Source organism: Sus scrofa, chromosome 7 (assembly GCF_000003025.6).
Source record: "Sus scrofa isolate TJ Tabasco breed Duroc chromosome 7, Sscrofa11.1, whole genome shotgun sequence".
In the NCBI taxonomy this organism is placed as follows: Eukaryota; Metazoa; Chordata; class Mammalia; order Artiodactyla; family Suidae; genus Sus; species Sus scrofa.
The window spans coordinates 36,676,216-36,746,876 of NC_010449.5; the positions used below are offsets into that span (position 1 = coordinate 36,676,216).

A 70,661-nucleotide genomic window follows, 5' to 3' on the forward strand; every position below is an offset into this window, starting at 1 on the left:
CAATGACCTGGTCCAACCCCCTCTCGTAATGGGCAAGCAAAGTGAGGCCCAAAGAACAGAGAGTTCCTGAACTCAACTTGTATCCATGAGGATGCAGGTTCAACCCCTGGCCTTGTTCAGTGGGTTAAAGATCTGGCATTCCTGTGAGCTGTGGTGTAGGTCACAGATGAGGCTTGGATCTGATGTGGCTGTGGCTGTGGTGTAGGCCAGCAGCTGCAGCCAGGATTTGACCTCTAGCCTGGAAACTTCCATATGCTGTGGGTGTGGCCCTAAAGAACAACAACAACTACTTGAAACAAAACAAAGAACAGCACGAAGGTCACAGGGCTTATAGCGGCAGGGCCTAATTCAAACTCTCTGGGGCCTTTCCGCCAGGCCTGATGGCCTCTAGGGTTGGCCTGAGGGTGCAGAGGGCCCAGGACAAGTGGGGAGGGCCACAACGCCCTGGCCTCCGGAGAACCGAGGCAGCAAAACCTGCAGAAAGCACGGCCACCACATCTTCCCACCAGGAAAGGAGGCCACAGTGGGGCCACCTGAGGGGCCAAGAGCTGGCCCAGTGGGTGATGGGAGGCGGCGTGTCCTTCAAGAAGGCCTGGAACCCCCCGGTGCTCCTCGGCTCATGGGGAAGAGCCCTATCTTCTCCCTGTTTCCTGCACCAACACTGACCGGGGCCCAGAGAGAGGGATCCATGCCCGTGCCGGCCCCCCCATCTTCTCCCCCTCCCGACCACCCTTCTTAAGGCCTGTGTCCCCATCCTCAGCCCCAGTCAGCCTCCCTCCTGACTCCCCAGAAGCCCAGAGCCCACAAAACACCAGTGTCAACGTGCCTCGTCCCCGGAGGTCCGGGGCCTTAAAACTTAATAGTCTCTCACATGCTGTAACGCTAGAGGGGGCTTTTATGGACTCAACAGGGATAATATTAGGGAGAGGCGTTAGCTGCCTAAAGTGGGCTGCTCGCTGTGGGCCACCAGCCCCCAGCCCCTCACACACACTTGGGGGGCCCTCCTTTGGACGAGGTCATTCCAGAAGTGTTCTCGTGGAAGGGGGGGACCCCTCTGGCCCTGGCTGAACTGAGGCTAGGCAAGTCGCCAGAGGTTGGTCCAGGGGAAAAGTTCTCGGTGACTAATGAGCGGGCAATTGAACGCGCCGTCGTGTCCATGGGGAGCAGATGGGGAAGGAGGGGAATTCCTGCGGCCTGGCCTCGGAGGTGTGGGTGGCTGCGAGGGAGGGAGGGATGGGGGAGCCATGTGGGGTCAGCAGGTGGGGGAGGGGAGGGGAGCCCCCAGCTGTCCCCCACACACCAAGGAACACGGGTTACTGGGGACCAGCTGATGGGCTGAGGGCAAGGCCGCAGTGTCTTCTGGGCTGCTCGGCTTTTTGCTTCTCTTCCAAGGGGCCATCTTTTTCTGCTGTCCCCTTTCTTGCGCCCTCAGTAGGTACCTCCTTGTCTGTCCCAGCCCTGCCCTCTTCCCCACTCTTCCTCCCTGTTCCCCCGTCTCAACTTCCCTCTCCTCTAATGACTAGGAGACGACAAATAGGGATTCTGCCCAGACCTCAGTAGACGTGGGCTGCCCACCCCCCAAAATAAATAAAATACTAACTAACACTAAATAAAATCCCCTGGCCGACCCGCCAACACAGACACGCACGCACGCACGGAGGCGGGCACACTCACACATACTTTCTTCATTACCCGCCCAACACTGTCTTTCTTCCATCTTGAGTTCAATGTTGTTTTTTGTCTCTTTTGGACCCTCCCCCTCCACTTCCCCTCAATTTATTCCAGCTGTGAAAACCTTTTTCCCATCTCCTCTGTCACCCCGGCAGATAGGTGAGTGGCAGGCAGAGGAGTCCACTCCGCAGCCACCGGCAGTAATCGATGCCAGATGTCGAGCTGGCCCCGGGCCCAGCCCCAGGCAGGGCTCCCGCGCCGGCTCCTGCGTCTGGGTGTGAAAGGCGAGCTGCAGCCCAGCCTGGGTCTTCGCGGGATGCGGAGCCCCAGCTCAGGGGCCAGGGGTGGGGAGGCCTGGGACCAGGGGCTGCAGGAAGGGAGGCGGCTCAGGGGCAGACGACAGGGGGTGGGAGCCCCTCGGAGGAAGAGGTGGGCCACCGACAGTTTGGTTGGGATGCGAGAAGCTGGGACAGCTCAGAGGCAAGATGCTAAGAGCCGGCTTCCCTTGGCCCCTTGTCAGCCATTTTATTTCCTGGGCATGAAAGGTTTGTTGCTGCTGCTCTTTATAAATACATGTCTTTGGTAGAAAAAAACAACAACTATAAAATTCGAGAATTTTCCATGATTTATTTCCTACTAATGGTAATGAAATCAGCTAACATTTATGGAGCATTTGGGATGCTTTGAGTCATTGCACACGAAGGCACTCGGCCTCTCATTTAATTTTTACAACCCTGTGAGTTGGGGACCATTATTGCACCCATTTTACAGCCATAACAAAAGAGGCCTGGAACATCTAACTGGCCCATCTAGAGAGTGAGGGTACCGAGATTTGAGCCCAAATCTAGACCTGACTCCAAAGACCTCACTAGGCTTTCAGCAAAGACTTTAAAATCTGCAAAGGTCGGGAGTTCCCGTCGTGGCTCAGTGGTAAACGAATCCAACTAGGAACCATGAGGTTTCGGGTTCGATCCCTGCCCTTGCTCAGTGGGTTAAGGATTCAGCATTGCCGTGAGCTGTGGTGAAGGTTGCAGATGCAGCTCGGACCCCAAGTTGCTGTAGCTGCCAACGGCTTCAGCTCCGATTGGACCCCTAGCCTGGGAATCTCCATATGCCGCGGGAACGGCCCTAGAAAAGGCCAAATAAATAAATAAATAAATAAAATCTGCAAAGGTCAGAGCTAGAAGGCCCCTGGTTCAAACCCTTTTCTAAAGGAACAACAGAGTCCAGAGAGGGGAGGTGACTTGCCCAAGGACACCCGGTGAGCAGGGTTGGATCCCAGGGTGCCCAGCCCTGTTCAGAGCCCTGTTCAAAGCCCGGGGCAGTTCTGACTCAGGTCCGCACATCCTTGGCCATGAGCCAGGCTTCCTGGAAGAGGTGACTTTGGTAGGACTTGGAAAAAAATGAGGATCAGAGACAGGCAGGAGGAAACACTCAATGGAGAGCCTTCTGTTCAAAGGTGGGGCTGGCAGACAGCATTAACTGCATCTCTACTGCCAGGCACCGTGGTCACAATGGGGACTTAGAGACAAACTGCCCTCAAAAAAAGAAAGTGGAAAAAAAAGCAGGGCAAGTGGGATGGGGAGGACCATGGTGGCAACAGTGTGCTGTTTAGACTTAGTGATAAGGAGTTCCTGCTGTGGTACAATGGAATTGGCACATCTCTGGAGCACTGGAATGCAAGTTCAATCCCCAGCCTGGCAGAGTGGGTTAAGGATCTGGCTGCAGCTGCGGCATAGGTCACAACTATGGCTTGGATCTGATCCCTGACCAGAAACTCCATATGCCATGGGGTGGCCAAAAAAAAAAAAAAAAATTTAATTAAAAATTAAATAGTTAAGTGGTAAGGTAATGTTTGAGTGACCCCCAAAGAGATGAGGGAAGGAGCCAATGTGGACACCTGGGCTACGTGTCCCAGGCAGAGGGACAGCAAGTGCAAAGGCCCTGAGGCAGGGGTGTGTTTAGTCCGCTATTGTGTCCAGAGTACTTGGGAGCATGGGAGCAAGGGAGAGAATAAACAAGAGGAAGCAAGTCAGAGAAGGGAAGGGGGCAGGTCACACAGGGCCCCGTGGCTATTTTAAGGGCCTGGCTTTTCTTCCCAGGGTAATGGGAGACATGGGGAAAGCTGAGCAGAGGGGTGACCTGGGACCAGAGGCACAGCAGTGGAGGTGGCTAGAAGGGGTCAGATTCTGGATGTATTTTGAAATGACAGCCAAGCTGATTTCCTAAAAGTTGAGTGTGAGAAATAGAACAGTCAAGGATAACTCCAATTTTTTTGGCCTGAGCAACTGGTAGGACAGAAGTGCCCTTCCTGAAGTAAGAAGACTCTCAAAAGAGCAGGTCTGGGGGCAGATCAGCAATTTGAGGTGTCTGCTCTCAGTGCCACAGGGAGTTGAGCTGGAGACCGATGAACACAGGGCAAGAAGTAAGACAGACCATCTTTATTTTAAATTATGCTCTTTTGTTCATCATGGGTTTTTTGGCATTGCTTTGGATTTTGAAAAAATATTACATCAAGGAGTTTCCGCTGCGGCACCTTGGGAGCATTGGGATGCAGGTTCAACCCCCGGCCTGGCGAAGTGGATTAAGGATCTGGCATTGCCACAGCTGTGGCTTGGGTTGTGACTGCAGCTTAGATCAGATCCCTGGTCCGGGAGCTCCATATGCTGCAAGGCAGCCAAAAAAGAAGGAAGGAAAAAAAAAAAAAAAAAAACCACACACACACAATATTACATCAAAATATTATTTATCTTGGTTATTGAGGCACCCCCGCCTTAAATCTTGGATCCTAGTTTGGGCCCTGCTGCTACAGATTTCCACACGGAATGCAGGGCTCGGCTGTCCCCTCTCCGGATTCCCAGACACTCTGTCTGTCCACAGTGAGCCGTGATCCCCCCAGCAGGATCCAAGAGTGGCCACATGCAGCCAGGAGGTGGTCCTGACGGGGACCATGGTCAGGGTGGGCAAGGAGAGGGTCTGCTCGGACGTGTGGCGGGCTGACCTAGAAGCAGCCAGAAGGGTGTGAGTCCATCAGCTCACCGCGCCCCACCCGGGCCCCCATGATGGATGGCATCTGTCTTCTGCTTTATTAAACTCACGCCGCTTGGTTCAGCCCTGGATTTGCAAACGGCTTAATAAGCATTTGGAAGGGATCGGGGGAGGGAGGCCGGGATTTCAGGGGGTTACCCAGACCTAGACAGGAAACGGCTTGCGCCCTGAGTGGGCCCCAGGAGGGAGTCAGGTGTCCGGGTGGGCGATGTGGGGGGAGCATTTGGTTTCACACAAGGCACTGGGGGGCCCCAGAAGAGGGGGGAACCACAAGGCTATGGTGCCACCCCAAGCCCAGAACTGTTGTTACTGAACACTAGTTCCCAATACCTTGAGGGGTATTCTGGGCATCTGGGGAGGGCAGGGAAGGGGTGCAGGGAGAGGCCAAGGATGGGGGGAGAAGAGGCAGTCCTGTCCTGCAGGAGTTCCACCCGCAGAGGACAGGGGGATGCCCCAAACAGAAGCCCCCACTGCAGCCAGCCCCTGGCACTCCCTTCTATTTGGAACTTACAAACTCCATACCATACGCCTGCCGTTGGTTTGGAAACTTCTGTTCAACCCCTGGCATTGGCACTGAGTGTGGGTACCAGGTGCCCTCTCTGGATGAGGCAGGAAGCTCCCAGGGGAAAGGGGGGTACACAGAAATCATCTTTACACTGGCACCTTGGGCCCCATGTACGCAGCCCCCCCGGGCTTCCAGGACAGAGTGCAGGCGTCTCTTCCCTGTTCCCATCCAGTCAAGGTCACTTGGAACTAACCCCAGTGGGAGTATTTACACCAGGGAAATTGGTGAGCACTTTTCCCCCCTCCAATTATGGGACAGTTACCAGCATACCTCTGCCTCACCTGCTCTTCCACTAGCAAGAACCACAAACCCCTTTGGATATAAACAAACCAGCTTTACCTCCTGAAAAGGCTGTGGAGCTCCTTCTGGACAGTGGGGACTGAAATTGTATGTCTCTTCCTTTTTCTTTTTCTTTTTTGTTTTTTTTTTTTTAACAGCCGCACCTGCGGTATATGGAAGTTCCCCAGCCAGGAGTCGAAGCAGAGCTACAACTGCCGGCCTACACCACAGCCACAGCAACACTGGATCTGAGCCACATCTGCGACCTACTTGGCAGCTTGTGGCAACACCGGATCCTTAACCCACTGAGTGAGGCCAGGGATCGAATCCGCATCTTCATGGAGACATTCGTCCTTAACCCGCTAAGCCACAGCAAGAACTTCTGTAGGTGTCTTCTTAATAAGGATGGCACCCAATATGGGAGGTGGTGGAGAACAAATCTCAGCTCTCTAGGACCGAAGCATGGCTCCACCATTGAAGGGTCTGTGATTCACGAGGTTCTCCAGGTAGATCTTGGAGAGGCTCTTCTGAGATTTCAATGAGATAATATTCGAAAGATGCTTTAGAACAGGGCCTGCAAACAGTGAATACAAACAGCCATGATGTTTTAGTCTGAGTCTCGGTGGTACTAAAGACCTCATCCTAACCAGAGCCTTACAACCACCTTTGAGGGAGACACTGTTCCCGCATTCTGTAGACGGGGAAAGGGAGGCTGGGGTGTATTCTTCCTTTACCTGAAGACAGGGAGCAGCAGAGCAGGGATCTGGATCCAGGACAGTTGTGGTCCAGCAGCCCAGCCCCCTCACCCGAGACCATCAGACTCCTGACATGGAGTGGGGCTGGGAGTCTTCACAGCGCTGCAAGTGGCCCGTGCTTTACCTCCCCTCTCCATCTGGTCACCAGCAGAAGGGATGGCTCCTCTTCCTACACGACCCCCGATGTAGCCTCCTCAGAGCCCCGTCCTCCAGCCCGTCACCTGATCCTACCCATCAGAGGCTGGGAGCACCTCATCAAGGAAATTCCCGATTCTCTCTGGAGGTTTCTGTCCCTGACTTTTCCAACTCACTACCTTTGACTCTGGGCCGGTTTCCCAACCTGCCTCCTCCCCTCTCTCCTCCGTGTCTCCTCCTGCTCTGCTCCGTCTCACTCCAGACCGACCCACACCCAAAGCCAGGGGCAGCAGAGCCAGCCCCAGGGAAGGTCAGGGGCCCAGCAGCCCCTCCGCGCTTCTCCTATTCCCCTGCTTCTGGCCAGGTTCACCTTCTTCTCTTCCTTTTTCACTTCCGGCTCCTTTCTTCTCCCCACCCTTGTTTTTCTCTCTGGTGTCCGTGTCTTCCGGGCCCTTATCTTTCTGCCTTTGTCTCTCTCTGGGTCAGTCTGTCGGGTGACAATGTCCATGTGTGTGTTTCTCTGACTCTTTGTTCTTCGCGGATGTCTGTGTGTCTGTCTTTCTCTCTGTCTCTCCTCTCCCATCTCTCCTTTCTTTTCCCAACATCCTGAGGTGTGTGTGTGTGTGTGTGCATGCGTGCATGTGTGTGTGTCCTGTGTCTCAGAATCTAACTCTACCTCAGTGCCTTTCCTGCTCTCTGTCTGTCTGTCTGTCTTCCACACTGTCTCTTGGGGTCTCTCTCCATCATTCGTTAGGGCTGCACTTTAGGCTCCCGGAGGAGACCCCCACTCACCCCTCCCAAAGTTCACTGCCTTGTCAAACGGAGCTAATCTCTTATGGGAGGAAAAAGCCTCATTCAAACCGGAGGGGGTGGGGGTGCGGGGGGGTGGTGGGGAAGGGGAGGTCTCCTTGGCTGCAGCCTGAAACACCCCGGCCCATAATACCCCTTTTGTTCTAGGCTGGTGGGAGGGGGTGGGCGGTGGAATGAAAGAGGGGGGATATTAAAGGAGCAGGTGAAAGACATGTGTCTTCAGCAGCCAGAGATAAGCGCTTACCCCCTTCTAATCTGACTGAGGCCTATTATCTTCCCGCCACAGTCATTACTATTAATATTAAACACCCCCCAACCCGGCTAAGAAACAGCCTGGAAGGGCTGCCTCCCAGCGCCAGCCAGTTCCGAGGGGGAGACCCCGCTCTGACACCCCCTCCCTCCAGCTGTAGTTGACCACCTCCTCCAGCTCCCCAGGCCCAAGTCCCCTTGAACTTCCCCGTGACCTCCAGCCCCCAAGAGCCCCCAGCCATTCCCCTCCCCTCCCCCAACCAAACCCAGGAGCCTCTCTCATCACCAAGGTGTTCTCTCTCCAGAGGACCGCCGTTTCAGCTTCATTTTGGGGGGGTCTCTGCACCCCGACTCTCTTCTGTGGGTGCCTCAATACCACCAGGGATGGAAGGCAGAAGTAAATAGAGACTTATTCCCCAACTGTGACATCTGACAGAACTGGATTTGCATTTCAGTGGCACCGCTAGGGAGTTTCCCTTGTGGCTCAGCAGATTAGGGTTATGAATCTGACTAGTATCCACGAGGACGCAGGTTTGATCCCTGGCCTCACTCAGTAGGTTAAGGTTAAGGATTAGGCATTGCCAAGAACTGCGGTCTAGGTGACAAAAGCGGCTCGATCCCAAGTTGCTGTGGCTATGGTGTAGGTGGCAGCTGCAGTTCCAATTCAACCCCTAGCCTGGGAACTTCCATATGCCTCGCCCTAAAAAGAAAAAGAAAAAAATCGATGCCACCTGCTAACAGGCTGGGTCCTTGGGCAAATTCCTTCACCCCCTCAGGCTCAGTCTCAGTTTATCTCTAAACTGGGGGCAGGTTATAGTCCCTATGACACCGGGTTGCTTTAAGGGTTAACGAAAGAACGACGAAAGAGTATATGCCTGATATGTTTTAGTGGCTCATTAAACGCTGGTGGTGACTCTTAGGCCTTGGACAAAAAGCCACCGGGGCAGCAGGTCCATCCATTTTCCCTGCAGTACACCATGGAATGGTCCCCGGACCCCTATTCCAAGCCAACTTCCAGGTTAAGCACAGCGGCGGAGAAAGCAATTCCTGTCTCCAAGAATTCACGAACTGGTGGCAGCAAGAGTCATATAAACAGGGAAATGCATCATTGCAGGGCTCGGTTACATGAACCACAAGAGAAGTCAGTACAAGGAGCTTTGGGAACATGGGTCAGTGAATTCCCCCTCAGAGGGTGATGTTGTGTCTACACTAGCAAAGGATTAATGGCCTATTCAGTATCTATGAGGTGGCAAAGCCAGTTATCACTACACTCATGTCTATGGTTATAGCTCCCGAGAGGACAGAGTCATAGGCTTCTGCCAGGAGCAGCAGGGGTTTAGCTGGGGGCTGTGAGGGGTGGGGGGACCCTTCCCTACTCCCAGGGCCTGGGATCACCAGAGATGGCCCCAGAAGCCTGCGGACATAGGATGGATATGAGAGCTGCCATTTACAAAAGGCCTTCCTTCAAGCTGGACGCTGGCCTAAGTATTTCATCATTAGGTCACTTATAGCTAATCACCACCCTTCTCCCAAGCAAGCATCGATGTACCCCTTTCACAGGAGAGCAAACTGGCTCACTAAGAGCCCCAGGCTGGAAAATGGCAGAGCGAGATTGCTCCAAAATCCGTATTATTTCCATTCCCAGTGCTTTCCGACCCCATCTCCATCTGTAACATAAAAGAAGCTTGGAGTTCCCTGGTAGCCTAGCTCTTAAGGATCTGTCTTCACTGCTGTGGTTTGAGTCACTGCTATAGTGTGAGTTATATCCCTGGCCTGGGAACTTCCACATGCCACAGGCACAGCCAAAAACAAAACAAAACAAAACAAAACAAATTTTTAAAAAATGAGAAACTTGAAAAAATATAGTAGTTCCTGTCGTTGTTCAGCAGGTTAAGAACCTGATATAGTCTCTGTGAGGATGCAGGTTCAATCCCTGGCCTCACTCAGTCGGTTAAGGATCCAGTGTTGCCACAGGCTGTGGTGTAGGTCACAGAGGTGGTTTGGATCCTGAGTCGCTGTGGCTGTGGTGTAGGCCCCAGCTGCAGCTCTGGGAACTTCCCTATGCTGCAGGTACAGCTCTTTAAAAAAAAAATTATATGTATATACATAATAGATATAATTATAAAATTATACAAAGAGTGGTGGGAGGGGGTTTGATAAGGAAAATAGCCTACTACAAGTGCCCCCAATTTTTGAATCTCTTGGGTTTTATCTGAGAAGTCTATAAGAACTTTACATTTTACTCCATATCGTAAGTACGTATGTTATAAATTCAAATGATGTTTTAAAATGTCATTGAAAACTTTCCCCCAAAAATCTTTGGCTGAAATGTGAAGCTCAAAGAACACACGCCAAGTTTATTCTGTTCTGTCCTCTGTCCCCTGTGTGGGGGGATGTGTCGTTTGTGTCTGCCTAGTAGCCTTGTCCACTTTGGTGATTGCACCTCTTTCCTTCACCACAAGACTGAACTCCCATCCCGTGCCATTCTATGGAGCTGCCAATCATAATTCCCCACCCCTCCAGACTCAGGGTGGGCACATGACCCAGGCCTAGCCAATCACTACACACCATTTTCCCAGCCTCTTGATTTGTCTAGAGGTGGGCACATGACTGAGCTAGGCCAATAGGAGTCTTCCCCTAGGATTTTACAGACAAGAGGGTGCTGAGGGTGACAGATGCTCTCTTGTCTCTGAGATGTGAGCATGAAATCGTTGTCATGCTCTTCTGCCCACTTCTGCCTGTCCTCCAGCAGATGAGAAGCCCTGACCTCTTTCCTTCTCTGCTCCCAACGGGGGAGGAAAAAAAGAGGCTCTCATGTACCAAACAACATAGCCAAGATGTGGCCGAGTTACAGAAGGAAGGGAAGAGAGAGTGCTGATGGCATCTGCTGAGGCCTGGGAATCTCTAAACTGCGCTCCCCACTTCCACCGTGTGTGTGTGTGTGTGTGTGTGTGTGTGTGTGTGTGTGTGTGTGTGTGTGTACTTATACCACTCCTGTTCTTCCTGTCTATTTGAGTCAATAAATCCTTTCCTTTCGCCTAAACTACTTGGAGGTGGGTTTTCTGTCACTTATTTCCCAAAGCAATACCTCCTGGAATACTCAGTCCTACTTAATTCCTCCCAGCTCCCCAGCACCTGCAGGCAAGAGAAGGAGCAAGGGGCCCAACAGGCTTTGGGGTGGCGGGGGGGAACTCCATGTATATGGAGGAGTCACATTACTCCAGGGACCTCTCAAGAGCTCTCCCTCCCACTTCCGGGGCTGAAAAGGACAGCAAGCAGAGGGATGACAGAGGGTCTATCCTGATCAGAAAGGTCTCTGCTGTCTTCAAGAAAGACTGACTCAGACTCCTGCCTTAAAAACACATCAAAAACGGAGTTCTCTAGTGGTTCAGTGGAATATAGAATCCAACGTTGTCACTGCTGTGGCTCTAGTCACTGCTGTGGCGCAAGTTCAATCCCTGGCCCCAGAAATTCTACATACCATGAACGCAGCCCAAAATAACCTAAATACCTCCCAAGAAGCCCTTTTCTGAGATATTGCAAGTCTTTCCAGCTGCAGGCCAAGCCTGTTTCACCCTGTCCTGCCCTAGCGGAAGTTAGACAATAGTCAGTCTTTCCTCTCCTTTTCTCTTCCTTCAGAGGCTCAACCCCCATCTTCTCTGCTCTCTTCTTTTGCCCTTGTTTGGGTAGGTTCACGTATGCTGTGTGTACTATGTACAGGCTAAGAGCCCAGACTCTAAGCAAAGCACCTGGAATCAAATCCTGGCTCTATTACTTACCAGCTGTGTGACTTTGGAGAAGTTGCTTACCTTCTCTGTGCTTCTATTGTCTCATCTTCAGAATGAGAATAACTGTATGAATTAATGAATATAAAGCGCTTAGACCAGGGGACAGATGGGCTGGGGGTTTGGGGATTGGCATATGTACACTGTGGTATACAGAGTGACTGGTCAACGGGGACATGCCATATTGCACAGAGAACTCTACCCAATATTCTGTGATCATCTATGTGGGAGAAGAATCTGAAAGACAATGGATATGTGTATATGCTGACTTTGTTGTACAGCAGAAATTATCACAACCTTATAAATCAACTATACTTTAATAAAACTTTTAAAAATGAAAAAAAAGCTTAAACCATTCCTGACACATAGGAAATGCTCAATAAATATTAGCTGTTATTATTAGATTTCAATGCTGTGTTTGTGTTTATATGTGTGTTTTCAGCCTTCCCCTCTGACTAGGACTTCCTGAGAGCAGAAGACATATCTTGTTCATTTTGAAGGCCCAGAGTTTCAAAGCACTTGGTTTAGAGAGAAAGCTTAAAAAAAAAAAATTTTTTTTTAACTGAATGAATGGTGAATGAATAAAATGAAGATTGGTTCACTGAATACCTTGAAAATTTGAATCTTCCCTCTTGTTCTTAGGTCTCTCAATAGTCCCACATGGGAGGTCACCAGGTCTCCCTCCTCCTGTCCCCAGGAGGGGAGTTTGACAGGCAGAAGGGGTCTGGCAGCAGAGTAACAATAGAGGCAAAATCAGAGTTCCCATTGTAGCTCTGCAGATTAAGGACTTGACATTGTTGCAAGCTGCAACATACATTGCAGATGCAGATCAAATTCAGTATTGCTGTGGCGGTGATGTAGGCTGCAGCTGCAGCTCTGATTCAGTCCCTGGTCTGGGAACTTCCATATGCCACAGGTGCAGCCATAAAAAAGAAGAATGAGGAGTTCCCGTAGTGGCGCAGTGGTTAACGAATCCGACTAGGAACCATGAGGTTGCGGGTTCGGTCCCTGCCCTTGCTCAGTGGGTTAACGATCCGGCGTTGCGGAGAGCTGTGGTGTAGGTTGCAGACGTGGCTCGGATCCCGCGTTGCTGTGGCTCTGGCGTAGGCCAATGGCTACAGCTCCGATTGGACCCCTAGCCTGGGAACCTCCATATGCCGCAGGAGCAGCACAAAGAAATAGCAAAAAAGACAAAAAAAAAAAAAAAAGAAGAAGAAGAAGAATGAGAAAGAGAAGAAGGAGAAGGGGAAGCAGCAAAAGCAGGCAGCTCTGCCATGGGTCTAGCCCTTGATACCATCCAGTATCTGTCAGAGCACCACACCATGCCGTGAGGCAGATGGGGCCAGGGTCACACTTAGCCCATTTTACAGATGAGTAAACTGAGGTTTGTGACAGGTATGTGGCTTTCCCAAAGATAGACATAGCTAGCCAGTGACCCAGCTGAGCCTGGTCACCAGACTTGGCTAGATCTCATCTCTGTCAACCACCTCCCAGGGACCACAGGCTCTCTCCTTGTGCCCTCCACTCCTGGCCATGCAGCATCTATCTACCACACTGCCTTGGTCCACTGCAGCCTAGGGAAGAGCAGAGGGGCCAAAAGAAGGTGACTCTGAATTCATCTTCTACATATCTCAGTATTTGTACAGCCCAGTGGGAGGGTGACAGAGATGAAGGGGAAGCCCAGAGTCCAGGAGTGACAGTGGCTCCAGAACACACAATAGCCCATTGTGCCCCACCCCCGTGTCCCCCTCCTCCTCCACCACACCCAGCACACAGCATCCTGTTTACCTGCCTCCAGGACCTGGCTCCATCTCAGGTGCCACTCCAACTGGGCCCACGCACAGGCATTGCCAAACCCTCTGCCCATGAGCCTAGGCTTGGCAGCCGCACACCTCCCTTGGGACACCCCCCCACCCTTTGTCCCACCCCGCTCCCTTCTACCCCAACACAGACACCTCCTCTTGGCTCAGAGCACAGTACCTGGCACATAGTAGGCTCTCCGGAAATGGTTCCTGACAACAATAAGTGGTTCCTTGGTGAAAATAACAACCTCCAGGCACACAGGTCTCTTCGCAGGAAGGGCTTCTCCCAGCCCTGGCGGTGGGAGATGGTCTCGTGGACAAGGTGGGTTGCCCAAGGACACAGTTGTCAGGTCTCAACTCAATCCAGAGTCACAGAAGAGTTGGCTCCCAGCCCAAACACATTTCTTGAATTTCTGCTGAGCTAGGAAAGCGGGCTTTAGACGGTGCTCCTCTGCCTGGCTTCCAGTGATGGGAGAGCAAGAAGAGCAGCCGTGACTGGGTATCACAGGGAGGAGAGGGCACATCCAGGCCTACCACCCAGAGCACACGCTCCTGTCTTCCTAGTGTCCACTTGAGTCAAGAGTGGACAGGTGTGCTATTTACTCTGTGTGCCCCGCACCGGGCCAGGTCCTCAGGTTGGGGAGAGAGGCTGGCGGTGGGAAGGGGTGTTGTCAGGGAGGCTAAGAGGTATTCCATCTATAGTCTTTGGAAGAAAGACAACTAAAGTGGACTTGTATCCAGAGCTCACCACATGCCAGCTGCTGGCCCTGTATTATCCCACTGGATCCTCACAAAGCAGTTACTGTTGTTAGTCTCACTTTTCCGATGATGAAACCAAGGCTCGAAGAGGCTAAGAAGTCCTTATTCCACAGCTGATGTGGCAGAACAGGAAGCTGAACCCCACCATCAGGCTTCAGACACCTTGCTCTTTTTCTTTCTTTTTTCTTTTTGGTCTTTTTAGAGCCACACCCACAGCGTATGGAGATTCCCAGGCTAGGGGTCAAATAGGAGGTGTAGCCTCTAGCCTACACCACAGCCACAGCAACACAGGATCAGAGCTGCATCTGTGACATACACCACAGCTCACAGCAATGCCAGATCCTTACCCCACTGAGCGAGGCCAGGGATCAAACTTGCATCCTCAAAGATGCTAATCAAATTCCTTTCCGCTACACCACGACAGGAACTCCTAGACCCCTTGCTCTTAACCACTAGGTGTCCTACCTCTAGGATGAGCTTTAAGAGCTAGAGCAGTGAGGGACCCACCACTGCCATGCTGGGGTATCCATGAGGGGTCCATGCTGGGGTCCACTGAACCATCCTAGACAGGGTTAATCAGTCCCTCTTCTGGGCACATCCGGAAGCGTTTATAAATGTTTCACCGGCCCTGATTGTCTGCCCTGTCTTAGAATTCATTGTTGGCATGTCTATCTCCCTGGCAAGTTAAAGGACACAAATGGTCTTCCACCATCTCCAGATTCCCAGGGCTTATCACAATGCCCAGTACATAGCACATGCTCAATGACTGCTTTTGAATGAGGATAGCTGGTTAACAGGAACAGAAAGTAGGGCCCAGTAGAGGTTTAAGCCCCCGGGAGCAAGGATCCGCCTCCATCTCCATATCCTGATTCTAGCAATTGCCTAGCCTGCAGCAGGTGTTCATGGATGCCTACTGGGATGAGTATGGTCTATCTGGAGGATGCTTCTGCCAGCCCTGGAGGGAGGGTCTGGAGGTTTAGGACTGCATCTGGATAACTTCTCAGGGTCTCTTCCTGAGAAGTCTGAGGCCCCACCAAGTCACCGTGAGCACCTGCAGAGGACTGGGATTCAGGATGCTGAGGGCCTCTTTCAGGCATGCAGGCTGTTCCCTGGGGACTCTGCCAGAACTCAGAACTGGAGGCCTGGGTGGGCTGGATCCGAGTGGAAAGGAGCAGGCAGGCTGCACTGGGGCACATGCTCCAGCCTCTTCTGTTTGCAGGCCCCTGAGGACCCTAAGCTTGGAACCTTCACTGCTCCCTTGCACAGCTGTCCCCTGCAATAGGGGAAGAGAATGGTAAGTGGCTGTGCCTTGGGCTCCAAAGTCTAGGAGAGGAGCCCTGGGGACTAAAAGATGGCCAGAGGGAGTTGGAGCTCCCGCTATGGCTCAATGGGATCGGTGGCATCTTGGGAGCGCTGAGACGCGGGTTTGATCCCTGGCCCGTCACAGTGGGTTAGGGATCCCGCGTTGCCACAGCTGCGGATTGGGTTGAGACTGCAGCTCAAATCTGATCCCTGACCAGGGAACTCCGTATGCCGCTGAGCAGCCAAAAAAAAGACAGAGAAGTGAGGAGAGTGTTTGGGGAGCAGGGATTGGGGGTGGAGGAGGAAAGTTGCTGAAGACTGAAGTCTGAACTCCAGGCCAGCTAGGCCTCTGGCACCAGCCCCACTGGGCCAGGGTCTCAGGGATTTATTGACTAATCCTCAAATGATACACCCTCATCATTCTCTTTCCTGCATGTGCCCTCGCAAGATCCCTTTGTCTCCAAATGTTGCTGGCCCAGGGCCTCCTGCCTCCCACCTATTTGGGGGTGGGGTGGGGTGGAATGGAAGCTTCCTGATGCCCAAGCACTAGGATCCTCCCTCTGCTGTGCTCTCCCTTCCTGAGGGTCGAGTTGCCGGGCCACCGGGCACCGCCGGGCAACGACAAGCACGAGGCTGGCAGCACCTAGTCAACCTGAGAGCAGCCAGCGCGCAATCAGCGTGACTGCCTGGAGAGGCTGGCGTTGGTGCCAGCTGCTGCCATTGATACAGCCGTCTGGGGGCAGCTGATCGGTGGAGACGTGTCCTCAAGGAAGTGGGTGTCAGGGTGCTGGACTCCAGGACAGAAAAAGGTCAGAGTGGAGGTTTTCACTGACCTGAGTGGGCGGGCGTAAAGGGAATTCATAAAAAGTTTCTTTCTTCTTTAATGGTCTTTTTTCCTTATCCGAGGGCTGCCATGCGGGAGGGAGCAAAGACAGGAGGGGGCCGGGCAGGCCCTCCACAAGTGACACTTAATTCCCGGTCTGGACTGGGCCGGCGCTTGAAAGCAGCTAAATTAGCAAAACAGAAGTCAACTGTCGATTGCTTCATTGGAGGATTAAGTGTGATAAATGGGGGGTTTGTTCGCTCCCAGGTCCAGATGTTGTGTCTAAGTGAGGGTTTTTTCAAGTTTTTTTTTTTTTTGTTTTGTTTTTTTTAACATTCTTGGCCTAGGGCCCATATATATTTTGGATACTGCTGGGAGTATATAATATCATTGGAAAATGATGCGGTCTGCTAACCTTTTAAATAACATTTCCTCCCTCCTCTATTTTCTAATAGTTTGTTTTTCTTTCCATGTTTGCCTTTTATTGGGGGAAATTTTTTTTGGAAATTAATGAGGCTCAAGTTTGGAGCCCAAAATAAGAAATAAATAAATAAATAAAAAAGAAGGGCGTGTGAGCGGTGGAGGGGGTGGAATGAGGCTGGGGCGGGGTGGGGGAGAGAGGACTGCTCTTTGTATCTTTTTAAACTTTCTTGATTTGATTTTTTTTTTTTTAATGTTCTCGGCAGAGGCTGCCGGTGGCCCTGCGGCGGGGCTGCCTGGTGGCGCGCGCGGGCAGGGCGCCCGGGACTCTCCGCCGCGCCCGGCGCCCGCTAGCCCAGCCCGGGCCCGCGGGGCTGCGCGCCTCGGCCTCCGGGAAGAACCTGCCATTCCCCCTGCAGCCGAGCCCGACGTGAGAGGGGTGGGGGTGGGGGCGCCTCCTTCCTGAGTGAAACCTACGGAATCCGGCAGGAATTCGGGCCTCCCAGATTTAAGAAAACAAACAAAGGAAAGATTGTCAGAGAGGGGCCGCCAAGAGCCGCCCGGCCGCCGCGCTGCCCTCCGCGCTCACCCTCCGGGCGCCCTGGCCTCCCGGCGGAGGCGGAACGCGAGGCTGGGGGGCTCCCCCGGGTGGTCCCCGATGGGCTTCCCTGCCCTGGGCCTCGGCTTAACCTGCCATCCCCCGTCTCTGGGGCCCGAGGAGGCCCCGGGGCGCCAGGGAAAGGAGGGTGCTGCCCGAGTGGCTGCCTGGTGGAGGAGGGGCGCTGATGGAGTGATTCCGGGCAACCCCCTGCCTCCAAGCCAATCCCCGCGGAGCCCCCTCCCGCACCCGCCTGCAACGTCCGAGTCTCTCAGCTGGATTTGGGGGTGAACCCTCGACGGCTCAGGTTCCTTTTGGGGTGAGGGCGCTGCCTCCGCGCAGTCAGCCAGGACCAGGCGTCCAGGCGGCGGGCCCAGTCCCCAGCTTCGCCCGGGTCTTGGAAGAATTATAAAAAGTGAGAATGTGAGAAGGAGGTTCTGTAAAACAAGGGGGGGCGGGGAACACCCGTGCGGCGACCTGGCAGTAAACACGCAGGACTCCTGGGCCAGGGTCGCCCTGGGGTCCGCGTCTTTGTGCCTCCCTCGGTCCCACCGGCCCTGCCTCTGTTTCTCGGTATCTCTCTCTCTCTCTGTACCTCTCTGTCTCCATCTCTCTCGGTCTCTTTCTAGATCTGAATATAGCCTCTCTTTGTCTCTCTAGCTCTCTCTTTTTGAGAATGTCTCTGTCCCTTTCTGTCGGCCTCTCTTCGTACGTCTGTCTCTGAGTCTCGGTTTCTCTCTCCCCGCCCCCCCACTCTCCTCCCGCTGCCCACCCCGCCCCCGCCCTAAGTAGTTCAGCGGACAGGCCCAGGGCCAAGGCCGCCCCCGGCAGGGCCTGGCCGGCGCTGACAGAGCCTCGCGCCCGCGGCCCAATTAGCGCGCGGCGCGAGGGACGCGGCATCTGGAATTGCGCTGCGCTCACGGCCAAGGCTGATTGTTTAGTCTGCGCGGCGGGGCGGGCGGCCCGCGCGGTGGCCCCACATCTGGAGCCGTGGCCAGACGGCCCTGCTGGCGGCTGGCCGGGGTGCGTGTGCATTTTTAACTCTGGGATTTGCTGACAAGTTAAGAAGTCAGAAAGTCAGTGGCGGCGGGAACTGGCGAGGCGCGCAAGGAAGGGAGGGGCAGGCCGAACCCCAGGCGCACACGCCGCGAAGGAGACACGCTCCTGGGGTGTGCACAATTCCTCGGAGCTTTGGCCCAGCGTGGCTGTCCCCAGGCCTACTCCTACCCGCAGCTGCCACGGCCTCATGTTGACTTTCCTTCCAAGGTTGCTCCCAGCCCCCACCATCCTCTCCCACTTCTCCTTCCCTGTCATTAATAATGTGGCTGAATTACCCCCAAATCCTGCAATCTCACACTCCCCAGCTGGTCTCCTTGGAGGCCAGCCTCTAAGGGGGAAGCCCTGGAATCTCAGGGCTCCCACACTTTGGAAGAAGCACACAGAGGCCCAGAGAGGGCCTGCAACTTGGCCAAGGTCGTTCAGCAGTCTAGTGGCAGAACTGAGACCGGAAGCCAACTTGCTTGATCCCTAATAGGGCTCTTGGCACAGCTCCGGGTCCCTTGGGGCTGGTCCAGACTGATGAGTGTTCTCACATTGTCAGACTTCTTCTCATCCTTAAGAAACTTGCTTTGGTACTTCCATTCATTCATTTAACAAATATCTGTGGCACGCTGTGTGCCAGGCTTGGGGAATACAACTGTGAGCAAGATAGGCGTGTCCTTATGCTGCAGAATTTACATTTGAGTGGGGAAGACATGGGGGGGACAAAGACAGAGACTTCATAGTGAACAAAGAAACTACCCAAAGTTGCCAGCTGTCAAAGAACAGGAGCAAAACAGCTAGTGTTTATTGCGTACTTATTAAGCGCCAGTCACTGTGACAGGTGTTTTCATTTGCACTGACTCATCAAATCCCCTTAATGTCCCCATCAGGTAGGTGTGTGTCCCCACTTTGCAGATGGACAGTCTGAGGCCCAAAGAGGTTAAGTGATTTGTCCCAGGTCACACTCATTCACAGGAGGCGAAACTAGGGTGCAGATTCAGATGTGACTCTGAAACCAGGGCTCTTCTCCTGACGTCAGGCTGCAAGGGCCTGCAGGAGAATTGAAGAGTTGTCCAGAACGGGGTAATCCTGGTGGTATACAATGTCCTCCCAGCAGGTACTCACCGGCCTCTGTTATAGCAATTGTCACCGGCATTTGTGTACAGCTTTTGCCTTTTCCATAAGCCATTTCCTCTTTCTTAGTCTCCTTTCAGCTTCACCACAACTTGGAGAGAGGTAGGCACTATCATTTCCATTTCCACATCTGGAAACTGAGGCCTGTCCACGTGGCCGAGCGTCTCGGTAACAGGGAGTTCCTTGTCTTTCCATTTTGGGTTAGTTTGCTCTTGTTCTGTTTTCCAGACCTCAGCACACACCCTCATCACTAGGGAATAGTGACAAATTCGTGCCTTTGTGATGTTTCCCCAGGAGAAAGGGGATACTGCACAGCCCCCCGGGGAGCCAGGCCCATGTCTCTGGTTGTGCAGACCCAGCGGATCCGCACAGCCACACAGGGTTAGGGACCTTAGGTTTCATCCGGCTCCATCTGTGTCACTCAGCAGTTCACACCCGCTCCCTTGGCCTCAGTAGATCAGGTGGGGGGCAGGGGGGGTTGAGCAAATCTACTTTTCCTGGTTCACAGGCTCCTTTGAGAATTTACTGGAAGCTCTGGATCATCAGCTCAGAGCAGTTTATGTGCACCCATACACTCACTCAACTTTATAAGAATTTTCGAGATCGAATGAGTTCTAAAGCTTATCCGTGGGCATCTTAGGGATTCCAAGACCCCCAAGTGAAGAATTTCTGTCCTGGATGGTTTCTACCTTCACCTCCCCCCTGGTGACCCAGAAATCAGGAACCACAGAGTATCCCTTCAGATCCCCTTGGCTCCCTTTGGGGTGTTTTTTTCCATAGAGGAGTCAATAATTCAAAGCCCTTTGGCAGGAGTTCCCATCATAGCTCAGGAGGTTAAGGATTCAAAGTTTTCTCTGAGGTTGCAGGTTCAATTCCTGGCCTCGATCAGTGGGGTAAGGTTCTGGTATTTCTGTGAGCTCTGGTGTAGGTTGTGGACTTGCCTCAGATCCTGCATTGCTGTGGCGATGGTATAGGCCTGCTGCTGCAGCTCTTATTCAGTCCCTAGCCTGGGAACTTCCATGTGCAGCAGATGTGGCCATTAAAAAAAAAAGGTCCCTTTGGGATGAGAAGAGGCATGAGGCATCCCAGGAGAGCCAGGGAAACACACCTGTGTCTTTTGACCATAGAGGGCGGGTGAATAACGTGCCAGTAGGCACTTCTGACTTGGATTGGGGAGCACCCCCCCATTATTATCATAGGCATAAGACATACCTACATGTTCTGAGCAACCCCCAAAAGCCATTCTAACTCATCACAATAGGACTATAGGATAAGCACAGAAACTGGCCATGTCCCCATAGTACAGAAGGAGCAGACGGGGCCCAGGGTCATCATGTGTTCTGCTCAGCTTCACACCGAGTTTAACACTGAACAGTGGGAGAGCTCCCTGTTGGCTCAGGAGGCTAAAGATCTGGCATCGTCACTGCTGAGGCTTGGGTCATGGCTGTGGCACAAGTTCAACGATCACTGGCCTGGGAACTTCCGCATCCCACAGATGTGGCCAAAAAAATAAAAATAAAAACAAAAATAAAATAAAATAAAAACCTGAACAATGGGGAGAATCCAGGTTTTCCCATTTCTCAGCCCAAATCTCCTTTCGGTCCATAAATAATTCATTTTTTTTTTTACTTTTTGTTTATTTGCAACCTACACCACAGCTCACGGCAACGCCAGATTCCAGACCCACTAAGTGAGGCCAGGGATCTAACGTGCATCCTCATGGATACTAGTTGGATCCGTTTCCCGCTGTACCACAATGAGAACTCCAGTCCATAAATAATTACAGTGTGCCTATTGTGTGCAAAATATTGTGCTGGAGACTGTAGGGATAAAAAAGTGACGAATTTGGCAGGTGATGCCATTGGTGCCTCAGCCCGTGTCCCCAAGGCCCCCCTCTTCGCTCACCTGCAGCTGGGATGGCACCTGGGATTGTCCACCCCAACCAGCCTTTCTGCTTCTCACCTGCAATTTCTCCAGTGCATGGCCTACAGGAGGTTTACTCAGCCCACAGGGCAGCCAGGAAGTGCCAGGGACAACTTTCAACCAGTGAGAGGCAGGATGGATGGGTAAATACACCCGTTGCCTCAGGACCCCATCCCGCTGCCAAGGGACAATTCTCTGAGCTGTTCCCATGATGCTTCAGTGACCCCACTGCCCACAGCCTCACTGCTCCTTAACCACCCTCTTTGGCTTCTCTCCCCCTACAGCTGTCTCACCTCCCCTTCCCCACTCCAGCTTCCAGGGACCACCTTCCAAATAAACCACCTGCATGCCAGCCTTCGTCTCAGAGTCTGTTTTCAGGGGACCCAGACTGGGACAAACATATACACACCCATGCATACATGCCCACACCCATACCCACGTCTCCATGAAAAGACAGGACACGGGGAAGCATGCTGCCCGGTGTGGGTGGCACCCGTGCTAAATGCTGATATGGACTCTTAGACTGTGACACTCACTTTATTTATTTTTTTTTATTTTTATTTTTTGCTTTTTAGGGCCACACCCAAGGAATATGGTGGTTCCCAGGCTAGGGGTTGAATTGGAGCTAGAGCTGCCGGCCTATATCACAGCCACAGGGATGCAGGACCCGAGCCACATCTGCAACCTATACCACAGCTCACAGCAATGCCAAATACCCAACCCACTGAGTGAGGCCAGGGATCTAATCCACATCCTCATGGATACTAGTCAGATTCATTTCCCCATGCTTCGACAGGAACTCCCTGCCACTCCGTCTATAAGCACATTCCATGCTCGTTTCATTTATTCCTGACACCAGTCCCATGATGATACCCATTTTACAGAATAAGAAACTGAGGCTGGAGATTCTGCTGGTATCCAGGATAATGCAGGTTCCATCCCGGCCTTCTTCAGTGGACTAAGGAGCCTGTGTTGCCGTGAGCCGTGGCACGGGTGGCAGGCAAGCCTCGGATCCCATGTGGCTGTGGCTTTGGCTGTGGCTATGGTGTAGGCCGGCAGCTGTAGCTCCAATTTTTTTTTTTCTTTTTTGGTCTTTTTGCCTTTTCTAGGGCCGCTCCCACAGCATATGGAGGTTCCCAGGCTAGGGGTCGAATCGGAGCTGCAGCCACTGGCCTACACCACAGCCACAGCCACGCAGGATCTGAGCTGTATCAGCAACCTACACCACAGCTCACGGCAACGCTGGATCCTTAACCCACTGAGCAAGGCCAGGGATTGAACCCGAAGCCTCTTGGTTCCTAGTCGGATTCGTTAACCACTGAGCCACGACGGGAACTCCTGTAGCTCCAATTGACCCCTGGCCTGGGAACTTCCATTTGGTGTTGGTGCGGCCCTAAAAAGAGAGAAAACAAAAAGAAAAAAGAAAGAAAGAAGCTGAGGCTGACACGTTAACCTGCCCCAGGTCACTGTGCTCGGCGGTAAAGCTCGCTTTGCCCACTCCTCTCTGCCTTCAGTCATAGCCATGCTGGGCTCCCAGGGGGCTCTGCTGTAGGAATGGAGCCCAGAGAGGTCCAGGGGGATTAGGGTGGGGAGACTTCCTGGAGGAGGTGGGACTTGGCTTGGGCTTGAAAGATAGGGTAGGCTTCAACCTGACTAGATGGAAAGGAAGGAAAGTTCTGGACGGCGGGTTAAGAACTTGAGAAACAACAGAGAGGAGCTGAGCCCCCCCACCCCCTGCCCCCCGGACGCAGCAGGGGAAGGTTGTCCCGGGATTGGATCAGGTTGGGGCCAGAGCATGGAGTCAACCTCTTCCTTTCCTCTCTCCCCAATGGCCTTTGTCAGAGAGCCCCCCCCCAGCCCTCCCCAGGAGCAGGGGGGGACAGGGGGAGAGGATGGGGACTGGCCAGGGGAGTCCTGCTCAGGTGTGGGACGCAGACGGTTCCCACCTGGCCCGCCCCCTGTTTCACGGCCAAGCACCCCTGGACTCAATCATCCCGGTCTCCAAGTGGTAAATAGATGTATAAAGCCACCATTTCCATTTAAAGCTCGGCAGACCGTGGGGAGGAGGGCCTGCGGACCATCTGGGCCCTTGTTTGGCAATGTTTGTGCTCACAACAAACCTGATGGACAGAGATTTATCGCCGTTTTCATTAGCTGGGGTTGGTTTGGTTTGCTGCCTCTCTGCACAGCCCCCACCCCACCAACACGCGCTGCCTTTACAGATTTATGGTAAGTGGGAGGACCAGGGGCGCAGGGAGAGGGGAGGGAGGAGGCTGGGAGCAAGGTGTGGGCTTGGAGCTTGGGGGGCGGGGTGAAGGGGGCTGGGAAGGAAATCAGGGGCTCTGCAGGGTGGGACGGCCAGCAAACCGCAACACCAAGAGGACTGCGGGAGGGAGTGTGTGCGCATGCGTGTCAGGGAGTGGCCGGAAAGACACCTGTGGCTCCACCCCTCACCAGCTCCCCCCCCATCTCAGAATCACCAGCACAGGTGAGCATTGAAGCTGGGGGGCTTCTGAGTCACCCCGACCATTGCTAGACCAGAGGCCAGAAAGGGTGCTCCACGTTGGTGACTTCAGGATCCTCTCTGGTCTGACCCATTTACTGAAGGCTTAGGCACCCATTCCTCGTGAGCCAAGACCCTGTTCTGGAGTTTTCAACATACTCACTCATTCCACCCTCCAAAGAACGCTCTGAAGTAGACACTGTTAGTATGACTATTTCCTGGACGCTGCCTTGGGCCCTTCCCCTCACAGCAGGATATACACCCCCCTCTGGAGGAAGGAGCCTGGTCCCCAGTTGTGGCAGAAGTCACCTTTACTCCTGTGAAGTTCCCACAGATGCCAGGGGGCTCTGCACCAGCTTGGACTCTAACCTGCCCTGCCTCTGCATCTTTTCTCACATCCCGCCTCCTGCCCGCTGTGCCCTCCCCACCTGCATGCGTCAGAATCCTCTGAGCTTTCAGGGTCGCCTGGACTTTGTCCATGAGGCCATTCCCGCGGTTTCTCAATGTGGTTCAGGCCATACCATCAGAGGCGCTAAAAGCTGCCCTTGAAGTTATCTGAAAAGAAGAGGAAGAAGATGGAGAGTGTGGGGTCCCTTCCCCTCAGAGGCAAAGCAGCTCTGTGGTTTGTGGCAAGTCCTGTGTTGGTTGTCATTAGAGCCCCAGGTCCCATTGGGGATTTTTTATTTTTTTGTTTGGGGTTTTTTGTTGTTTTGTTTTATTGCAATACGTGGCGGCTTCATGTGGGATCTTGGTTCCAAGACCAGGGATTGAACCTGGGCCACAGCAGTGAAATTACTGAATCCTAACCACTAGACCACCAGGGAACTCCACCATCCTCCTAGGTCCCATTTGTTGTGTTTGTTTGGGTTTTTGTTTTGTTTTGTTTTATTTTTGGCCACACTCTCAGCATGTGGAAGGTCCCACGCCGGGGATCAAACTCATGCCACAGCAGCAACCCAAGTGGCTGCAGTGACAATACTAGATCCTTAACCTGCTGCACCACAGGGGAACTCCCCCCAGATCACAGTGTTAAATGGAAAAACAAGGTTTCACCCGGTGATCCATCCTAACATTCTTATTTTATGGATGAGAAACCAAGATCAGAGAGGGCAAGCAACTTGCCCAAGGTCACACAGTGGGCTCCCATCAGGGCCAGAAGGCAGACCTCAGCTGGTGCACTTTCCACATGAAGCTCTCCTAGTGTGAGCATCCATCGACCTAAGCGATGGTGAGTGCTTGAGGTCAGGGGCCAGAATCAAATTCTCCGTCTCCACTCAAGAAGCAAGTGAATGAGTGAGCCTACTTCATGGGCTTTTGTTCCCCAAGTGCGGCAGCTTTCCAAGGAGCCCATGTCGTCAGGGTCGCAATGGACCAGGAGCAACTCCTTGTCCCAAGAGAATCCCCTCCAACTGACCAAAACCAACAACCATCAGCACCTTAGCAGAGTGTGGAAGGTACTGTGTTTTGTTTGTTTAGGGCCACACCCATGGCACATGAAAGTTCCCAGGCTAGGGGTCAAATCAGAGCTGCAGCCTCTGGCCTACACCACAGTCACAGCAATGCTGATCCTTAACCCACTGAGCAAGGCCAGGGGATCAACCTGCAGCCTTAGACAAATACTAGACGAATTTGTTTCTGCTGAGCCACAACAGGAACTCCCTCTGTTTGTTTTTAATGATATACGTTTGTTGTTGTTTTTGGCACCCTGTAGCATGGATATATGGAATTCCCGGGCCAGGGATCTCCTACACTGCAGTTTTGGCAATGCCAGATCCTTTAATCTACCGAGCTGGGCCAGGTATCGAACCTTTGTCCTGATGCTGCAGAGATACCACCAACCCTGTTGTGCCACAGCAGGAACTCCAGAAGGTACTATCTAATCGGTCAGCATAGAGAGAAACAGACCAAGAAATCAAACATCTAGAAAAGTGTCTTGGGAGTTCCCGTTGTGGCTCAATGGTAACGAATCTGACTACTCTGGTTCAATCCTTGGCCTCGCTCAGTGGTTAAGGATCTGGCATTGCCATGAGCTGCGGTGTAGGTTCCAGAAGTGGCTCAGATCTGGGGTTGCTGTGGCTGTGGCGTAGACCAGCAGCTACAACTCTGACTGACCCCTAGCCTGGGAACCCTTGGGTGTGTATTAAGAAGACAAAAAAAAAAAAAAAAAAAAAAAAAAAACTCATAAAAAAAAAAAAATAGAAGACTGTCTTAGAACAATCAGAGTATTTAAAATCATGATTAACCTAACTGGAAACCATAGTGCCCCCAAAGCCCTCTGTCTCAGAATTTCCAAAACACAAAGTACCTTCCTTTCCAGACCCACTTATAGCCCTTGTCTCTTGAAAAGAGAGGGTTGTTTTGTTTGCTTGTTTTTTGCCCGGAAGGTCCTCAACTATAATCTGAAGGAAAACAAAACGACTTCCTCTCCCTGACAAACCAGATCTGCAGCCCACCATCAGCCGGCTAAGCGCCTGCAATCCTCTCATCAAAGTGTCTCCACTGGGTAGGGCCTCGTCTCCAGCGGGTCCAAACTCTGTTCAGTAGGAGCATTGCAGAAGCTTGGAATAAGGCTGGATTCCTCCTGGGAAAGAGAGTGGACCCCAGCTGCTCAGTTTTGGGGTGCAAGACCCAGCCAGACACTTACCCTCTCTCTGCCCAGGTCTCCTCAGGTGCAAAATAGGGATCCTCACACCTGGAACAGACACCACAGGGTTGTTGTTTTTTTTTTGGCTTTTTAGGGCCGCACTCGCATCATATGTAAGTTCCCAATCTAGGGGTTGAATCAGAGGTGCAACTGCCGGCCTACACCACAGCCAACAGCCATGCCAGATTCGAGCCACTTCTGGAAACTACACCGCAGCTCATGGCAACATCGGATCCTTAACCCCCTGAGCAAGGCTAGGGATTGATTCCCTGTCCTCATGGATACTAATCGGGTTTGTCGTTCTTTTTTTCTTTTTTTTCCTGTCTTTTTGCCTTTTCTAGGGCTGCCTCCCATGGCATATGGAGGTTCCCAGGCTAGGAGTTGAATCGGAGGTGCAGCCACAGGCCTACACCAGAGCCACAGCAACGTGAGATCTGAGCCGCGTCTGCAACCTACACCACAGCTCATGGCAATGCTAGATCCTTAACCCACTGAGCAAGGTCAGGGATGGAACCCGCAACCTCATGGTTCCCAACCAGATTCATTAACCACGGCGCCACAACGGAAACACCCACAGGATTATTTAAAAGGATTGAATGAGATGATGAGCACAAGGTCAGGCCCTTTCTCACTCACTGACATTTTCCTGCCTCAAAAATTTTCAAGGGATGGAGTTCCCATTGTGTCTCAGTGGGTTAAGAACCCAACGCTGTCTCTGAGGATGCAGGTTCAATCCCTGGCCTCGCTCAGTGGGGTAAGGATCCGGCCTTGCTGCCTGTTGTGGTGTAGGTCACAGATGCAGTTTGGATCCAGTGTTGCCATGGCTAGGGTGTAGACCAGGAGCTGCAGCTCTGATTCCACCCGTGTCCTCAGAACTTCCATCTGCCACAGGTGTGGTCCTAAAAAGAAAGAAAAAAAAAAAAAAAAAAAGAATTTGCAAGGGAATTGCTTGACCAGGCTTCTAGGGAATGGGAGTTTGGAGACAGCGGAGTTTGAAGAGACAGAACAGAGTTCATAAAAACAGCAGACAGCCTTGGGAATGGGGTGGGGTGGGGTTGGGGTGTCCCTCGAGGGGGCCCGGGGAGAGGGACAGCCTGATGACTGAGTGATCTGGCACCAAAACCAACGCTGACTCCTTCCTTGATTTGCCAGGAGCTGCCCCTCGGCTTGACTTAAATGTCCCCTCAAAGGGACCATTTTCTGTGATGGGAAAGCAACCGTTTTCCAGCCCGAACTATGCGCCAGACGTGCACGGCCTCTTCCTGCAGTGCCCTGGGTGGCAGGGTAATTAAGGATTATTATCATTACCCTGTCCTACAAGAGCCACCCCATCCTAAAGTGCAGAGGTGGGCTTTGAAGGGGGCAGTCTGTGTTGGGGGTCCCATAATCCCTGGGCCCTGGTCTGTGTGTCCTCCCCCCCAACCAGGCCCTGCCCTAGCCACCCCATCCAAAGGCCTCTGCGGTCCCCTGACCAACCTTTCCCCCCCAGGGTCACAGCAAGTCCACATGTCTCACTATCGGCCCGGGATCTGATTCTCTTTCCAGTTCGATGGAAATTACCAAGGCCCGGGGGCCCGGGGATGGGGGGTGGAGGAGGGAGGGTGAACAAGGCAAAGAAGCCATAATCCTGGCCCTGGGGAGTTTTCCACTCACCCCTCCTGGACCGGGCAAAAGTACAAATGGAGGCCCACATTCCATATGTCTAAATATTTAAAAGTTATAAATCAAGTTAACAAACTGTTAAATAAAATATGTTCTATTCTCCTAGGCCGACACATATACCTTCTAAAGATCTGGAAAGCCAGGTTCAAATGGAGAGTTAGTTCTCAAGCTTCTTGGAGTTCTGCACAGGGCAGCGTGGGGAGAAGTGGCCTCTGCACTCCCCTGGCCTCGCCCCCAGCCAGCCTCCCCTCCCTCCCCATCCCCAGCTTCACCTTCAGCTGGGAAGGGCTTTGAGAGCATCCGGGGACACCTCGGTCTGCAGGCACAAGCTCAGCCTGCAGTCCAGGCACACTTTGCCCTGGAGGGTGGACCTGGGTGGGGGGGCAGCCTGCACAGACCCTGCATAGGAGAATTTAGCAGCCCTGGGTATCTGGAGAGTGATCTGGAAAGAGGGTGGGGAGTTCCCCGATGGCTCTGTGGGTTAAGGAGCCTGCGTCTTCATGGTTATTGCTATGGTGCAGGTTCAAGTCCTGGCCCAGGAATTTCTGCATGCTGTGGGCATGGCCAAAAAAAAAATGGAAGGAGGGTGGCCTCTATGGACTCCTTGCCCTGTGAAGAGGGCCCAAAGCAGGGGCCCTGGTAACCACTCTAAGGGCACTGGAGCTGAACAAGGATCACTCTTTTTTTTTTCTTTTCTTTTTAAGGCTGCACTTGTGGCATATGGAGGTTCCCAGGCCAGGGTCAAGTCAGAGCTGCAGCTGCTGGCCTACAACATAGCCACGGAAACACAGATCCGAGCCACATCTGCGACCTACACCACTGTTCATGGCAACACCAGATCCCTGGCCATCTGAGCAGGGCCAGGCATCCCCAGCCCATGTCCTCATGGATACTAGTCGGGTTTGTTACTGCTGAGTTACAACAGGAACTCCAGGGATCCCTCTTCATGCTTCTGTTTTCTTTTATCCAATCAGCCATCGATTGAACATCCTGGCAATGTTCCCTTCCCAGCTCTTGGCTCCTGTGGTCCAGGCCACTCCCATCTGTCACCAGGCCAGCCTCCTAACTGGCCTCCCAGCCCCCAGCCCTGCCCCTCCCCTTTCTCTGCATCCAGAGTGATCTTTGCCCAGGACAAATTGGATGGGGAAATGTTCAGGCTTGACACCCTTTGCGGCTTCCTGCTGCCCCACTGAAGAAAGCCCACACTCTTCAACTAGGCTCCCACCCTCGGTGTCTGGCCCCTCATCCTCTCCAGCCCGAGGCTACATCTCTCCCTGCCTCTAAGTGATGCTCTGGCCTGTCTACCTCCTCCCAGCTCCCCACAACACATGAAGCACGCACCCCAGCACTGGCTGTCCCCTCTGGCCCATCTCCCATCTCCTGTCTGGACCAATTCCTCCTCCTCATTTATGATTCAGCGCTGCAATCAAACCCCTAGCAATCCTTTCTTGTCAACAGTCCAGCCCACCGCCTCCTGGTCCCTCAGGGGTCCCTGACTTGTACTCTCTTAAGGGAGTCTCTACATTGTATTATAATGATCTCTCAGCTGACTACTTCCTAACACTCAAAGCCTCACCGTCTCTTGCTAGACTGTTGCAGTAGCCTCCTAGCTAGACTCCCTGCTTCTACTCTTGCCCCGACTCCAACAGCAGCCAAAGTGAGCCTTTTAAAATATATATTTGGAGTTCCCACTGAGCCAAATAAAATATACATTGTTATCCAGCGTCTCTGGAGCACTGGGATGCTGGTTAGATCCCTGGCCCAGCACAGTGGGTTAAGGATCTGGCATTGCTGCAGCAGCTGAGGCTTGGAACTGATCCCTGGCCCAGGAACTCCATATGCCAAAAAAGAAAAAATAAATAAATAAAATTAAATAAATAAATAAATATATATATATATACATATATATATATATATATGTATATATATATATATATTTACTCATATCACTCCCTGCTCAATATCCCCAATGGCCCCATCTCATTCTAAAATCCAAAGCCCTTGCTGAGTCTACAGCCCCCATCATGATCCAGCCCGTCTTCCCTCTGACCCATCTTCTCATCTCTTTCCCTCACTCATTCTCCTCCAGTTACACTGGCCTCTTGCTGCTCCTTGAACACACAGGCAGCCCTGCCTCAGGACCTTTGCACAAGCCATTCCCTCCCTCCACTCAGATCTGCTCAAAGGTCCCCACCTCCAGGACCCTTCTCCTCCCTCTGCTATGTTTCCCTTCACTCACTCTTCTCCCTCTGGCAGATTACATATCTTTTGCTTGTGTGTCACTGCATGTTACTCCTTCCACCATAAAGGCTCCAAGAGACTGGGAACTTTATCTGTTTGGTTTGCCTCAATGTCCCTGTAGCCTAGGGCAGCATCTGGCAGGTAGTTGGTGCTCAGCAAATTTTTGGCAAAGAAATCCATCCACGTTTCACTTAGAATGTGTCATCCTGAAAGCAGAGCCCATGACTTACCCTCCCAGTGTCCCCACTGCTGAGCCTGATGCTGGGTCTCTTTTGGATGATGGAGCAGTGAAGACCAAGAGCACAGCCTGTGAAAAAGCAGAGGGGAGGGATGGATGGAGCTGAGATGAGGCGGGGCCAGATAATGGGGGTGCTTAGAGGCTCCGAAGAACATCGGACCCTATCTATTCGGAGCATGGTAGGATCTGGAGTCAGAGAGAAAAATGTACAGAAATCAGAATGGGGGAGAGAGTAATCAGAAAGGAGTGGAGAGGTGGAACTGAGGTGGCGATTGCAAAAGCCCCTCCTGCCCCCATGCAGAAGATTCCAGAAGAACAGCATCATCTTTGAGCCAGATACCTCTGGACTTGCTTCCTGACACTTCTCGTCCTCCTCACCTAACCCAAGGTTTAAACTCTAAAAATGGGTTGGGCACACACCTGTCCTGACCACCCCGGAGGATGCTGGGATTTGCATGAGAAGGTGTGGGAGAGAATGTGAGGGGTCCCCCAGAGACAAGGGCTGGGAAAGAGTGGGGACATTTCAGTGGCTCTGCTACCTGGGAACCATGGAAGATTGCTTTTCGGCCTCACCCCTGGTCCAGATCTTGGTCACCAAGAAAGGCCTTGGAAGCAGGGCGACAGAGTGTCTCAGATCTCCCCTCCCCCCTGCCCACTCCCCAGGCTTTACTCTGGGTCAGTTGGAGCCTGAAGTGGCTTTTAAGCAATTAGACTGAGCGCTGGGCACTTGCAAATCTAATTGTTTCAAAAGCCCTTGAAGGGTTTGAGTCTGAGCTCTTAAAATGCCAGAGAAGAGGGCAACCTGTGAGGGCGGGAGGGGTAGAGGTCCTGGATCCTCTTCCCTCTCCGCCTTTCTGCTCTCCATCTTCTGAGGTGGGGACGGGAGGGGCCAGCTCAGGGCAGCAAGGAACCATCCCTTCAAGTTCTAAAGGCTGTGTCCCTCTTCCGCCCTACTTCAGGTCCCCAGGTAACTGTCATATCAAATTCAGTGCCCTCCCCAGCTGAGCGATGAGAACTAGGGCTGCCCAGGAGGCAGACCCTCCCGCAACCAAGGGCGAAGCGTCTCATCTTTACCCCAGAAAACATGTCGACAGCTTCACTGCGACCACACACCTACACACCGGCTGGTTGACATAAAAAAGACACTCTTGATCCCAGAGAGCCCAGCAGTCTGGTGAGGGAGAAATGACCTGCCCTGTGAGCAGAGATGCAAGGGAAGCTGGTCCTAAGAGACATGCAAAAGCAACCAGCTCCAGGAACACCGCCGGGAGCAGGCACAGGGCCAGAACTGGATGAGAGAGTTGGGGACCACTCCTCCAGGAGGTGGTGGCATTTGAGGGTGGGTAGGATTTTGCAGATCAAGTTGGAAAGGAGGACATATTGTGAGTCAAGGGAATGCAGCTGAACTCAAAGCAGACCTCGGAGGGCAGAGGATCCTAAGGGCCACCATCATCCCCATGACGCTCTGACTCAGTTTCCTTGTCTGTAAAATGGATCGCTGGACTAGCTCAGTGGACTCCCTAGGCATACTTCAAGCTTTGGACCACTCAACGGGGAATTGAGGGAGCAGAGTATGCTGGGTCTAGCCCTCCCCCCACTTCAACTAGAGCTACACCTCTTAGTTGCTTTCTACTTGCAATTTCCATGTAAATTGTTTATTGAAAGACTACACTCCTTTTTTTTTTTAGGGCCACACCCTCGCCATATGGAAGTTCCCAGGCTAGGGGTCAAATCGGAGCTGCAGCTGCCAGCCTACAGCAACGCCAGATCCTTACCCCCCTGAGCCAGGCTGGGGATCAAACCCGTATTCTCATGGATACTAGTTGGTTTCATTACCTCTGAGCCACAACGGGAACTCCAAGACTATACTACTTTTAAGCCACTCTAGCCTCTGTAAACTAGATTTGAGGATTTTTTGCGTCCCTTCCAGCTTTGAGCTCAGAGTCTTCTAAAACTTCAGAGTCAGCTCTTTCTCTACTGAGGACAGAGAAAGAATCGAACCCAGGACCCTGACTGTTGGTGGTCCTGTTTGGAAATTCCATCCAAGGGCTGATGTCCTGGATGGGCTCCTGCTCAACTGCAGCTGCCCTAAGGGGCTCAGCCCAGGGGACAAACTAAAATAAACTGATTGGTTGATACACTATTAAAGCACCATTCTTTTTGTTTAAAGCAAAGTCCCCTAAACTTCCTTTTTTTTTCGTGAGGATGAATTTCCTTTCCTTTCACTGAACTGTGAACAACTGAGAGAGCTTGTGTTGCTGCCAGTATACTTAGATGTCATCTAAGAGGGTAAGGGTGTCATTACTGCGAAAGGCAAAGCTTGGACAGCAGCCCCCCAGACAGTCCAGGTAAGGCTTTCAGGTGGGATGGAGGGTCCCCAGGAAGCCCAAGGAAATTGCTGAGTCAAAGAATAAACGGACTGGAGTTCCCGTTGTGGCTCAGTGCATTAAGAACCGGACTAGTATCCATGAGGACACAGGTTCGATCCCTGGCCTTGCTCAGTGAGTTAAGGATCCAGTGTTGCTATGAGCTGTGGTGTAGGTCACAGACACAGCTGGGATCCCACGTTGCTGTGGCTGTGGTATAGACCAGCGGCTACAGCTTTGATTCAACCCACAACCTGGGAACTTCCTATGCCACAGGCACGGCCCTAAAAAGCAAAAAAAAAAAAAAAAAAAAAAAAAAAAAGGAATAAATAGACAAAGAAGCCAACTTCTCCCTTGAAACGGTGGCTTTCAAAGCTGTTATGGGTCATGTTTACCTTGGTGTGAATGAAGTCTCTTAGGACAAGAGTTGCTAGGAGGGGAAGGAAGATTTTAGAAACTGGGTGTCAGGATATAAAAAAAAAAAAAAAATACAAAAAGAAAAGTGATGAGTGCAAAAGTGCAAGACAATCACATAACTTTGTCCTAGCCCAGAGGGCCCTCATCTCCTTTTCCTCTAGCTTCCTTTCCCCACTCGCCCCCTTTCTTCCCTGGAAGTCTGGCCCAGCTCAGGCCCAGGTGCCTAAAAGTGCTTTCAGGGTTGGGGGAAAGGCATTTATTTGGCCAGGAGCAGCAGGGCCGAGGGGAGGGGTGTCCGGCTGTGCCATCCCAAGGGGCGTGGCCTGTCAAGCGTAAACACGGAGGAGGGGCAGTGGCTTCCGGCCTGAGCGGAGGCCGGGAAGGAGTGGAAAGTCCTGCCTTCCCCACCTGCCAGGACAGCCCCTTCACTTCACACACAACGCACAGATCCGGAATTCAGCGGAGTCTTTGCAATGACAGTGACCTTGCCCCGGCTCAAGATCTCTGCCCTGGCCTGCTTCCCTGGCCCCTCTCTTCTTGTAAGAGCAGCTTCTACCTTCCAAAACCCAGGCAGGTTTAAAAACAAGAAAAAGCCAAAAACAAACCCAAAAAACAAGAAAACCTCTCATGAGTCTTTCACACTTACAGGCTGAAAAGTCAGGTGTGGGAGTTCCCGTCGTGGTGCAGCAGAAACGAACCCGACTAGGAACCATGAGGTTGAGGGTTCAATCCCTGGCCTAGCTCAGTGGGTTAAGGATCCGGGATGGCCGTGAACTGTGGTGTAGGTCACAGATGCGACTCGGATCTGGAGCTGCTGTGGCTGTGGTGTAGGCTGGTGGCTACAGCTCCAATTCGACCCCTTGCCTGGGAACTTCCATATGCCACAGGTGTGGCCCTAGAAAAGACCAAAAAAGAAAAAGTCAGGTGTGTAAGCTACAACAAGTCGCTCGATTTTTTTTTCTCAACGGACAAAATAAATGTACAGACTGCTCAAAAATTATAAAGCCCTCTTCAAGGGTCACGGATGAATATTGGGCCATTTAATTGTGGATTCAAATCCACAAACTGAACTTGGTCTGAGGCAGGTTAATAAGTTCCTGGTAACCCCTTTTGCATCAGAGGTGTGCAGGAGACTTAGCTCACAGCTTTGGCAGGTGGAATAATGAGGTAGTAATGCGTGCAAACCACCCACCCTGTGCCCACCAGCGGTGGGGATTCTTCCTCTCTTTCTATACTTTTGAGAACCTGAGACGGAAAGATGCACCATTATTTTATGTTCCAGTAAGAAGGAAATTCTGTGCTGATGGATTGTAAGATATATCTCAGGTGTCAAAGGTGTGTGCACCTTAGGAGTGGCGAAATACCATGTTATCGGGAGGACGCAGGATACATTTTAAAAAACGATGCCCAGGAGTTCCCGTTCTGGCTCAGCAGTAATGAATCCAACCAGTATGCAGGTTCCATCCCTGGCCCTGCTCAGTGGCTTAAGGATCAGGTATCGCATCGAGTTGTGGTGTAGGTCTAAGTCATAGCTTGGATCTGGCATTTCTGTGGCTGTGGCTGTGCCTGGCAGCTATGGCTCTGATTCGACCCCTTGCCTGGGAACTTCCACACGCTACAGGTACAGCCCTAAAAAGCAAAAAAAAAAAAAAAAAAAAAGGGAGGGGGGAATATGATGCCCCCACCGCATCCCAGTTAAACCAGAACCTCTGGGGTGTGGCTCAGGAATCTCTCTGTGCCTTGGTTTCCCCATCTGCAAAACTAGGATAATTATAGAATCTACTTCTGGGGCTGCCATCATAAGTGAGCTAATTCACATAAGCAATTTAGAACAGGCCAGCAGAAATGCTAAAGCCAAGGTTAATGATCACTCAGCTCTGTACCCCAGGTCCTGGCACATACTAGGGGCTTCCTAAAGGTTGGTGGAATCCAGGAGTAAACTATTGTCCTGTGATTACTGCCTGCTGTCCCTGCCCTCGCCCCCTGCAACTAAGAGAGAGGCTCGCTTCAGCCTCTGTCCAGGGCGCAGGGGCCCCAGGAGAGGCTCACCTGCTCCAGGGCCTTCCGTCCAAAGTTCAAGGGAGCCCCACCCTACCCAGGAGCCGCACCCCACCCCCTTAGGCTGTAGCAACGTGGTGGGCGCTGCAGCCTCACCAGACCTGCTCTGGCCTCCTGGAGTCAAAGACAAGAACGAAACTTCTCCCCCAGACTCCACCCCTCCCCTTTCCTGCTTTTCCTATTTTCTTTTCCATAAAGATTAGTCTGTGTTGCTCCTCTATCAAGGCCTGGAGGATAAACATGTGGTCCCGAGACAGAGAAACCCCAGGCTCGAAAGCCCCGCTACCCCCACCCGGAGAAGCATAAACCCAGAGCTTTTAAGCAAGGAATGGTTTTCAGTAAATCTCTCCTATCAGCAGAAACCTTTGAAAGAGTTTGTTTAAAGGCCAGGGAGATAAACAGCCAGGAGAAGTGTTTGTTTAAGATGTATGTTCTGTGTGGCCACTCTGGGGCCCGGATTCACATCCAGGGGAGAGGAGCCTCTTGCAGACCAGGGCGGGGGCCTCCCAGGGGCACCCAGGGCCCCGGGCGTGGACTCCAGCCTGGGCAGGGACCCGTCCTCAGGGGAGGAAAGCCAGGTGGACTGCACCTGCGGGCTGGGGGTAGGGAGGGGGTGTTGAAAGGAGCTGCAGGAAGAGGAAGGAGAGGAGGGGGACCCAGAAGGACCTGCTGGCCCAAGCCAGCTGCCCCACCCCCACCCCAATTCAAAGTTCAGAACAGGCCTGGCATAGAGCCCCAGGCTCAGCAGCCCCACATAAATGAGGGCTTGAATCTGGGTATCGCCCGCTCTGTGACCTTGGACAAGCCACCTAACCCATAACTAGAGCCCTAGCTTCTCTCTGCTTGAAATTCTAACATGCCTGGGTTCTAAGTATTTTTCCCTCCGTTTGACACCTGCTTTACCCTGGGCCCGGCTCTAAGGGCTTAGGGGACAACAATAAGCAAAACAAAGTCTCTGTCCACGTGGAGACTTTAATAGAAGGCAATAGATACTGAGCATAATAATAAGCAAATTAGGAGTTCCCGTCGTGGCGCAGTGGTTAATGAATCCGACTAGGAACCATGAGGTTGCGGGTTCGGTCCCTGCCCTTGCTCAGTGGGTTAATGATCTGGCGTTGCCGTGAGCTGTGGTGTAGGTTGCAGACGCGGCTCGGATCCCGCGTTGCTGTGGCTCTGACGTAGGCCGGTGGCTACAGCTCCGATTCAACCCCTAGCCTGGGAACCTCCATATGCCGCGGGAGCGGCCCAAGAAATAGCAACAACAGCAACAACAACCAAAAAAAAAAAAAAAAAAAAAAAGCAAATTATATACTAGTTAGAAGGTGATAGGAGTTACGAGAAGAAACGGAACGGGGACCAAGGACCTGGGAAAGGATGGTTAGGTTTGGCCTAACCTAGTGAGAAGGCAGTCTTGAAGGAGACACAGATCTCGGGGGAGAGAGGGTCGGGGTGGAACCCCCAGCTAGGGAAAACACCTGGAGAAATGAATGAAATGCCCCACTGTTTTTGTTTTTTCTTTTTAGGGGTATATCACTCCGAGGCTGTCGTTAAAGCAGTTGCCCAGTGCTGGAGAGCTTGCAGGGAGGAAGCAGGACAGGAGCTGGGCTTCCCCTGGAATTCCTTCTCCCTGCCAAGGAGAGAGGAGAGTAGGCAGCCCCGAAGCAAGGCATCTTGGAGGCAGGGAGACAGGCAGGCAGCCTCATGACAGAGCCAGCATCAAGCCTGGGGCTGAGGCAGCGGGAACCTCAGAGAAAGCCTGAGCCAGAATCAGGAGTCTGGGTTCCCATCCTGGCTCTGCCCTTCGGCCACCAGACAGACCATTTGGGGCAAGTGATTTACAGCTTCCTGGGTCTTGTTTTCCTCTAGAGTAAAATGGGAATCCTGTATCGTCCCCTCGCTGGACAGGATGAAAGGCAGTGTGGTGGGCGTTTGTGCCTAGAACATAGCAGATACTGGGTAAATGCTCGGTTGGTGTTTCAGTTCCTTCTTCGTGCTTTCAGATGCCTTTTCGGCTCTTCCGTGGGAGGCTGAGCTGGATGGTGATCTGCTCACCAGGTCCCAGAATTGAAGGAGAAGAGGTTGGATGGCTGAGTGTTTTTTTCATGTAGCTAAAATACTGTCGCATGGGAGAGAGTTTAGATTTGTTCCTGGGCTCTGAAGGGAAGGTAGGAAGGAGACTTTCTCTCTGCTCAGAAGGAATATTGCAGTGGTCAGGGCTGTTGAACGCGGAATGGACCTTTTCAGAGTTGGTGAGCTTCTGTTGATGAGAGTCCTGTGGGCGGAAGTGGCTGAGTTTTGGACAGGGGTGGAGTGGAGGGGACTCCTGCATTGGGAGGAGTTTGGATCTGCTGGTTTGGGGGTTCCTCCCGGCCGTAAGGTTTGGGGACCTATTTCTACTCCTTCCCAGGCTCTGCAGTCTATGGTGATCTGCCCCCATAGCAGACTCTCTCCATTACCTTGTGAAAACTTGCCTGACCTGTGTCCTGAGGGTTCTGCCCTGTGACAGGCCAGCACGTGTGACAGGTGAGTCCATGCTAAATGTGGAATGGTCACAGATTGGCATATTGGGCCTTCCAGGTAAATAAACCAGGGGCATTTTTTTTTTTTTTTTCTTTTAGGGCCACACCTGTAGCATATGAAAGTTCCTGGAGCTAGGGCTCGAATCAGCCACCAGCCCATGCCACAGCCACAGCAACACAGGATCCGAGTCACCTCTGTGACCTACACCACAGCTCACGGCAACACTGGATCCTTAACCCACTGAGCGAGGCCAGGGATCAAACTGGTATCCTCATGGACACTCCGTCAGGTTCTTAACCTGCTGAGCTGCAATGGGAACTCCAACCCAGGGGCAGTTTAACAGCATCTAGGATGCGTTAACTCAAAGAGAGGAGGTATGGTGGAATTTCAGGCTCTGGGAGAGACCAAGGGCCAGATAGATGTGTTTGGAGAAACACATGGATAACTGGACAGCTTACTGAATAATTCCCAGTACCCTCCAAACCCCAACCTACCATAAGGTTACCTATAACTAAGATCACCCACCATGGCTTAAGGAACTACAGGATTTCCAACCCCTCCTGGAACCACTGGAGGTCCAGGGGGTCTCTGGTTACCTCTCGCTGCCCCACAGATGCCTCACCAAGGAGAGCCCACTCGCCTGGCAGCTGGAAGCCAGTACTTTTCTTTTCAAAGCCTCTGCATCTCCTTCCCCTCCTCCTTCCTTCCCGCCTCCTCCCCCCCGCCCCCCAAAAAGGAGGATGCCCCCTCTGTTGAGTACACAGCCTGTAATTTTGCTGTCAGCTCTCAGCCAGGAGGTCAGTGTTGTGACTGGCTGTGTAAGGATCGCTCCCTTAAGGGTAATTACACTAAATTCCCCTCTGAAGGACAGCTCTCTCCGCACAGAATACAAGAAACCCCCGCATCTCCCATTCACGGAAATTCATGATTTCTGTGGTTGTCACTGGCACCCTGGCAAGCGAGTCACTTCCAGGCACTGTAACCACTCGGAGGTGAGTCTGCAGGGAGGCAGGACCCAGGTGAGGGGAGAGCGTGGTGGATGGTCAGGCAGCAAAGGGAAGGGGATCCAGAGGGGCCACCCTGGGAGCTGGGGCTCCCAGTGGCCAGTGGGAACTGACCCAGAGCCCAGAGCTCCCCACACACGGAGCTCCATGCCCTGAACTGGAGAAGCAAGAATCTCCACTGCAGGAGTTCCTGTTGTGGCTCAGGGGGTTAAGAACCCAATGAGTATCCATGAAGATGTGGGTTCGATCCCTGGCCTCAGCGTTGGTCACAGATGCGGCTTGGATCTGACTTTGCAGGGCAGCAGCTGGAGCTCTGATTTGACCCCTAGCCTGGGAACTTCCATATGCCACAGGTGCGGCCCTGAAAAAAAAAAAAGAAAAAAAAAAGACAAAAGACAAAAAAAAAAGAAAATAGGCTTGGCCAGAGCTATCTTGCAGTCTCACTAGAGGCTCATTTGGAGAGCATGTGAAATCTTTCAGAGGAAGAAGACCCCTCTGGCACTCACTGTGTTAAGAGGCCAGTTTGAGCGCCCACCACCTACCCTGCGCTATACTAGGGACCCCGAGATGGGCAGCAGCCCCCTTCAGAAAGAGCTGGAGGGCCCTCGGGCAAAACAAAGCACTTTCAGGTATAAGGTGAATTAATATCTAAGTTCCCCGCCACCGCCATCCTCAGACCCCTTCAGAGGGGCGACCCCCTGACCTTTGTCCCCATCCATCAGGAGGGAAGATGGCAGGGATGGCCAAGACCTTCCAGACCCAGCATCGCACCCCCGGCAGCCCCTGATCTGGAACTTCTCCCCACCCCAGGGAGACCCCACGAGAGTTGGGGAGTCACTCACCCACGACAAACCGTTAAAAGGAAGAAAGCGGGTCTGGCGATATCAATGCACTTTGATAACAATAAACTCTGCTTTTAATTTATGCTAATGTGTAGGGCTGTGGTGACAGTAAGAACTAAATTACAGAGTGGCTTTCGAGCTGGTAATTATCCCTCCATTTTTCGCTGCTCTGGAAGATGGACACACAATTATGCTCTCTTGCTGTATATTAATACAGATTCTTGACATCTTCAGCAGACCTGGAGCTGTCATCGAGCTTTTTGTCTCCTTTAATTGAAAATTAATGGTTACTGGGTTGCCACGGAAACAGAGGCCACGGACGCCAATGGCGCTCACGTCTCACCAAGGGACTGGCGGCGTCAAGAGTCCGGAATGACCTTGAAAGTTAAAAGGAAAAAAAAAAAAAAAACTTAAAAAAGAAGGGGAGAGGAGGGGAAATGAGGACAGGGGGGTGGAAGAGTGTGTAGGGGCTGAAAGAGAGGAGAGAGGAAGCGGAAAAGGGGGAAGAAGGAGAAACAGGAGGGGGGAGGGGGTGGGAGGCAAAAAAAAAGAAAATTGCAGAAGGTTGGGGCATGGATGCTGGGGGGGGTGAAACGAGTATGTTTTATCTCTGCTTTTTTGTCTCTAACCTCTCCTTCGTTTTAAAGACCCACCAAAAATGGGGAAATGTATCTCACTTCCAAAAATCCAGGAATCTACACATCTGTCCCAGGAAGGATGACAGTATTTGCCCAGAGCCCTGAGGAAGAGGAGACAAAGGCTCCTTGGTGCCATGGAGGCAGCAGGCTGAGCAGGGGGCAGGGCTGAGGTGTGCCCGGTGGGCACCTCCCGGGGGCCTAGGGGGCTGTGCTGTCAGAAGCACCCCCAGGCCTGGAAGTGGGGGCCGGAGGGGAGGCTGCTTCATGGGGAACCTGGCAGCGAGCTGCCACAACATTCCTCCAGCAGTAATGAGCAGGTGAAAGGGCTCTGTCGGCCGGGCCTTCGGCTTGAAGACACAACAAAAGAACTCAAATGAGTCAGAGAGCGGGGGTGGGTGAGAAGGGGGAGGGTCCTGGCAGGGGGAGGCCACGTTAGGTTTGCCCAGGAAGATAAGAGATAAAGAGAGGCAGTTCAGTGAGCCTCGGGGATGACCAGTGGCTCTGGGCTTAAGGACCTTTTTTTTTCCTACCAGTTGGCAGGCCCAACCTAGGGCCCCGAGGACCCCTGAGTGTTCGAGCAGGGAAGGTGGTCTCTTCTTGGGTTTTTTTGGCTGGTTTTATTTTTTTTATTTTTATTTTTTGTCTTTCTGCTTTTTCTAGGGCTGCACCTGTGGCATATGGAGGTTCCCAGGCTAGGGGTCTAATCGGAGCTGTAGCCGCCGGCCTACACCACAGCCACAGCAACGCTAGTTCCAAGCCGAGTCTCTGACCTACACCACAATTCATGGCAACGCCGGATCCTTAACCCACTGAGCAAGGCCAGGGATCGAACCCACAACCTCATGGTTCCTAGCCACTGAGCCACGATGGGAACTCCCTGTTTTATTTTTGTTTTGCTTTTTAGGGCCGTTTCCAGGCTAGGGGTCCAGTTGGAGCTGTAGCCGACAGCCTACACCACAGCCACAGCAACAAAGGATATGAGCTTCGTCTTCAACTTACACCACAGCTCACAACAATGCCAGATCTTTAACCCACTGAGCGAGGCCAGGGATCAAACCCGAGTCCTCATGGGTCCTACTCAGGTTTGTTAACCGCTGAGCCATGATGGGAACTCCGGTGGGCTCCTCTTGATCAGTCCACCGTCCTGGTTCCTCAGTCCAGAGCACAAGCTCCAGGAACGCAATGGATTCAATAGTGATTGGCTGTCTAGGATGTCCACAGAGAAGCCAGGGCCAATTTAGCGAAGTGGACGCAGAAAGTCTCACACTCAGATAAATAAACGATGGCAGAGTTAGTTGCCCCCATCAAAGATGTTGCCAATAATGACGTTTGTCACAGGGTGGCCGATAATAGCAAAAATCTAGAAACATTCTGGATGACCAACAATTGAGAACTGATAAAAGTATGTGCCTTACAAATAGACTTGAAAGACAGACCACGGTGCAGAGTTCCCTCTGTGGCTCAGAGGTAGCAAAACTGACCAGTAATCATCATCAAACTCAGGTTTGATCCTTGGCCTCGCTCAGTGGGTTAAGGATCCAGCATTGCCATGAGCTGTGGTGTAGGTTGAAGATGCAGCTTGGATCCTGTGTTGCTGTGGCTGTGGTGTAGACTGGCAGCTGTAGCTCCTATTTGACCCCTAGCCTGGGAACCTCCACATGCCATGGGTACAGATGAAAAAAGAAAATTAAAAAAGAGAGAGATAACACTGGGCAGTCACTTAAATGATGCTGGAGGAGAATATTTAATGACATGGGGAATGGTTCTCGATATTTTACTTAATGAAGAAACCAGTTTTTGGAGTTCCGGGGGGGCGGGGGTAGCAGTTAAAGATCCAGTGTTGTCACTGATGTGGCTCGGGTTTGATCTTTGGCCCAGGAATTTCTGCCTGCCTCAGGTGTGGTCAAAAAAAAGACGCCTGGAGTTCCTCCCTTTGTGGCGCAGTGGAAATGAATCCGACTAGGAACCGTGAAGTTTCGGGTTCGAGCCCTGGCCTCGCTCAGTGGGTTAAGGATCCGGCATTGCCATGAGCTGTAGTGTAGGTTGCAGACACAGCTCAGATCCCGAGTTGCTGTGGCTGTGGCGCTGGCGGGCAGCTGTAGCTCCGATTAGACCCCTAGCCTGAGAACCTCCACATGAAAGAAAAAAAAAAAAAAAAAAAGAAGCCAGTTTTACAAAATCATAATGTATTCATAATTCCATGATGACACTGTTTCTACATTTTTCTGAGATTTAGATTTAAGTGTGTTATGCTGTCATAAATAGTTACACCTATGTGTGTAAGCATGTGAATATGTGTGTGAGTATATGAATGTGAATAGATGTGTGCAGATGCTCATGAGTGGGTGATTATGAGTGTGTGAATGTGTACTTTAAAAAATTAGGAGTTCCCCCTATGGCTCAGCAGGGCCCAGAGGCTAAGAACTCGACATAGTACCCATGAAGTTGCAGGTTTGATCCCTGGCCTTGCTAAGTGGGTTAAGGATCCAGCAGCACCGCAGCTTTGACAAAGTTTGCAGATGCGCCTCAGTTCCCATGTTGCTATGGCTGTGGCACAGGCCAGAAACTGCAGCTCTGATTCAACCCCTAGCCCAGGAACTTACATATGCTGCAGGTGCGGCCCTAAAAAAAGAAAGGAAAAAAAAAAAAAACCTAGAAGATACAGTAGAATCTTACCATGGTTATTTCTGAGTGGTGGGATTATGCCTGAACCTATCTCCTTTTTTATGCTTTTCTATATTTTCCAAACTTTCCACAATAAATATACATACATTTTATTGACAATTTTCTTTTAAAAGAGGAGTTTTGGGGAGTTCCCATTGTGGCTCAGTGATAATGAACCTGCCTAGAATCCATGAGGACTTGGGTTCAATCCCTGGCCTCGCTCAGTGCATTGAGGATCCATCATTGCCATGAGCTGTGGTGTACATCGCAGAGGCGGCTCAGATTGGTGTTGCTGTGGCTGTGGTGTAGGCCAGCAGCTGCAGCTCCCATTCCACCCCTGGCCTGGAAACTTCTACACGCTGCAGGTGCGGCTCTAAAAAGCAAGCAATCAAGCAAATAAATAAGGAGCTTTTGAAATTAATTTTTCCAGAAACTAGTCCCCTAGAGGGAAAATCCCAGCTAGGAGCCCCCCACCCCCACATCCCTGCAGAGATCAGTCCCCCCCACCGCCGCATCCCGGCCCAGGTGCTGCCCCTCAGAGCTCAGACTCTGCAGACCCTCCCCTCACTGACCAGTACTTGGGGGCTCTCACCCTCCCCCAGACCCTTTCCTGCCCCCATCCTGCAGCCAGGGTGCCCAGAGATGGGATGAGGGGCTGAGGACCCCCAGGAGGGGCTGCAGCGTGGGCCAGGGTGAGTGGGCCCTGCAGTTTCAGCCCCCAAGGCCAAGATCGAGCTCTCCTCCATTCCTGTGCGGATCTTAATCCCATATCATAGACTAAGCAGCAAAGGCCCCAGAGGTTAACCGCCTTGCTCCAAGTCCCACGCTGTCCGTGGCGGAGCTGCAACCCCACCCCAGCACCATCTGCTGCCAAGCCTGCAGTCTCTGCAGGTTTCTCCACTGTCTCGACCCTCACCAGGCCCAGAGAACTCAGGTGCAACTGGAGGCTTCTCTGAATGGCTTGGACTTCTGGAATAAGCCCCGTTCTGGGACAGTCGATCATCAACAGCTTCTTTTCATGGTCTTTGCACCCTGGCCTTGCCTTTGCATGAGAGTAGTCATGTTACCCCTAGTTAGAACAAGGACTTTGGAGAGAGACTGGCCAGGGTGGGGGGTCCCAGAAAATGAAACCTTTCCACCTCTCCCCAGACATATCCTTAAATCTCCATCCCCTCAGGCCCCACACTCACAGCGCCAACAGGGGCTCTGTCCCTCGGGCCCCAATTCACTCTTCCATTCACGCCCTGTCAAGCCTCAGCCACCAAATTCCACACGCCCTTCCTCCAGGAAGCTTTTGGATAATGAACTCCGTAGGCTCACCCCTACCCCTCCCCTCTGCCCCCACTGTAAATGCAACTGCCCTCACTGCCCACAGGCCCTGGGGCAGGCCCTGCTCCAAGCACTGCTCCTGTGTTCACCCCCTTCATCTCCTTAACAGCCTTAGGAAGGCTTTCTCGCACTGACACAGCTGACTGAAGTTAGCTGACTTGTCCAAGGTCGCACAGCAGATCAGTGGTAGAGCCAGAATTCAAAACCACGCAGCCCAAGACCAGAGGCTGCTCTTTTTTTTTTTGGCCACGCCTGTGGCATGCAGAAGTTCCCCGGCCAGGGATCAAACCTGCAGCAGTGACCAGAGCCACAGCAGTGACGACGCCAGATCCTCAATGTACTAAGCCACCAGAGAACTCCCTGGAGCCTGCTCTTAACCACCCCACCAGTGACAGGGCAAGGGTCTGGGGTTTCACTAGAGTTTTGTTGCATGGGCTGACCTGGAACTCAGTAGCCCATTCGGCTGGGCTCTTGTAACATTTCAGTGATGAAGCAGGTCAAGGTGTAGGCCTTTCTGCAGCAAGCAGATCTCACACCCGTGGGCAGGTGGAAAAACGCTGGTCCCCTTTCTGGAAGGTGTATGGAATCTGGCCTGAGAGCCTCTCTCTGAGTAAGAAAAATTCTTTCTCACCGGTCCTGCCACCAACACTCAGGTCGGGCTCTGCACATGGGGAGGAGGGCTAACAGGGCAGCTGAGGAGTTCTCGTTGTGGCTCAGTGGGTTAAGAACCCGACATAGGATACATGAAGAAGCAGGTTCCCTCCCTGGCCTTGATCAGTGGGTTAAGGATCCGGTGTTGCCATGAGGGGTGGTGTAGGTTACAGATGTGGCTCAGATCTGGTGTTGCCGTGGCTGGGGTGTAGGTCGGCAGCTGCCAGGTCCAATTCAACGCCTCACCTGGGAACTTCCATATGCCATAAAAAGATTAAAAAACCAAACAGGGCAGCTGGCTGGCCAACCCACGGCCAACCTGGGGGGGGACAGTCAGTGGGGAAGGGTCCCAGGCAAGGACCACCATGCCTTTGCCACACCCTTCACTGAGTCCCGAGGACCAGAGTGAACCATGGCCTTCCATCCCAGGCCAGCCTCTCCAGCTCTCCCCTGGCCTCCCCCCAGCTCCCTGCCTCACCCCTGCCCACTTCCCTCTCCGCCCACTTTCCCAGAGAACAAACAAGAAGACTAACCCTGCAGTGGGGGGGAGGGGAGGGGGGAGGGGAGGGGAGGGGGAGGCGGCGGTGGCTGCAGCAAGAGGAGCAGGGAAGTTGCCTTCATTTCCCCGGCTTCCCTGATCCCGACCTTAATCCCCCGCTCAGCATCCTGTCAGCCAGGTTGTTCTCAAGCTGACATTGCTGCAGGCGCCTTCTCGGCAGCCTTTCCTCAGATCTGCCTCCTCCAGGGACTTCTAAAGAGGAGCCCGAGGTTTCTCTGTTACAGCCGGCTTCACTCGCTGCCCTCAAGCAAAGCCCGGGCTCCCGGGGGGCTTGGAGGAGAGGGGGCTGCAGGGGGGCAGTGCCAGGCCTGACGTTTCCGAGGAACAGGGGAGGATGGAGGTGGCTGGATCCCAGAGGCTTCCAGAGCGAGGGTCAGACCTGGGGCAGGAGCCCAGTTCAGGCTGTCTGCGCATCCTCAAAGCAGGGGGCTCCTTGCTCAGGTGTGTGGGCCTAAGAGACAGAGGGAAAGCGAGGCTGGGACCCGGGGAAGTCAGGCTGGTGCTAGTTCCGCCTGCGGAGGAAGCAGGGGTCTGTGCTTTTCTGAATCTGCCTCGAGATCACAGTTCTGGGTGGGCTTGGGGAAAAGGCGCGGCTGGGGCCTGGGCCGAGTGTGTGTGAAAGAAAACCCACATACCCACGTGAATCAGCTGACTTCCTGGACATAGATGGGGTGCTGGACACTAGAAGAACAGGAATGGCAGCCTGGCAACCAGGACGAAGCGTCTGGAGTTCTCGTTGTGGCTCAGTGGATTACGAGCCCAACTAGTATCCCTAAGGATGCTCAGTGGGCTAAGGATCCGGCGGTGCCCTGACCTGCGCTATAGCTTGGATCGCACATTTCGGTGGCTGTGGTGCAGGCTGGCAGCGGAGGCTCTGATTCGACCCCTAGCCTGGGAAATTCCACATGCCACACACATGGCCCCAAAAAAGAAAAAAAAAAAAATTCTGGATCCCAATCCAGCTCTGCCAAGTACAGGCTGTGCAGCCTCAGGTCAGTCACTTGGCTCTTCTGAGCCCCATTTTTCTCATCCCTAAGGATAAGGGGTAGTTATAATAAAAGGTTCCTTGCAGGATCAATGTGAAGTTTAGAGAAAAAGGGTGCAGAGCATGTGAGTTTAGAGTAATTTGTACTATCCATCCACAGGGAACATTAGAGGCTAGAGCTTTGTCTGAGTCTTCAGGAAAGGGGACCCAGCATGCAGAAGAGTCACCCGAGAACACGTGCGTGCAGGTGAATAGTCGTGTGTGGGGGAGTCTGGGCAGGACCCCCTTGACACTGCTGTGAGTCCCTCTGTCTGAAGTCAAGTTCAGCCTGCAGCCGGAACAAATGTCCGCGGCCAGGGGCTCTGGCCAGCCCTCCCCGTCCCCCCTGCTCCCACGCTCCAGCTTAGGACACACCCATCCTGCCAAGTGCACAGGGATGCAGGGGCTCCTAGAAACATAGACAGGGGTGCTCCTTGAGCCCCCCCCTCTCAGGGCCACTCTCTCTCCTGGGACCCCCTCAGAGCCACAAGTGCTTGCAGGACTAAAGACCAGAAGCCCAGGTACTCAGCTTCCTGTCCTGGGCATTTGCCTGCAGGCAGAGAGCTCTGAGGCGGGGATGCTCTGTGGAAGTCCACAGGGTCCCAAAGGCGTGGGACCGCAGGAGTAGCACGGAGGTCACCTCCCCATCCAACCTCTCCATTCCTCAGTGGGGAAGGAAGGAGCCTTGGAGAGAGGGCTGCAGAGCAGCTTCCGGATTAAATTACTCTGATTTCTCAACAGGAGTCCTCCCTGGAGCAGTAAAAAGAGCATGAACTTAGAGTTCCCTGGTGGTTCAGTGGGTTAAGGGTCCAGTGTTATCACCGCAGTGGCTCTGGTTTCTGCTATGGTGCAGGTTCGATCCCTGGTGGCCAGGGAACTTATGCATGCCATAGGTTCGGCCAAAGGGGGGGAAAAAGGCACTAACTCTTCCCATTGCTAGGATTTGCATAGCTGAGTGGCCTTAGAGAAGTCTCTGAGCCTTGATGTCCTCCTTAATAAAATGGGAATATAGTTGCCTGTCAGGATTGTGGTGCAGTAAATATAAAATTGTACAGAGAAAGCACTTAGGGAGTTCCTGTCGTAGCTCAGCGGAAATGAATCTTACTGGGTCCATGGGGATGCAGGTTCGATCCCTGGCCTCAATCAGTGGGTTAAGGATCCAGCATCGCCGTGAGCTGTGGTGTAGGTTGCAGATGTGGCTCGGATCTGGCCTGGCTGTGGCTGTGGTGTAGGCCGGCAGCTGTTGCTCCAATTTGACCCCTAGCCTGGGAACCTCCATAGGCCTTGGGTACAGCCTTAAAAAGGAAGGAAAAAGAAAAAGAAAAAGAAAGCACTTAAAACAGTGCCTGCCATGTTCTCTGTGCCCCAAGATATGCAAACTGCCGGGGCTGATATAAAAGTTTGGAGTCAGGCTGAGGTGGGTGTGCCTTTAGGAGCATTACTTGGTAATAAGAATAAAATGTTTTTTCAAAGTAAAAACTAAAAAAATAAAAAACTTAAAGGTTTTTTTGAAAAGGATGAAACACTGACTGTGTTTTAGGTTTCAGAAATGGGTATGGATGTCCAAAAGCCAAGATCCAAATGTCTTATAAGTGGGCTTGGGACCAAACTGGTGTTCGGGAACTCTCGTTTCCTTCCTCCCTCCCTCAATCCCTCCCTCCCTCCCTTCCTTCTCTCCTTCCTTCTTCCCTCTCTCCCTTCCTTCCAACCAAACCAATTCTATCATTCTTCTGACCAGTTCATTCCGCTCTCGGGCGACAGTCAGATTCCCTCCGGACTTGACCATCATGCCTTTGGGAGCAAGGGTACATCCAGGGCCCACTGAAGGTGCTATCATCTCCCAGACTTTGGGAAACCCTCGGTCTCAGAATTCCCAGGACCTTGTCAGCCATGCCCATTCCTGGATGTGCTCCGCCTGCTGAAGTAACCCCCAGGGGTGAGCCTGAGCTTCAGCCTTTCATAAGCTCCCTTGTGATTTTGACACCCATTAAATTGGAAAGCCACCTCCTTGACACTTTTCCTCTTTTGCACTGAGTCCTCACTGTGTGTTCTTATGCTTGTCAGGGAGTGTTTAAAAGTCATTGTCGGAGCTTCCTGGTGACCAGGCACTTGAGGATCTGGCAGAGTCACTGCAGTGGCTCAGGTCGCTGCTGTGGCATGGGTTCAATCCCTGGCCTGGGGAACTTCAGCCTACCGCAGGTGCAGCCAAAAAAATAAAAGTCATTGCCTTGCGAATGTGTCCACTTCTCCTACCAGCCAGGAGAGGCTGGTAGGACAGTCCTGGCAAGAATCCCTGAGGCCACCAGGCAGGATGGATCCCATGTCACCTATACGCACACGCGCGCACACACACACAGCCTTTGGGAGCTGGGGGCCTCCCAGTCCAGCTTCCACAGTAGACTCTGCATTTCCTAGGGTCTATACCTCAGCAGTTTCCCCAGCAGGTGGCCAGGGACCCCGCTGAGGCGCCAGTCAAAGAAGGCATGAGCTCCTTGGCTGGCATCCAAAGAGACAGGTTCAGGGGGCACAGGTTGACTTCAAACCTCCCAAGATCTTCCCTGCACTGGGGACGGGGAAGCAGGACAGCTTCCTGCTGCTTTTTCCCTCCCTGGAGCATCCCCCGAAAGGATATACACCTTGGTGTCAGGGGAGGACGGATGGAGGTACTCTCAGATCGCTGACAGCTCACATCCCCCCACATCCCAAACCCCCACACCCTTAGAACTACTCCCCCCCGCCCCCGCCGCCTTAGTGTGCGTTAAGTGAAGCAGAACTCTTCAGAGGGCAGTGCCCTGGGACGGGGATGGGGGATAATGAGATGGGTGAGTTTGAAGTCCTGGCTGTTCATAACCAGGGGAGCAGACCATGGCGAGTCCCTCTGGGTCCCTGTTCCTCAACTTCCTCACCTGGGAAGCAACAGGTCAAAGTCCCAAAGCCTCGGCCCACAAAGGTGAGACCGCTAAGTGGACACAAGGCAGGGATCTGTTATTCAGTTTCTAGATGGAATCGTTTTGCACCCTCCCCCTAACAGGTGCAGGCTACCTGGGAAACCCCTTGTCCCACCCACTCCTTTCAGGGACTCCTAGCCCCAAGCTGTGCAGCTCTTAAAACCAGCCCATCTGTTTGAGGGGTTTCACAGGCAGCTGGGAAGGGCCCCCAGCCGCCCCCAACTCCTTCCAAATCAGTGGAGTCAGAAAACCCAGTTCTAAGGCAGCCTTGGGCCCTGATGTCTGCGCCGGAGATGTCTGTTCCCAGAGCTCCACGGGGAGGAGGGCTCTGGGAACCAGATCCCGAAACTCCCATGGGCGTGAGACCAGAAACCCAAACCCTGGCCCCCCACCCCGCCCCCCAAGCCACCTTCCGGAAAAAATAAACTATTTCCTGCAAGCAGCTCTGAAACAAAGTCTGTGAGTGAGCTGTGACACATGTTACATAAATAGAAGCCGCAGAGGGGAAAAGCCTGTTTTCTCTTTCATTATTTATCACTCTCTAACCATCTCCAGCTGGGTGAGTAAACAGGCGCATTGGCCCATAATGAGGAACAGACTGCTGCCGTGGGGCTGCCGGAGGGGCGCGGGGGGGAGCGTGAGAGCGTGTGTGCATGGGTCCGTCTGTCTGTCTGTCTGTCTGCCCCAGAGAAGGAAGACTGGGAGTCTGCGATGGAGACGGCTTGGGGTGGGGGGCGCCTGGTCCCAGCGAGAGCGTCTCCACCTGGCACCCTGGCTGGGGTGGGGCTGGGTGCCCAGCCGGCTGCCGCCTCCCTACCCTGAGGGTGGCTTGGGGATCGGGTGTGCTGGATGCAGTCAGAAGGGGAGAGACGGCGTGGGTGGGAGAGGATGTGAAAGGTATGAGCCAAGTGTGAGGCCTCGAAGGTGCGGGTCTCGGAGCATGACCCCTGCGGGGTGGCCTCTGCCGGGGTGGGCGGGCCTGTGAAGGAGGGACTGTAAGACGGAGGCTGAAGGAAAGTGTGTGCCTGTGAGTGTGTGTATGGGTGTGTGTGTGTGTGTGTGTGTGTGTGTGATCCTGGTGGCATACGTGGGGGGGTGTGATTTTTGTGACTGTAAGAAAGTGTGAACATGTGTCTGTGTGACTTTGAGAGCGTATACATCTGTGTGTCGCTCTGGGAATATGACATGTACATGGGAGATTTTATGGCCATAAGGGGTTGTTATGTGTCAAATTGTATTTCCCTCCAAAAAATACATTGACGTCCTAACCCCCGCCCCAGAGACTCAGAATATAAACTTGCTTGGAAACAGGGTCAGTGCAGAGGGAAGTGGTTCAGATGAGGTCAGACTCAAGTCAGGTGGCCCCTCACGCAATAACTAGCAACCTGATCAAAAGGCGTCCAGGTAGGTGGTCTCGTCGTGGCTCAGCGGGTTAAGAATCCGACCAGGATTCATGAGGACGCGGATTCAATCCCTGGTCTCGCTCAGTAGGTTAAGGATCTGGTGTCTCCGTGAGCCGGGATGTAGGTCGCAGACACGGCTCAGATCCCACGTTGCTGTGACTGTGACGTAGGCCAGCACTTGTAACTCCGATTCGACCCCTGGGAACCTCATGTGCCTCTGGCCCTAAAGAGAAAAGAAAACACAGAAGCACATGTCCACGTGCAGATGGAGGCAGAGAACTGAAGTGATGCATAGATCAGCCAAGGAAGGCCAGAGCTGTCAGAAACTGGCAAGAAGCAAAGAAAGGGAGTTCCCTTTGTGGTTTAGTGGTTCCATGAGGATATGGGTTCGATCCCTGGCCTTGCTCAGTGGGTTAAGGATCTGACGTGGCTGTGAGTCGTGGCGTAGGTCGCAGACTCGGCTTGGATCCAGTGTTTGCTGTGGCTCTGGCATTGGCAAGAGGCTGTAGCTCCAGTTTGATCGCTAGCCTGGGAACCTCCATATGCCCCAAGAGCGGCCCTAAAAAGACGAAAAAAAAAAAAAAGGAGGCAAAGAAGGATCCCCCACCACAGGTCTCAGACAGGACCTTAGCTTTGGACTTACAACTTCCAAAACTGAGAGACGAGAACAAAGGTCTGTTGTTTTCCGCCATCCAGGGTACAGCACTTTGTTACAGCAACACCAAGAAACTAGTACTGGTGTGTATGAGTGTGTGGCGTGAGCCTGGGAGTGTGAAAATAAGTGTGGGAAACCGGAGGAGTGTGTGTGTGTGTATGCCTGTGAGATCTTGGCAGTGAAGCTCTGTGTGGGTGTGACCGTCTGCCTACAGGAGTGTGCAAATCCATGTCTGAAACCTATGGATGTGTGTGTCTGTGTACCAGCGAGCACACACTTGCTATGTATCGTCATCTTGGGAAGGTCCCAATAAGCATCCTTCACTTCTGGCTGCCTCTGCACATTCCCAGATTCTTCCCTGACCTTGGGCCGCCCCGTCTGAGGCCAGGTCAGCCCTAGAGGAGGGCTGAGAGGGTCCTGCTGAGAGCTGGCTGCCCACGGCCAGCCCCCACCCTGAGGTCACCCCAGCATCAAAGTTTAAACCCCACCCTGGCCTGCATGACCCGGAATGCTCTTCTGGGACTGCGTTGAGGCTAGGCCTCGAGGCTGGAGGCAGTAAGGTGAGGGGTCAGACTCCTTATTTGTGTTCTGAGCATTCTTGCCTGAAGCCAGATTTCTCTCTAGCTCAGGGTTACCGAGCCGGTATCACCTGTCCTGCTCGGGAAGTTAGAAGGGAGACAGACTTAAGCCCAGAGATTTGTAAAACAGAACTGGGTTCCTGAGCACCTTTGTGGATCACGCCCACCCCCGTGGACCGCCGGATGTCACAGGGCCCGCTGGAGACCCAGCCTCTGGGGCTGTGTACAGACCAGCCTATATTCCTGCTGGCCCAGCCTCTGCTCCCGCACCAGGAGGTACCACGCCATCTCAGTTGTCACACAACAAAGCACTCGTCCCAAGGCCGTGTCTTAGAATCCTGAAAGGTAGCCTAGAGCAGCCTTGCTGGGAAAGCTCAGACACATCACCCCTCTTTGAGCCCCAGTTTGCTTTCTGTAAAAAGGTTACAGCCACCTTTGCCCTGCCTATGTTATAGGGGTGGCGTCAGCATTGGGTGGCCTAATGGCCTGAACTTGTCTTATAAAGAAAAGTCTTAGGAGTTCCCCTTGTGGCTCAGTGGGTTCAGAACCTGACACATGTTCCTGAGGATGCAGGTTCGATCCCTGGCCTCCCTCAGTGAGTTAAGGATCCAGCCTGGCTGCCAGCTGTGGCATAGGTCACAGATGTGTCTTGGATCCTATGTCGCTGTGGCAGTGGTTGTAGGCCAGCAGCTGCAGCTCCCTTTTAACCGCTAGGCCAGAACTTTCCATATGCCCCAGGTGTCACCATGAAAAGAAAAAAAAAAAAAAAAGAGTAAGAGAGAGAACAAGGAATGTCTTATAAAACACCCTCATGGCCAGACTCTGTGAATGGTGCATTACAAAGGTAGCCCCATATTCAAGGACCTACGGTACCCATATGGTCTCCACCATCAGAGTGGTCTGCCATCTCTTTCTCCATCTTCCCACAGCCTCTTAGCTTGATAATGATTTGATTTAATTCAGGGGAGGGGTCTGCAAACTGTGGCCTCTGGACTGAATCCTGACTGTTTTAGTCTAGTCTGTGAACTAAGACTAATTTTTATAGATGAACATTTGCCATCAATCTGATGGTAAGGAGCCTTTATTTTGAAGCCTACTTAAGCAAAACATTATCCCTCCTCCCACCAAAAATTTCCCCTTCTTCTCATTAACAGACCTTTTATTACCAAAAAAAAAAAAAATGTATTCAGCTATTATTGTAATTGTAATTCCATCAATAAGAATTGTGTGGAAATTTCTTTGCCTTCTTGTTATGACGTTCACTACATAAATAACCTCAATTTTGCCTCTGCCCCCAAAGCCTAAGATATCTACTGTCTGTTCTTTTACCAAAAAAAGTTTGGAGTTCCCTTTGTGGCTCAGCAGAAACGAAACTGACTAGTATCCATGTGGACGCAGGTTCAACCCCTCACCTCGCTCAGTGGGTTAAGGATCCGTTGTTGCCGTGAGCTATAGTATGAGTTGAAGACGGGGCTCAGATCTGGCATTGCTGTGGCTGTGGCAGGAAGCTACAGCTCTGATTCAACCCCTAGCCTGGGAACCTCCATATGCTGCAGGTGTGGCCCTGAAATGACCAAAAAAATTTTGCTGGTCTCTGTCTCCACTACTGAACTCTGCCATTACAGAAACAAGCTGGCCATGGAGTGCCAGCCACGCAAGTAGAACCCTCTAAGCCCTTGGATATTTGATTGGTTCCTAGAGGGGCAAGTAAATCCCCAGACAGGTCCCAACAAGCCAGCATTTTCTTGAACAGTTCATTGCACTGAACTGGGCAGGATGTGAGTCTGAAGCTATGGGACTCCTTCCAAGGACTCTGAGAATGAAGCCCACCCAGGGAAAGGCAGGATTAGCAATGCAGAGAACCTAAGGGCATCATTTTTTTAAGCCCCTGGATCACACTTCACCTGCAGCAAGCCCTACTCCTTGATGTTTCAGTTCACACGGGTCAATCTATTCCTCTTGGGTTTTTTGTTTGTTTGTTTGTTTGTTTTGTCTTTATAGGGCCACACCCATGGCATATGGAGGTTCCGAGGCTAGGGGTCTAATCGGAGCTGAGCCACCGGCCTACACCACAGCCATAGCAATGCCAGATTCTTAACCCACTGAGCGAGGCCAGGGATCGAACCCGCAACCTCATGGTTCCTAGTTGGATTCGTTTTCCCCGTGCCATGACAGGAACTCCCCTACTGTTATTTAAGCCTGTTTGCTGTGAAGTTTCTGATGCTTGCACCAATACAAGAGCACAGCAGAAGAGTGTCTAATCCAGCTCGGAGCATTCAAGGAAAACCTCCAAGAGGAGGTGTCATCTAAGCTACGGCTTAGAGTCAGCTGGGGAAGCACGGGGAAGGAAAGGTATTCCAAGCAGAGGGCACAGCCGGAGAGGAAAGAGCCCAGTGTATGCCAGAAGACTGACGTGGCCGAGCTGGGAGTGGCCACTGAAGATTCAAGAAAGGACACCTTGTGCCTGTTGCACCAGATCGAGGTGCTTAAAATTGGCCCGGAGGGACTGGGTCTTGAACAAGGTATGACAAGTTCAAGTTGGCACTATAGATTGAATCCTTTGACCACTGTGGCGGATGGACCCAAAGGAGGTGGGGAGGGGATCAGGTTAGAAGTGGGAGTCAGTTAGGAGGGAGGCTACTGGACTATCCCAGGTAGAAGAGGGTCTAGGAGTTCCCATTGTGGCTCAGGGAAATGCATCTGACTAGTTTTCATGAGGACGCAGGTTCAATCCCCAGCCTTGCTCAGTGGGTTAAGGATCTGGTGTTGCGGTGAGCTGTGGTGTAGGTCGAAGAGGCAACTGGGATCTGGTGGTGTTGTGGCTGTGGCGTAGGCCAGCAGCTGCAGCTCCAAATCCACCCCTAGCCTGGGAACCTCCATATGCTGCAGGTGTGGCCCTAAAAAGACAAAAAAAAAAAAAGAAGAGGGTACAGCCAATGGCAGTTGGAGTGGGGGTGGGGAGGAAGGAATGACTCTAAGAAATACTTTGGAAGCCACATCCCTAGGACATGGTGACTGACTGGATGTGAAAAGGAAGCATGCGGGGGAACCAAAGGCTGAGTCCTTGTTTCCAGAGTGACTGAGTTGATCGCGATGCCACCCCTGGGGAGAAAATGCAGATGTGGGCACGACCTTGGATAGAGATGATGACTGGGGTCCGGGGTGTGCTGGGTTTGCCATCACTGCAGGCTCCTGGACATGGCAGGGGGAGTGAGGTCCAAGGCAGTGACCATGCTTGGAGTCACCAACCCACAGATGGGAGTTAAACCCATGAGCGAACACAGGATTGATTGTCCAAGAGGACGCGTAGCTTGAGAGCCATGGGCCAAGGCTGACGCTTTGAGAACACCAAACTTTTATTTTTATTTATTTATTTATTCATTTATTTATTTATTTTGTCTTTTTGCCATTTCTTGGGCCGCTCCCTCAGCATATGGAGGTTCCCAGGCTAGGGGTCGAATTGGAGCTGCAGCCACGGGCCTTGGCCAGAGCCACAGCAACTCGGGATCCAAGCCGTGTCTGTGACCTACACCACAGCTCACGGCAGCGCCGGATCCTTAACCCACTGAGCAAGGGCAGGGATCAAACCCACTGAGCAAGGCCAGGGATCATAGTTCCTAGTCGGATTCGTTAACCACTGAGCCAAGATGGGAACTCCAAGAACACGAAGCTTTTAAGAAGGGACAGGGAGATGACACAAAGCCGCAAAGGCACATGGAAAAGAGAAGGAGAAGGAGGGCAGCGTGTGGCAGGTGCTGGCGTTCTGCCCACGTCTCTCGGCACTTACCTCCAAATGGAGAAGGCTGCTTACTGCCAACACCTGCTCTTTGCCTGAGGGTTTTCTTTCTTTTTTTTTTTTCTTTTTTTTTTTCCTAGCCATGGAAACACCCTTGGCTCAGGCTCAAGACAAGCCGGAAGCGCTGGAGAGTTACTGTGTCTGAAAGCAGCCCTCCACCGATGGCAAAGAAGGAGTTGCTGGATAAATACCCCAGCTTCTGGCCCCGTCGTATGGACACCTCGAGGCATGTCTCAAACATCTTCCTGGGTTTCCGAGTGGGAACGTGCCCTCTCGCTCACAGTGGAGGCTAACGCTCCCAGTTGGCCTCCCACCCGCCGCTCCCCTCCCCGACTCCCTACACCCACTCCTCCAATCCCTATGTCAGTCAGTCTCCCGAGAACGGAAATTAAGACAAAGGTGTTGTGAAAACCAAACAAGTAGAAAATTGCGAGATGTTCTTGCCGCGTAAATTTTTTTTCCTTCTCGATTGCACCCGTGCCATATGGACGTTCCCAGGCCAGGGATCAAATCCGAGCTGTGGCTGAAACCTATGCCACAGCTTTGGCAAACACCAGATCCTTAACCCACTGCACTAGGCCGGGGATCGAACCCATGCCTCCCACAGAGACAACACTGGATTTTTAACCCACTGCGCCACAGCAGAGACTCCTCCGTGTAACTTCTATCTTTTGTGGCTCAGGTCATCCCCACGCTGGGTCCACCGCCACACTCAGAAGAGACTGGTCAGTTTCTCCTTTGGGCCTGAGGTTCCTAGCAAGGGACTTTGCAGAGACCAAGGCAAACTCCATGATCAAGAAACCCTTTCTGAGCTCTCACTCCAGTTTCTCCTCTTTTTTTTTTTCTGTTTGTTTGGTTTTTTTTTCCTTTTTTTTTTTTTTTTTTTTTTTTTTTAAGGGCAGCACCTGCAGCATATGGAGGTTCCCAGGCTAGGGGTTGCATTGGAACTTCAGCTGCCAGCCTACACCACAGCCACAGCAACACCATGGGATCTAAGCCACCACAGTTCATGGCAACGCCAGATCCTTAACCCACTGAGTGAGGCCAGGGATCAAACCCGCATCCTCAGGAATAGCAGTTGGATTCCTTTCCACTGTGCCACAACGGGAACTCCTTTTTAAATGTTTCCCCCCAATTCCCCCTCTTTTATAGGGGTTGCTGCATGCAGGGCAGTCTGATCCTTGCATAATGCAAAGGCGTGGAATGATTCCTCAGCCCCCCATCCACCCTCTCCTTGTGCTCCTGGCTCTCTCTTCTCTCCTTTTCCAGCACTCCAGGTAGCTTTCACTTGTTTCCATTCAACCTATGTCCAGCCGTGTAGGTGTTCTCTGTCTGTGATCTAGTGGCTCTGACCACTGGCCAGGGACCCACGGGGAGGCAGGGAGGGTGGGGTGATCTGGAAACACTCCCCACTTCCGGCCAGGGTATGCCAGACCCATGCTGTCCCTCACCTCTTACCTCTCGAGGCTGAAAACCAAAGGGAATGGCCTTGAACCAGACTCTGGGGGCAGAGGGGAATGGCCCTCAAGAAGCCATACGGTAGAGCCATGCAGTGGCCGTTCCTGTGTAACAAGCCAGGGAGTGAATATGGGCACTTGGCTTATGTAATTGTGAAACTGTGTGTGAGTTTCAACCTCTTGGAGCTCTGGTCCTGTCTTCTGTAAAATGAGGATAATACCAGTACCCAGGTGCCTTAGGCTGGGTTGCCCCAGAGGCAGGACTGAGACACCAATTCCAGTACACGTGGTTGATTTCGGAGGTAAAGGAAACACTGGAGGAGAAATGGGGGAGTTGAATAAGGAAGAGAAGGGGAGTTCCCGTCGTGGCGCAGTGGTTAACGAATCCGACTAGGAACCATGAGGTTTCGGGTTCGGTCCCTGCCCTTGCTCAGTGGGTTAACGATCTGGCGTTGCCGTGAGCTGTGGTGTAGGTTGCAGACACGGCTCGGATCCCGCGTTGCTGTGGCCCTGGCGTAGGCCAGTGGCTACAGCTCCGATTCAACCCCTAGCCTGGGAACCTTCATATGCTGCGGGAGCGGCCCAAGAAATAGCAACAACAACAACAAAAGACAAAAAGACAAAAAAAATAAAAATAAAAAAAAAAAAAAAAGGAAGAGAAGGAAGGTATTGAAGTGGGTTATCGAGTCAGCGCCTTGGGTGGGCTCAGTCCTGCTGGGGAAACCCTGGTAGTGCATACCGAACATACATCTCAGAGTTCCCTTCATGGTGCAGCGGAAACAAATCTGCCTAGGAACCATGAGGTTGCAGGTTCGATCCCTGGCCTCGTTCAGTGGGTTAAGGATCTGGCACAGCTCAGATATGACGTTGCTGTGGTGTAGGCCGGCAGGTGTAGCTCTGATTGGACCCTAGCCTGGGAACCTCCATATGCCACGGGTATGGCCCTAAAAATGCAAAAAAAAAAAAAAAAAAAAGATCCAGCCTCACTCTAGCCTTTCAGGAGCCTAGTTCCGGGGACTTCCTGCTGCCTAATGGCCATGAGAGGAAACCTTAGGGGCTGGAGGGTCAGGGTCAAGAGCAGAGGGTCAGAGAAGAGAGAAGGCCAGAGAGAAGAGGGGGTGCAGGAGAACCAGGAAGGAGGTGGGCCCCGGAATCCAGGCCAGGCATGGAGTGGACTCCAGCGACCCAGGGGGAAGGAGCCCAGGAACGTATGTGAGTCCCACTCCATGGGCCCCACCGGTCGCCACTCACAATCAGGGACTTATGAAGACTCTCTCATAGAAAACAGACAACTAACGAAGTCCTTCTGTATAGCACAGGGAGGTCCACTCGATGGTCTGTAATAGCCTATATGGAAAAAAGAAGAGATGTGTGTGTATGTACAACTGCTTTGCTTTGCTGTAAGCCTGAACCGAATACGACATTGTAAATCAGCTCTACGCCAATTAAAAACAAACAAAAAAAAGATTCTCTCTTCTCTCCCCTTATACCCACCCTACATCTATTCCTCTGCACGGCCTTCTCTTTGAAGACAAACACGAGGAGTTCCCGTTGTGGCTCAGCACATTAAGAACTTGATATAAGCTTCTGTGAGGAGGCAGCTTTGAGCCATGCCACCCTCAGTGGGTTAAGGATCCAGCATTGCTGCAAGTGGCAGTGCAGGTCACAGATGCAGCTCGGATCTGTTGTTGTCATGGCTGTGGTGTAGGCTTGCAGCTGCAGCTCTGATTCAACCCCTAGCCTAGGAATTTCGATGGAAATGCTGCGGGTACAGCCATAAAAAGAAAGAAAATAATAAAATCAAACACAATAATCAAAAATGTTAGGGATCAGAGATACACTTGAAAAGTACCCAGTCTGCAGCAGATACTCCATAGGTGTTGCCATTTCCAGTGTGAGGCCACCTTGGCCTTGACTTTCCTCCATCACATCTCACCTCAGCCTCTGGGGCCAGTGGCCAAGACCCCAAAGCCCAGGCCTTCCAGATTCCCAAGGAAGGAGAGCTTCCCGTGCTGAGCACCAAGTTCTGAAGGTGTCCCCAGTGGACAGATAGAAAGGGCACGGTGATGAGAATGGGGGCCACGGCCCCATGGTAACAGGGGATGACCCCAAAGGAGGGAGGGTGCTGCCTTGTCCCATTTTCTCTCCAAGTCCCCACTTGACCCCCAGCTCTCTCCCTCCAATCACTGGAGACACAGCTACTTCATAGGTTCTACAACTTGCCCTGAGGTGTCAGACTTTTTTTTTTTTTTAAACTAGGTATCAAATCATAATCAAGTCAAATCAACATGCATCTGCTGTGCCTCTCCTCTGCAAAACACACGCGGCCTGGTGCAAGAGGAAATCCCCCAAATGACTAAATCATGGGCCCTGATCTCTGTCTGTTATGTAGTCAGAGAGATAGGGCATCAATGGTTAAACAGTTAACAAACAATACAGTGTGTTCAAAAGTCACCAGGTGCATAGGACGTAAAAGGTAGCCCATGACACCTTGGAACACGGACAGGAGGGCTAAGGAGGAGAGGGGAAGAGGCGGAAGTGGGCTGGGGTGATGGAGAGAGAACAATTGTGGCTCCGGTCTATCAGATGCCAAGGCTGAGATCCCGCAGGAGGTGTACTCACCAGCTCTCTGCCAGACCCTCTGCCCCCTCTCTCTTCTGCAGTAGAGGAAACGGAGCTGAAGGCCTCTTGCTTCAGGATTTCAGGCTAGAAAGTGACAGAATGGGGGTTTAAATCCAAGCGGGTCTTCACGAGGAAGGGGGGGGGGGCTGGCCCTTGAAGGATGAACTGCATGAAGGGAGAAGGGGTTCTCTTCTCTGAGCCCTTCCTTGGCCTCTCCAGGCCCCCAGGGACCTCCTCCCCTCCCCCACCTCCCCTCCCCCACCCCACCCCGGGGAATGACTGGGTTCTGCTGCAGGGAACCTTCCTGTACCTTCCTTTCTCCCTGCTCAGAAATCCCTCAACAGAGAGGGGCTCATGTCACCCAAAGACACCGTGTTCTAGTTGATGGCAAATTGTCCACTGCTTGTCAGGTTATTGTTCATTTCCTGATCCTTAATGAATGATTTTCCACCAATCAGCCTGGAGTCCCAAGCCCCCACCCCGTGGACAAGGCCTGAGTCTGAGTCCCAAAAGGGAACGCAGGGAGGCCTGCAAGCATCTTTCAGGGCCCAGCACCGGGCGGCCAGCCTGGCACTGAAAGGGGCCACCAGGCCCCACCCTACCCCCACCTCCTGTCTGGGTGCCCTTCCCTCCTCCACTGCCCCTGTGGGATGGGACAGCTTCTCACACTGCATGGACCTCTACTCAGGGCAATATGGTAAACTGATTAGCCTCCTCCCCAGGGTAGGAGCCCCCCTTAAAAAGGGGAGAGTCTGGAGAGTGCCTTGAAGGTTCCTGGCACAGTTCATTAAGATATCAACCCTTAATGAAATATTTCTTTGTTTAAATCGTCATTTATCTTGGGGGAACAGGGGCCTTTGCAGCAAAGGAAAAGGCTAGCTTCCCCCCTTCCATCCCTCCCCCACCTCCACCCAGCACAGATCCTGGGTCTTTCTGAGTCAGAAAGATTGTGAATTGGGCTGGGGAGGAGCAGCTGGGAGATGGGGAGGGGAGAAGATTCCAGATTGAGGAACCATAGTGTAGGGGGGTGTCAACTTGACTGGGCAGGGAGCAAAGAAGGAGAGAGAAGCAGAAGGCCCTGGGGTGGAGGTGGGGGACCCTGCTCAGAAGAAAGCCATGTGACTGCAATAGCCAAAGACTGGCCATCAATGACCCAACTGGCTATTTTGGGGAGGCTGGGTAAAGAAACAGGGGCGCACTGCTGAGAAGGAACGCTCTCAGGCAGCCTTTTCAATTAACCTAGAGGTGCCCATAGCAAACCCGAATGAATCTCAGCAACACGAAGTTTAGTAAACACCACCAACAAAGAGTAAAGCAAGGAGCAGAAGGATACTTTTTATTTAAAATTTCCAGACACCCAAGCCACCAGGATTAAGAGCATAAAACTTCCTTGGGGAGGCTCCCTCCCTGCTACCGGCAAGGGAGGGATGGAGAAAGGGGGGGAGGGATATAGAAGGACCTCAGCTCTACCAGCAACAATTAGTAGACTTTTTCCTTTTTTTGCTTTTTAAGGCCACACCAGCGGCACATGGAGGCTCTCAGGCTAGGGGTCCAATGCCGGCCACAGCCACAGCCACAGCCACACCAAATCCAAGCTGCGTCTTCGACCTATACCACAGCTCACAGCCATGCCAGATCCTTAACCCACTGAGCAAGGTCAGGGATCGAACCCGCAACCTCATGGTTCCTCGTCGGATTTGTTTCCACTGCGCCACGACAGGAATTCCGACTTTATCCTTTTAAGTGTAAAGGCAGATGCCCAAATCCTAATGGACACCAGCTCAATTGTCACAAAGTAAGCACACTCAGGTAACCAAATCCCAAATTCAGGCAACAGAGAACATTCCCAGGCCCCCAGGAACACCCTCGGGCCCCCTCCTAGTTACTCTCCCACCCAAAGCTGCTACTCTCTTGAGTTCCAGCACCTCAATTAGTTGGACTGATGTTAGAATTTCAGAGAAGTGGAATTCCTCTCTTGTGACTGGCTCTCATGCTCAACATTCTGTTTCTGAGACGTCTCCCTGTTGCTGTGTGTGGCAATAGCTTGTTCATTCTCGTCCCCAAGTCCTAGCCCGCGGGTGAGAGTGTCTTGACTTCTCCACCTAGTCCACTGCTGATGGCCATTGTGAGTGATGCTGGGAAGACCATGCTAGCGTGTGTCTTTTGGGGAATACACACGCAGGCACTGCTGTGGATATATACGTAGGAGTTGAACCGCTACCTCATTCTGGTAAAGTTTTATTCCTTAATTAACTAAAAAATGGTTTGGAGAAGAAGTACGATTCCAGCAGTCAGGTGAATGGAAACATAAAATATCTGGGTCTGGGTCTGGATGTAGTGGGGCCATGGGAATAAGAGGGCTGATTTTTTTTTTTTTTTTTTTTTTTGGTTGGGTTTGGGTTTTGGTTTTGGTTTTGGTTTTGGTTTTGGGTTTTGGGGGTTTTTTTAGGGCCACAGCATATGGAAGTTTCCAGGCTAGGGGTTGAATTAGAGCCATAGCTGCTGGCCTATGCCACAGCCACAGCAACACGGGATCTGAGCCACGTCTGTAACCTACATCACGGCTCTTGGCAACAGTGGAGCCTTAACCCACTGAGTGAGGCCAGGGATCGAACCTGCATCTTCATGGATACTTGTTGGATTAGTTTCCGCTGCGCCACAACGGGAACTCCAAGGGGACTGATGTTTTTGGACACACCATACCCCCATGTGCCAGGCCCAATGCTTAGACCAAGCTCACATACTAGCCCACTTCATCCCTACAACAGGGAGGCAGATGGCCCTGTGAAAGAGCTTCTCTTTGAAGCAAGACCTAGAAGTGGGTCCTTGCTTGCTGCGTGACCTGGGGCAAGTTGCCTGACCTCTCCAAGCTTGAATGCCTCACTGTAAAAAGAGCCACCGCGCCTGGGGGTGATGCAGCTGAACAGCCTGTGAACCAAGTGTCTGGCACACAGCAGGCCCTTAATTAAAGTATCAACTGCAGATGTATGATGTGGTTTTATGAGGTCAGTATTCTCGTTTTTAGGTGAGGAAATGGGGCTCACAAAACCAAAAATGAGTGTTCGTGGAAAGTACTCGATGCACAGGTCACGGAGCTAGATGCTTTGTCTGTGCTTTTTCATGCTACCTTCCCAACCTTCTTAGGAGGCTTCTCCCAGCGTGGACCAGGAGACTGAGGCTTGCCCAGATCCCATAGCTGGTGACAGACGGTGAAGTGCACCCCCAGGTTGCCTCACTCCAGCCCCTATGTTCTTAACTACAGCCCCTCCTGTCGTGCCAGGCCATGGGCCCTGGTTCTTGCCACAGCACAGCCTCTGGCCCTGTACCCTTTGAAGGAGCAAGGATGGAAAGAGGACCCTCCTGCCTTTCCCCAGTCACTCCAGCTCAGGAGCCAAGGGCTACTCCTTTGCATCTTTTTCTGGAGCTCTGGCATCAGAAGGAAGGGCTTCAGATTGGCTGCTTTGATTGGGGGTGTGTGTTCTATATCTTTCTTTGGGAAGGGCTTGTTTCCTGATGAAAATGTCCAGGAGGAAAGGACCAGACAGGATCTTTTGCCTCCCTTGGGCTCCCCACTGTGACTCCCAGGGTGCTGGGAACAGACCTGGCTTGGAGATGAGGGTAAACTGAAATGAAAGCCAAAGCATGTCCCAGGGAAATCCCTTTGGGTAACTGAGTCCACGTGGGAGGTGTGTAGGCTGCTGCAGTAAGATGATGGGGAAGGATGTGGTGGGCATGACAGCCAGAGAGGAGCTGAAGAAGCCCCATGGAGGTCCCCTCATTCCTTCTTTTGCACTGAAAAAAGTCTCTAGTTCTCACCCCACTGAAAGCCTCTGCAGGAAGGATGGGATGGAGGCCTGAGGGGCATGGCCACGGCCCAGCTGGGGTTACACAAGGACCTGCCAACTGCAGTCCAGGCCCAGGCCTGTCCATATACCCTGACTCCCACCAGAGCTGACCCTCCATAGAAAACAAATCAAGGAGTTCCCGTTGTGGCTCAGCAGGTTAAGAACCTGACTAGTATCTATGAGGATGCGGGTTCAATCCCTGGCCTCACTCAGCGGGTTAAGGATCTGGTGTTGCCATGAGCTGTGGTGTAGGTCGAAGATGCCGCTCAGATCCTGTGTTTCTGTGGCTGTAGTGTAGGCCGGCAGCTTGCAGCTCAGATTTGACCCCTAGCCTGGGAACTTCCATATGCCACTGGTGTGCCCCTAAAAAGTAAAAAAAGAAAAGAAAGAAGAAGATAAATCAAGTCACACCACCAAAGGCTTCCTTGCTCCCAAACTGTACTCCTCAGGTAGCCCACGAGCAGCTGGAGCTGCTTTAAAAGTCTCACTGAAGCGGCTCTGGTTGGAATCCTATTTCATCACTTACAAGCCGAGGAAGCCTAGACAGGTGACTTAATCTTTTTGTAAAGTGGAGGTAATAGTACTCACTACTCATAGGGTTATTGGGAAGGTAATAGTACTCACTACTCATAGGGTTATTGGGAGGTAATAATACTCGCTACTCATAGGGTTATTGGGAAGTACTATTGGAGGTAATAGTACTCACTACTCATAGGGTTATTGGGAATAGTACCCGCTAACTCATAGGGTTAAATGGAGGTAATAGTACTCGCTACTCATAGGGTTAAATGAGTCCTATGACTGAACTGTAAGGATTCAAACCTTAGCTGTGGTTATTTTATTCTTACGGCTTCTGCTATTGTTCCACTGGAAAGGACACTGTGGCATCCACGTAAATGGCACTTAGAGTCCTTCTCCCAACAATTTCACACCTCATGACTTGAAAGGCTCCAGCAGAACCCAACCATGCCTTGTCACACCTGCCCTATGCAGAGCAAATACATAGGATCTGGACCCCCGCACTGACGTCACAGCTACTTCTGGCTGTTTGCACCCACAGAAAAGGGAAGGAATGCTTGATGGAAAATCCAAGAGGGGAGCCTCCTCTCCTTTTCTTCCAAGTCCCATTGCAGACTTTCTCTTCCAAGAAATCCTCTCTCCCCAGGCAACAGCCCTGGCATAGCCTAAGTTCTGATTCCTGAAGCACCCCCAGCTCACGTGCCACAGAAGCATCCTGTCTGCCATCTCCACCTGCCTCTGGCGATTTGGGTCCGGAGAGCCTCTGGAGTCAATGTCTTCCCGCCCTCCTCTCATAGCTGGGTCCTGCCCTGATCATGGGCAGTCCTTGACAACCCCCGAGGTGCTCCTCATCTCTCCCCACCGCAACACACAGAGCCAGACCAGAGACGTTTGCGGGATGGAAGGCAGAGGGAGGATTTTATTCAGGTTTCCACGGGTCTCTGAGTGGGGCGCCGGCTGGTAGCACAGCCCTCCCCCTCGGATCTGGGGCCTTTCCTCATCCGGACTTCCCCCTCCCAGGCCAGATGCACATCTTTGCCACCGCCGCCGCAATCCCTCCGGTCCCTCCCCCCACTGTCCCCCGCCCTCAGGCAAAAGATGTTGAGTTTTGTTTACAATCTAATTTGTCCGGATAATTGCTTCTACTTTGCACTTCGCTTTGCCCGCGTGGATCCGGCTTTGGGCCTTTTTTTTTTTTTTTTTCCCCACTGGTTCGAAGAGCATTTTATGGGAAATTCCCCTTCCGGAGAGGGAGGCGGCGGCGCACCCGGGGTGACCGTTCACAAAGCCCAGAAGGAACCTCCCCACCTCCCCCACCCGGGGTTCAAAAGCCCACCCCCAGCCCCACGCAGTGGGGCACCGGAGGGAGAGGAGGAAGGACGGCGGCTCCGGGCTCTGGTCCCCGTCCCCCCACCCATAGCCACTCCCCGCGCCTGGCGCAGCCCGCCGGGAACCAATGAACCGTGTGGGAGCAGGGCTTGGCCGTACCTCCAGACTCCAGAGAAAGGCTGGGGTTTGCAAAACGCGCCCTGGGCTTCACCAGGTTAGGGTGAATCCCTGGAATCTCTCCGCCTCCCCCCCTTTCACAGGTCCGCAACCCTGCGTCTTCTCCCCAGATCCCCACTCTTCTTTCCCTAAAGTTTGGTCCACGTGGTCTCCTCTCGGTCAGGGCTGGGCGCCCGACAGGGAAAAAGTTGCTGCACCTGCTTTAGGCGAATTATGGTAGCGCTAGAAGTTGGTCTCCCCTCCCTCCGCCGCTCGCTCGCTCTCTCCTCCCTCCCTCTCCGCGCGCTCCCTCCTTCCCCTTCTCTCCTCCTCCCCCGCCCTCTCCCGCCCCGCCCGCGCGTCGCCCGCTCGCAGCCACTCGCTGCCCGGGCTCAGTCGCAGCCCCTCGGAGTCCGGAGCCGGCCGCCCCTGAGGACCGGACGGTGCGGCCGGCGGCCGGGACGGAGCCCCCAGCCCGCGAGGAGGGTGCGGCGCAGGCGGCGGCGGCGCCGCGGGGAGGAGCCCGGGCCGGAACCAGGGCTGGGCCGGGGGCGGGGACGCCGGGGTCCCGGAGCTCGGGCGCCGGAGCGAGCGAACTAGCGTCGCGGGAGGATCGGGAAGAAGGAGCACAGCCGGAGCGAGCTGAGCTGCCCCCAAAGTGCGATGCCCCGGCGGGGCTAGGGCGCGCGGCGGCCGGCCGGCGCGGCGCGGAGGGAGGACGCCCCGGAGCTGCGCGGCGCCGGGCGGCGCGGAGGGGCAGCCCCAGCGGGCGGCGGCGGCGGGCCCGGGCGGCGACCCGAGCGAGCCCCATGCCCCGCGCGGGCTGACGGGCCGGAGCCCGCACGGAGCGGCCGGGCCGGACAGGTAGGTGGCGGGCCGGAGCCCTGGGGACGCGGGTGGGGGCTGGGCCGGCGACCAGACCAACTCCCTCGCTCGCGCACTCTCTCGCCCGCTCACTGGCTCACTTTGTGTTTGCAAACTGCCCGCCGGAGAAGCGCCGGGCGCCGGGAGGAGCCGGGCCCAGGCCGGCGCACTTTGTTCCAGCCGGGGCCGGCTGCAGCGCCCTGACCCGGCGCAGCCGCGACACCTCGCCCCTGGCCCCGGGCCCCCGAGGCCCGGAGCTGCCTGGGGAACAGGTGGGGGTTACGGCGCGGCGGCGCGCGGCGGCGGCCGGGGGGGGGGCAGTTGAGGTCGGCGGGGGTGGGGGGGCTGGAAAAGCTACTGAGGCCCGCCCTCCCCCCAAGAATCTGGGCCCCGCCCCCTCCTGGCCTGCCCGCGGGGAATGGGGTGTTTGGGGGCGCGACACCAGCCCCCAGGCCCCGAGTCAGACAAAGAGTACTTCCCGGTCCGGACTTTCCTGAGCCGGGGAGGGAAGCGGTGAAGTGGGCTCCCCCAAACCCAGTCTGTCTAGGACTCCCCAAGACGCGCCGGAGGCAGATGGGGCGGGGGGGTGGGGGACCGCGCTGCTACCCGCCGCGTCGCCTTGGATGGGGAGGGCACTCGTTTTGCTGCGGTCTCATCCCGCAGGTTCGGGGCCAGTCAGCGCCTTTCCCCCATCACTCGGTCAGCTCGGAGATAGAGGGAAAACTTCTTGAGGACTTGAAAGCGTTTGGAAACGGCCCCTTGTGATTTCGTGCTGGAGGGTGGGGGCTGACCCGGCGGATATCCTTATTCACCCCGTTTGGGGAGAGCCTTGCCTCACCGCGTAGCGGGTAAAGAGAGGGCGGCAGCAGGGCTCGGAGGCCGCCTGGGAAGAGTGTCTCTGAGCGACCAAGCAGGACGCCCCCTCAGACTGCTGACTGTGGCATCTCCCCTGGACTGACCCCCCAGACACCTCTCTTTGACCGGTGGTCACCCCTTTGGCGCCCCAGCCTCGCGCTCCCCATCAACGCCAAACTAACTCGAGCTGAGCCCGGCTACAGCCCGAGGCACTAGAATGCGGGACGCCCTGAGCGACCTGGGATCCCGGCCTCCCGGGCAAAGGACCGTGTGATTTCGCGGGAGGCGGATTCTGAGTTAGAGGCCCTAACGTCTGTGGATTCCTTCTCCCCAAGTGGGGCGACCTTCTGGACCCATCGGCATCCCACTCGGACTCTGTAGTTGGGGGAAAGAGGATAGGGGAACGCAGAAACCCTGAGCCCAGAGAACACCCGGCTTGTCCCTTTGCACTGCCGGCCTCTCTTGCCAACCCTGCCTGGCCTTTTACGCTTCACTCCAGCGCCTGGGGTTTAAGGCGTCTGGAGATCACCGCGTGTCTGGGATCCCAGCACCAATTTCCCTGCTGGTTGACCTCCGAGGGGTCCACCAGGTGGGATGGCCCGAGGAGGAAACCCGAGTCTAAAACTATCATCCCAGTGGTTGCTGCGAAAGCCCAGGAACATTTTGGCCAAAGCGGGTTTTTCACTTGAACTTTAGTATCTTTATCTGGTTTTAAAGCATGGGCCTGGATGGTCCCAGCGTGAACTATGTCGGGTCTGGGATTGAGGCAACCGGAGTGCAGTTTGAAAGGCAGCTAGGATTGCAGCTGGGAGCTCGGCTGGGTGCCCCCTTCTCCCACCCAGAAAGAAGTGGGATCATCTCTACCTTGGGAGGGTCTGACTGGTTAGTTCCACGCTGGGTAATGGAGACAGACCTCCACTGGCAAACCCAGAAGCTTGAACCTAAGAAGCTCGCTTTCCGACGGGTACTGGGACTGAACCCTGCTGGCCCCTGACCCTCCTGGTGAGCCAGCGGTGGGGGAAGGGGCCAAAGGTCTGACTGGCTGGCTGGGCGCCAGCTGCCCTAAGGAGAGCCACCCACCTCAGACAGCCCTCTTGCCCCAGACAACCCCTGGCCAACCTGGCAGAAAACTGCCGCATGGGAGAAGCCGGCAGGCTTGTTTTGTTTTCGTTTTTGAGAAACTTTGTCTTGCCCGGTTCTGGTCTCTTTGTCACCTGGCAGGTTGGAGGGAGGGCCCTGGGACTGGGCCGTGGGCACCCGGACAGCTTGCTCACCCTGGCGCCCTTGGATCTGAGCCTTTCGAAAGCAAGGCTGTGTCTTGTGGGGCTCCCCATCAGGTGTCACTCCCCCTTTGGGGGTGGGGCATGGTGGCATGGGGAGGAAGTGGCGCTGAGGGTGCTTCTGTCCCCCCACCCCAACTCAGGACCTATGTAAGACCTGAATCGCTCTTCCTGGATCCCGTCCCATCACCCACCCTGGTCCCAGCCTTGGCACTATGCTGGGGGAGACCATGGGGACCTTTTCTCCTGGCACTAAAGCGCTGCCCCCCCTGGGGGGGGTTCTGTCTTTCTCCCGATCCTGAGCAGAGTTATGGAATCAGGGCACCCCTGAGCCCTAGGGAGGGAAATGCCTAACACCAGTACTGGCGACTGTCGGGGAGGGCAGGGCAAGTTGGACCCAACTTGCAAAAGGACCTGTCCCTTTCTGTGTAGGTGCCCTTCGCACACCTGGGCACCCATACGCCACCCCCCTTCCTCTGCCTTGGGCCAGAAACTTCCTTTCTGGCTGCTGGCAGGTAGGTCCCTTCTTGCCAGGAATGCGCGTATCCTGCTGGGCCCCTACTCCAAACACACCCCTTCCTTAGGGGCAGGAAAGCAGGGGGAATGGGGGGTTGGTTCCTTTAATCCATTAATTCCCCAAATGTTTGCTGAGCTCCTACTCTGTCTGGGCAAGTCCCAGGCTGGGCACTGGAGTGCCCACGCGGTAAAGGCCGGGATCTGCATATTGTCAGGGTACGAAACTGCTAGCTATCGCATCAGAGAGAGGAGGGTCCAGAGAGCGAGCTGGGCGTCTGTTTAGGAGAACTGGGAGTTGCAAGACCGGGAGGGGGCTCTCCCGAGAAGAGGCTTCCCTGATAGGCCACACCTGGTGCGGCTGCAGCCTCCTTCCCTACATCCCAGCCCTTGGATGCCCTGCGGGCTTGGTGGCTTTTCCATCGCTCCAGCTGGACTGCAAGCCCCTCCATGCTCATCCGAAGCGGGCACAACGTCTCTCCTTTTCTAATAACCCAATCCGTGCCAAGGAATAATTTCTTCCACGCAAGGAGCTCAGCCCAATTTCCCTTCAAACTCTCCCAGCTTCCCAGATCAAGGCAGGTCGGGCGCTGTTTTTGACAGGATTCTGAGGCTCCGGTGGCTGAAGTGGCTTCCTCTGACTTGCTTCCAGAACTCTGGAACCCTGGGCAAGGAACTTGGGCCTCCACAGGGCAAAACGCAGGTCACGGGGGAAGTGGCTTTGGAACTTGCCAGTGGTGATGGGACTCTGGGGGACTTAGTTAAGTTTTTTCGAGCCTCAGTTGTCTTATATGTAAAGCAGGTCATTAATAGCCCTTTAAAGCCCGTTTGGGAGCGGAATGGGAGAAATGTGAGGTAAAGAAATGTAAATGTGAAGAATCTAACCCAGTGCCTGGCACAGGGGAGTGCTGGCTAAGGGGTGGCTTTTATTATTAGATTCCCGGCACTGCCCGGCTACCTGCTGGACTGGATGCTGGAAATGCATATAAATCTCCATGTTGGGGTTTAGAAGATGAAGCAACTCGTGTGAGGTCCTACAGTTAGTCAGGGTAGAGCTAGGTCTAAAATGTGAGACTTTTTGAACTTGCTGTGTAACCAGTAGGGCTTGAGCCTCTGCTGTGGGGATGGGAGGAAGGGGGGTGGGTAGGAAGGCCTGCCTCTCCCCCTCCCTCCTTCACCAGCTCAGGCCTGGGTGGCCCCTTAGCACTCCAATGAGAAGGCTGGCTTTCCCCTTCCTGTCTTCCCTTTGAGGGAGGGTCTGGGCTCACACCTTGACCTTTCCCACCTGCACCTGACCTTGGAAGGTCCAGTCACCACCCCTCTTCCCTCCAGCATCGTGGAGACAGATAGGAGGGGTAACAGGGGAGGAGAAATGGCTGGTA

The 70,661-nt window shown here is 53.2% G+C and overlaps 1 long non-coding RNA gene across 2 annotated transcripts; it reads left to right on the plus strand.

Annotated features, from left to right (window-relative positions):
* Positions 49,852–56,714, plus strand: LOC106504408. 2 transcript variants are annotated; one of them, XR_002345719.1, is made up of 3 exons: positions 49,852–49,966; positions 54,219–54,565; positions 55,920–56,714. It is a non-coding gene; the product is annotated as an uncharacterized LOC106504408 (long non-coding RNA). The 2 variants fall into 2 exon arrangements; XR_001297855.2 differs by having other exon boundaries at positions 54,242–54,565.